The sequence below is a fragment of the Lactuca virosa genome, chromosome 4 (assembly GCF_052849685.1).
Source record: "Lactuca virosa cultivar CGN04683 chromosome 4, Lactuca_virosa_CGN04683_v6, whole genome shotgun sequence".
Taxonomy (NCBI): Eukaryota; Viridiplantae; Streptophyta; class Magnoliopsida; order Asterales; family Asteraceae; genus Lactuca; species Lactuca virosa.
This window is the reverse complement of record NC_136429.1, coordinates 302,563,788-302,635,876: the sequence shown is the minus strand read 5'-3', so window position 1 is coordinate 302,635,876 and position 72,089 is coordinate 302,563,788. Positions and strand designations below refer to the sequence as shown.

Genomic DNA, 72,089 nt, shown 5'->3' with positions numbered 1-72,089 from the left:
TATTCGAAGCATATGGGACACGATTCATGATGTCTCACATAAAGACTAAACCAGTCTTTTGCTATAATATTTCCATTTCAATTTGCCAAGTTCTCAAAATTCAGATTATGAAAAGGGATGTCGTAATCATAATCGAATTTTAGAACGCAAATAATGGACCCATATATAGAATTTCCTTATGTTGAGCCATTCCAACATGAAATTCATATATATATCCTTGATTAAATACGATTAAAATCTCAATCTAAGCTTTTTAGAATTGAAATGAAGTATAATTTCCTCTCCCTTAATTATAGCAAAACAACTTTTTCAACCCCTGCAACCTCACGAATTGAAACTTTTGTTTTCTATAATTAACATTGCTAACTTGCAACCTTTGTCATAATTATCATGCTCCCACTAACATGATGATTATTAGCATAACACTTATGCTCCCACTAGCTTTGACATGTACTCAGAAATCAGCTGGCTTTATTACCAAAGTTCAGATTTCTGATACTAGATTGTTTTGATAAAACTTTATCAAAATCATACACCTCTCTTAGATAGCTCACATGTATGTCTAAACAATTTTAGAACTATGAAAAGGGATGCCGTAATCATAGCTCAATTGTTTAGACCTTTGCCACTTCTCACAAGTCCATGTTAGTGTGCCGGTAAACCACACACGCTCCACTAACGACTTTGAGAATGCAAATATCACAATTGCTATCTAGCTAAAATCTACTTAGTGAAAGTGTTTCCTCACCATCATTTTCATGAATCGGAGAGAAACCTTATGACACTTAGATTTAATAGTGTATGTGTTCTTATCCATGTGAATTTGTCAAAACCATAATCACAAGACAAGGTTAGTGACAAATCCAAACTCATATTGATTAAACTTGTGCAAGTTAAATTCTTGCCATTTGGCAGCTCAGGTGCCTGCCATTGCTTCCAAGTAGTTGTGCAACCAATTGAGAACTCTCAGAACTCCTATGCAAAGCCAACTTGAATAGGCACAAAAATTTCAACACGATAGGTTATAAACCTCAAGTCGTGTGCTAGTGAAGGACTTTAGGTTTTATTCTTGATTAAGTCTTGAAACTTTCAAGAGCTTTAAGACTCCCACTGTCCTCTTGACATATAAGACTCCCTTGTCAAATATTCAAGAGATAGTGCGGATTCTTTATCAAGACTAACACTTTACACAATTTGCCTAAGTTGGTCTCTGTTTTATCCAAAACATCACAACTTACCAATTTCAAATGTACAAGAGTAGATAACCTTTTACTCTTACATTTGACTAGTGTTAACAAACCATCTTTAAGATATGTCACTCAAGTTACAATCTTGGAGTATGACTCTAAGAATTGTTTTGGAACGAAGTATGACTCATCTTTTTGATTTAACCATTTCAACAATTCATGACTCCTCTTCTTAGTCATAAGAATGCACTAAGATGACTTTAGAGGACCAATTGTGATATGGTATCTTAATCATTAAGATGATCATAAACATGATACTAAAGTACTCTCCCATCTTCTCAGATTTGAGAAACTTTTATCTTTCTGTCATACTTTGATTCTTCTTATTCGTTCTGTCTCACATTGAAACTTCTCCAACGCTACAGACTTATACTTAAACTTATAAGTATAACCATATTTACTGAACTTAAGTAAATCATGACGAATAGTCTTCTTGATCTTTTGTGGTGGACTTGACTAGTGCACAAGAATGTGTACTCGATCCCTTAGTCCTTTCCTTATTCACATAAGGAATTAGTCTTAATTTTCCAAGCTGAAATTTCTCATTCATCATACTATACAGCTTGCATGATTCCAAGTTTCGGTCCAATTGAACCTTGGGTGATGAGAATCTTTCCTTATTTGGTAATATTAGACACTACCACAACCGAAAGAATCAAATCCATTTTTCCAATATTGCTATCAATGGAATCTTATAAGCAACAACTTTTCATAAATGCCATTGTAAGGATACTTAAAATAAATAAAATCAAAACCTTTTTCTTTTATTTTAAAACTTTGCATAAAAACTTATCCTTACAATCCACATGGAAAATTGTTGTTATCTATTCCTTAGCAATATAAATATCATAACTCTTAAGTAATAGCCCAAAATTCTAATCACCGAACCATGCGATTGAAATCCATCTTCGCGATCAGAATCAGCATGTACTTAATAGAGTTAGACAATGGACTTTACCTGAAGTAGAGCCAAACTTATTGACTTTAACATCCTTAGGTAAATTTGGCAGCTTCGTAACCAATGCCCCTTCCTTTGGCAATAGTTACCTATGGACCCTTGATAATGGGACTATCTTAGACTTCGCCTCTCTGTTTACCATTGGGTCAACCGAGTTGACTATGGCCGATCCCTTTCCATTGGGAAGAGAGAGCTTTATTGGATATCCAATGTCATCATTGTCAATGTCCATAGCGTTTTAGGAAGTTGATCTTAGCAAATAGATAAGATCATTAAGGGTCTTGTCTTAGTCTGTTTCATAGGATTCGCAAAAGAACTCACTATGTGACTTAGAAAGTAGTTGAGCAACCAACTTTCTCAAGACTTTGACACCCAACTCTCCCGGCTTGTCAATATGTGACTACATCTCCAAGATGTGATCACACCTAGACCTTGCCTTGCCAATAGGGCTTGAGTGACCTTAAACTTTTTAGGAACTTGTGGGTTAGGGAAAATAATTGGAGGAGGTGAAAGAAGTATGATATCCATGGGACATCATCTTCATTTAGGAAAGCTTGTTTCAAGAGATTTGGGAAGATCATAAATGTCTAGACCAGATATCTTTTTGGGAGATATTCAAGATAGTTGATTTAAAGTCCTTAATATGACACCCAATATGAAATATTAAGGCTAGGACCCAACAAACTATTTTATAACTTAGAAGAGGGATGCCGTAATCCAAGCTATAAAATATTTGAAGGTAGGTGAATGACGATTCACCAATTTCCACCATGAAAAACGAAATAATTTATTAGGTTTTAATTGGATTTGAAAGTCCTAGATCTTTGAGATTCATTGAACTGTTCAAAGGCATGTTTCAATCTCGAGTGTGCACTTCAGGTTTTGTGACTGGGATGCCGAGGATCACAAAACAAGGTGTGAATAACCATGCAAATATACTTGGTACCCTTAATATTTACCCCTTAATCAGTGTGCCGGTTAACCACACACGCTCCACCGATACTATGATAAATATTAAGTTACCCTTCGCCTACCTTGTTAAGTCCAGGTTAGTGTGTCGGTTAACCACACATGCTCCACTAACGACTTAAGCAAAGTGCAAAGTGTAATTTCATGGGTTAGCACCAAATTCACATTTTCCTAAGTAACTAAGATTGGGTATTAATAAGAGTTTAGTTACTTAGTATTTATCATTAATACTTTTAATGAAAGGAGAATTATAGTCCTTGTCCTACCCGTTCCGCTAACGACCCTCCACCAGTCAAGGAAGCGGTGGGTGAGAGTGGACACCCATTAAACTGCCATTTTATAGGCAGTAACCTTATACCCCCCTTATAGACCGGCTTCGTGAATGAGGCCTACTAACGGTAAGACTGACTTTACTCTTATACATATATATAAATATTATTAACTTATAATATTATAAAGTATAAGGGTTGAATTTTAACTTTTAAAATTCTAAGGGCTAACTTGGAATTAAAGTATTCATAAGTGAAAACTTTTCAAATTCCAAAACTTGAGGGCAAGTTTTGAAACTATTCAAAACTAATTAATTCCATAACTTATGAGTTTAAAGTAGTTTTAATTAAAAAAAACTCTTCAAGTTCCATAACTTGAGGACAAGTTATGGAAGACTTTAAACTAATTAATAAAAAAAATAACTTTTTTTATTGTAACTTATGGAACTAATTAAGGTTACACTTTTTTTTTTAATTTAATGAAGAGACTCTTGAACCTCCATAACTTGAGGACAAGTTATGGAGTCATAAAACTATTTAATTAGAACTAGACTCTTCATTTTGTAACCTTTGCCAAGTTTTATGAGTTTTATGATTCTTAAATGTGACTTTTCATATAACTTGAGGACAAGTTACAAAAACACACTTTGGAATCAACTCTTAGATTAAAATGGATTGAAAACAACTATTTCACACAACTTTTCTATTAATCTAAGAACCTCATAAGAACAAGATAATTCAAATCATCAATCTTCAAGAAATTAGCATGAACATACAAACTAATACAAATCTTGAAATTATGACAATTATCTTAGAAATTGGATTAGCATGAACATTACCACATCAAAAACAAGTTTATAAGTCCAAAAACATCTTAGGGTAATGTTCCTAGTCCAATTCCAGCCAAAACAATCGAATATATGCATCCAACTCGATTTTTCAGCTACTTTTGCAAGTATAACAAGAAAACAAGCCTAGGCTCTGATACCACTGTTGGGTTATGAGCATTCTAACACTCCTAAGTGTACATGCAACCCTAAATACCTTGGATCTATGTTTTCTCTATTATACATACAATTATGAACATCCAATGTATTATCCTAATCTAGCATACAAAATAATAAATATAACAAGATAGAATACATACCTCTTTGATGTAGAATGTCTTCATGAAGCTTGAGTGCCTAGTGCCCCAAGTGTGACACCTCAAATGGTTTACACAACACCAAATACACTTGGAATAACTTGAGAGAAACTTGAACACTCCTTGAAATCGTCTAGCCCTCACACTCACACATTACTGCATGATTTCTTTAGCCATGGGATTCTTTTATATGGTGGCTATGAGGGTTACACCATGTAACTCATAACTTTACCCATTCCTTATGCTCCATGGATTTTAACCTCCATGGAGTATCCATGGGTCACCCCAGGGACTTAGTCCAACATAAGGAATCTTGGATCACAAGCCCACATATATAAGAATGAATGATTTACACAATCAACCCATATATTTAATTAGTCTCCTTTTGATCACTTAATTAATTCCAAATTAATTCTTGATCAATACTAATTAAATAACCTTATTAATATATTAGAACTTATAATATATTAACCAACCTTAAGTGTTATTTCTCTCATTATAGTCTATCCAAATGCATGATGCCATGCAACCTAAATGGACCATGCCGGGTCGGGTCAAGTCTTACCAATTATAGTTATGGACTTAGACATTAATCCAACAAAAGTATCATTCACTATATCAACTAATGCATTCGTATCCAGACATTCATTAATTTTGACAATTCCATAAGCATATCTATCATCTGGGATTTTGTCAAACTCAGCAATGGTTTTCTCACAATCATACGAAATATTATCAACCTCCTCTCTCTCAAATTCTAAAAAAGGAAATAATTTTCTATGTTGCTCTTTGCTAATTTCACACGAATGATGCAAATCAGTCAATTTTCCATAAAGTCTTTTAGCAGTGTTACAGTAGATATTACGTTGTGCCAACAGAAGTTTTACATCACTAGATAATGAATCTCTATCGCCCATGATGTTTGTGATTTGTAATTCTAAACACTCAACATTACTTATTTTCGAATCTAAACGCTTATGGGTCTCTAACAACTGCATTGACAATTTCTTAGCCTCATTGCTAGCAGACACAACAATGGAGTCAAAATAAGTAACAGTTTCATCAAAAGATACTAATTCAGAGTCATAGGCACTTATTGGAATATTAAAAGATTCAAGAATAGAACGTACCTTGGTTGTCATCGGAGACTTGTCCGCAGATTTTGTTACGAAGCATCGTCCAGACACCTCATTCATCTCTTCATCCGAATCGTCCTCATACTTTGCATACATGGCACCATGCGTCGGATTACGCATCTCTTCATCATCTGATCCCGAAGACCAGATTTGATAGGTGCCACATTCTTCCTGGTCTCCTCTTGCCACTAAAGACAAATTCTTAGCTTTATCCCTGACCTCCTCCAGCCTCTCAACATAATACGCTTCATCCTTGACTTTGTTCTTTCTTTCATTTTTCTTGCGAAGCATACAATCATTAGCTAAATGATTTGCTCCATTGAAGTAGTGACAATCTACACCTGAATCTCCTTTTAACTTTTTCTCATTCTTCACCTCAGTAACCTTTGCATCAATCTTCTCAAACTTCTTCTTCTCCTCTCCAGCAGCTTTACTCACAAAACTTCCTTTTCCCTCATTTTGCTTAACCTTCGGATTGAACGGCTTCTTGAAAAACTTTTTGACACGGTTGTTTGAGTAAAAAGCTACTTCCTCATCATCCGAGTTCATCAAAAACCCTTCTTCCTACTCAGAATCACCTTTTTTGAATGTTTCTTTTTCATACACATTAGAGACAAGTGCTAACGGACCTCCCAGACTGAGCTTCGACTCCTCTGCTATTTCATTCACCTCACTTTAGTGAGTTTTTCAGTTGATTGTACAAATCATTAAGAGTTGAAGTATCGAAACTCTGCTGATTCTTCACCATCATACTAACACTTCTCCATTCTTTACGAAGACCCATTATGAAAATGAGATTGAATTCCATTGATGTCCTAGTGATTCCATAACGATTGCAACGATAAATCAACTCATTTAGACGATCGTAATAAAATTCAATTGTTTCAATTTCCTTTTGTCTGAAATCCTTCAGCTCCACCAAACATTGCTTAATAGAATTGATTTTAGTCTTCTCGCTTCCTTTAAACTTCTCTTTCAGATTATTCCAGATCTCTTTGGCAGTTGTACAACTCCTAACATAGTTGTATACAACTGGAGGTAATGCACCACGCAATTCCCTTATGCAACGTTTTTCAAGCTTCTTCATTCGATCGGATTGAGCATCCACACTCGTAGTTCCAGACGAAGATCCAATAGGTTGAAGATTAGTCGGAAGAGTAACATTTCCAGAGATGCAAGACCACAACTCTTCATCGAGTCCATTTAAGTAATTCTGCATATGATCAGCCCACTGATCATAATATTCAGGATTAAGCATAGGAATCTTAGATGAAGATCCTAGCACATGAGAGAAAGACGGTATCGAGTTAAGATTGAAGTTCTCCATTGATGTACGGATGAAGATTTTTGAGATTTTTGAGAATTCAATGAGAATTTGAAAGCAAATAGCTGAATTGAACCACAAAATCAACTAAAACACTTGATTCAACAAATCAGTTGCAGAATCGAATCACAACTGAAGATCTAGAACGAGTTTTCACTTCAAAAAGCGCGGAATCTTTTTGAACCATAATTAATTAAAAAAACTTTTTGAAACAAAGTGAAAATCAGATCGCAGATTATGATTCCTGCTCTGATACCAACTGATGAAGTGTAGAATCAAGTATGAATCAAATCAGAGTAAAATAAATGAAGATTGAACACACGATGTAAATATAATCTGGTTTCAGCTCTATTATGCGTTCAACGTTTACAAAGAATAATAGACAAGTTCTGTAAAGGACTCTTATCTAACTCTAGTAAAGTTCCATATTTATAGGAACAATGAAAGCATACAAAAAATACTAAGGCTTAGACACTTAAGCATCGCACAAAATTACACCTTAGTAAATATATTACAAAACATTCGAAGGGTACAAAAGACTTCGACATATTACAACTAATTTTGACCCTTACAAAAGAACCTGAAAACCCTAGGAATCCCTGTTTAAGTCTATATTAGGCTAGGATTTCCTTATTGGGCCTAATGGACCAATAAGTATTCAATTCAACTATTTTGGGCTTAGGACCCTTAAATGGGCTCTAACTGGACCCACTTCCATAAATCTATAACATTTTGGACCATTTGGGCCTATAATGATTCATTCTAACTCTAATGGGCCTTATTGGGCCATAACCACTCCAATAAACCCTAATGGAACTAAAACCCATCCCTTTATCTTATGTTGGGCCGTAAGTGCTTCCAAGGGCCCAATGGGCCGAAAATTTTATGATTAGGTTCCAAAAATCCTAACTAAAGTTTAGCGGGCTCAAACTATTCCATTCCTATCTTCTTGGCCCAAACTCTCGGCCCAACAACAATTAAAAAAAAAGAAATGAAACGGGGGGGTTGACTTTGGAGGTGCCACCTCCATATTATTCACCATGTATCAAGGCATGGTTTCTCATATTTCCATGCAACTCATCTCTTCTCTCTCTTTTTCTTCCCATCGGCCGAAGATACACACATACACTCCATTTGCAAAATTTCTCTCCAACATTCACAAGAACACTCCTTCCATTCCTCTCTAATTTTCGAGATATTGAGCATCTTCAAGAAGGTTTTCACCACCAAAAATCATCATTCTTGGTAAGTCTTTACATATCCAAGTTATATAATTTTTTTCTCATGTTAGATCACTCCTTCTAAATAAGCTTTTGGTGATCATACTCCTAGAAAGCTTCTTAAGCTTGAAATCGACTTCAAGGTGTTTCTAGGACCAAAAATCTCTTCATCTCTTCTTTAAAACCGAAACATCAAAGCAAAGGTGAGTTCATACCCCCTTGTTTTCGGTTTTTACATGATTTTTGGGGGAGAATACAAGTAAAATGTGTAGATCTTAGCAAATCTCGACATCTTAATTAACATTGAGTTAAGATCCATGAACTAATACACCTTATGCAACATATCATCAAGTTAAAAGTGTTATATGTTTAAGATATAAATATCTAAGGCAAAAACTTTGTTAAGGGTCAAAATTGTCAAGAAAACAAAAGATAATGGCAAAAAGTGATATTTACAGTTTATAAAGGACCGAACAGGTCCTACTAGTATAAAAATGGATTTTTATGATAAACATGCTTTCCAAAGGACCAAAAATGTAAATTTTAGCATAATGGGCCAAATGTTTGGGCCTTACGGTTTTGGGCCCAAAATTGCGAAAAATGGAAGTTTTGGGATTAAAAATGTTATATTACCAAAGTTTGAGTTATAAATGTAAATAAACCAAAGTTAGGGGTGAAAATAACATTTATTTCTAAATTGGACCAAAAATATAACTTTTATCAAAATTGGGCCGAAAATGTGAAATTTTACGAATAAAGGGCTGAAAAGGTAATTTCCTGCAAAAATGGGCCATAAATGTCAAAATATAAGTTTTTGGATTAAATCCGTGAATTTCTAAAAGTTTGGGGATGAAATTACAAATTTTTATAAATTATGGACTAAAGTGTTATTTTTACAAAACTTTGGGCCTTAATTGAAAATTTTGAGGCTTATTGGCCAAGAACGTCGTTTTTACAAAAAGATGACTTTTTATATTCAGTTCGGTAAACCTCGAACTAAAACAATCAACGAAATAATAACAAATGGGTGAAATACATCGATAACAATTTTATTGGGCCTAATAAGGGCCCATTCAAGTGTATATCGAGCCCAATAATTTCCATGACATGTTTGTTGGGAAAAAAGAATTGTAGATCGATAGATTCAAACAGAAAAACAGTATTTAACTATGCAAAGAACACAAGAATGGATCAAGGATGTCGAATGATTAATCAATCACACCTCAGAAGAGCTCGATGAAGAACTTCGATTGTAGAGGTATGTTAGGGTTACAATGCACGATAATAATAATAATTACGACTCTATGTTCACCGCTATACATGCATGCAATATTTATACTAACCCTAGTACTTATCCACGGTTGGACAGGCCCAAACCGGGTAAACTATACATGGACTTACAACCGAGCCCAAGATGCAACATCAAGACCCAACAATTTCCCCTTTTGCGTCAATTGAGGCGAGAGACTACTTCGGTTGAGTGACCTTAACCTTCTTCAAAACCTTGAACAGCCGAGGGATGATCGCAAGAAGTGTCTGTCGAAACTGAATGTACCATCGAAGCATATCGGTGAACAACTTCATGTCTGCTTCACTGTTCTGATTACACCTGTGTATGATCTCCAAAATGTGCTCCAAGCAAGCAGTTGAGAACAGGTGCATGTCAATCAGAGCGAACAGGCACTTTTGACCTTCGCCCCTAATGAACATCACAGTATGAAACTTGGGATCAATTTTGCCCTTGACCATCCCATTCACATCGCCAGTCCTTCCAATCGGCTTTATCGTTGTTCGCTTGTGAATGGCAGATACAATTTCTTGATCCATCTTTGCTACTTCGTGAATGTAACGAACAAGCATTTGCTTGACGTGATCAAAGATCAACTGATACTCTTGAGGATCAGTCATCAAAATATTGTTGAGAAGTATACAGTCGTGCGGGTTCACTTTTGGTAGATCAGCCAGGGAAAAAGTATGGACCGAGCTATCCGAGCCTCTGGTCACTTTGAATTTAACATTAACGAATTTCCCAGCCGAATAGGGCTTCAATACCTTGACCGTAGTGATCTTTTGTGTGCTTCAGGTCAAGTATTGTGGCTGAGCGAACTCAAGATAAAACTTCAATAAATCCCGATCTACCTTCGGGTCTGGAAAGGGAACGACAACCGTTGAGTCAAAGCAATGGAAGATAAATTCCTTTCAGGTGATTGGCATATCGAATTGTGGATCCTTCGAATTCTCAAGACCGAACGACATAACAGGTTCAAGCCAGTGAGTGCTCGGTTCATCAATGACTTCCCTCTGGAGTGATTCAATAGTCTATTCCGGAAACATGGACTTCTTTTTCACTAGGAGTTCTTTTTCTTTCAACTCCTTCTCGAGAAGTTCTTTTTCTTTCTGAATCTTCTCCTGATATTCTTTATCAGTAGGCTTAATTTTCTGATTAAGATTAGAAGGATTCCCTTCCATGATGTCTTCAACATCATCATTATCATCTTCATCGTCTTCTCCAATCTTCTTCTTTTTCTTTTCCCTCTTACTGACCGAAGCTACATTATCCTTCGGTTCAGCAGTCGCTTTTGGTTCTGGAGGGGGTTGAGATTGAGCCTTGCCAGCCTTTCCTTGTGTAACCTTTCTCCCCCTTGTTGCGGATGAATACTAGTCTCCGGAACACCTTCAATCCTACTTAAGATATCCAAAGCAGGTCGTAGCTTCTCAGCTAAGTGGCATCGTACGGAGATAGTCAACATGGAGCCATGGGCTTCTAGAAGATGCAACAAAATTGAATGGACATCACCCACTGAGCTTCGAATCACCTCTCGCTCAGACTTCAAATCGTCAAGCTCTTTGGTTGCGGTTCGGAGCTTTAGATTCTGAATTTTGAGTTGGGAAGTTCGCTTGTCCAGCTCATCCATCACTTGGTTTTCTACTGCAAGCTCGGCCTCAAGCTGAGTTAAACGAGTATCAACTTTAGTATGAAGCTCTTTGTTAGCAGCTTCAATAACTTTTCGAGCCACTTCTAAATTTTTCTTCTCTGCCTCCAGTGAACGCGTGAGATTGGAAACAGATGCGTTCACTGTTTGGGCGTTTTGCTGAGCTACCGCCTGTAAGGAATCTAAAAATAGTTGAGCTTCAGAAATTAGTTTTTCGACTTTTGCGGTCGCTTCCTTGTAGTCTTTGGTTGAGGCTTCAACAGCAAGCGAAGCCTACTGGCATTGTGAGGTGGAAGCGTCAATAGCCTTTGCAGCATTGGAGATTGAGGTAGCATGTTCTTGTACAACTGAAGAGAACAAGGATTTAAGGGCTGCCTCGGAATATGCACCAGCAGAGGATGAGGACAGTAACTGATCAATCTTGTCAGTCACAACCTTGAGGTGCCTTTTGGTAGGTGGGGCGTCTTCATCATCATCGCTTTGGACACAGTAAGGACTAAAGTAAGTAGAATCAAACTCCAAGTCCTCACCGCCTAGAACAGGTTCAGGTGATGGAGGTGGGGTTAAAGGAGTTGAGGTAACGGGTGGAGTAGGACCGACAGTAGATGCCCCCGTATCAGATACGTTGACATGAACAGTGGGTTCAGGTGTAGTAGTGGTTGTGGTAGTAGTTGCTGTAGAGAACTTTGGTGGGGGAATAGGGATGGTTGAAGCGATTGTAGATGTTATAGGTGGAGGACAAGGTGCAATGGTGATAGGAACCGAAAGTGGAACAGAGAGAGGAGGCAAACTTCGCTTGCTATGATCAGTTGGTGAGGGTGGAGGCAAATTATCTCTTGATGGACTATCAGTTTCAGTTGCTTCATCATCAGTTGATTCCAGCTCAGCATCTCTCGGATCTGGTTCCCCATCAGATGGAACATACTCATCATCGCTCGTAGAAGGCGAAGGAGACTTCGGTCGCCTAGCTTGCTTTTTAACCCTTCGCTTCTTTGGAGCAGAAGGTTCGACGTTCGCTGCGTTTCGCTTTTTAGGGGTGGAAACCTTTGAGGATTGACCCACTTTTTCTCCTTTGTTGTCAACCTTCTTCCCTCTTTTGGTTGGCTTGTCCGCTGCATCCAATGAAATCTGCATCTCAGGAGTCAGTGGGCGTGGACCGGAAGGAGTCAATTTCCTATAATCAGCCATGATCTTGCTGTCATTGGAGACACATCGGTACATCGATTCTGGAATGGAACCGATGAAGATGAACTTTGTGGGATCAGACACAATAATTTTTACTGTGTGAAAAGTTGCAATGGAGGACCGCAGAGCACCTTCCATAACAGGAATCTAAAAGGTCTGAATTGCTCTGTTAGTAATCAGCGTCCAAAAGCGACCACAAGAGATCTCAGAATGCTTCATTGAAGAGTTGAGACTCTGCACCAGTTGTGCCCATAAAAGTGAACCATAATCAAGATTGATCCCATTGTAGATACCATAGAGAATGGTTAGGAACCCCTTGCTTGCCCCATCTGACCCTGCAACACGTTCTGCTAAACCCTTGTAGAGAAGGGTAAGCAAACCATTCCACTGTGGTGGCAGACATGACTTCTTAAACTTCGTTACCGTCGTCAGAATGTCGGTGTAGCCCATATCATAAAGCATCTGAAACAACTGAGTTGTTGTTATAAAATCCGGAGAGATGACAGAGGCGTCTATACAAAGCCCTAGCAATTAAGCAAATCGAGCTTTTGAAACGGATGTCTTTTGGTTGAAGATGTCGAAGAATACGCGTTCCTTGCGCTTGTCATAGGAAGCTGTGAAGTACACCTGAGAAAGAAGCGACATCGGAATGGATTCAACCTGAGTAAGGGCAATCACCAGCAGAGAATATTTCAGGAACTCGACAACATGGAGCATGTACGAGTCGTAGAGGAAAGGATCCAGTTGAATAATAAGGTTCTGATTAGGCTTGATCGTGAGCAATGATGATGACACAGTTTGATCTTGAACTGAAGATGATTCTAACATTGTTAGAGTGAAGGAGAAGATGAACAGCGTATAATCGCCGCTATGTTCGTTTGAGAGAGATGAGAGTCTGTAAAGGAGCCCAAGGGTTTTGTGAAAATCTTTTATACTATCTCCAGGAGAGAGAAAAAGCCCTTCGTGATGATGACTGAATTCTGAAACGTCGCCTGAAAAAGCGTGATGTGACAGCCAGGTATCCCGAGAAAGACGTCAACAGGCGTGGGTATGGAAACCGTTTCAAATTCACGCGCCTTTTCGACGTTATCCCCTTTTCAAAATTTCGAACTGTTTCAACTTCATGCTGACTCACCGTGACTCGCTTTGAGCAGATCAATCATCGCCTCTTAATGAAATCAGCATATCTTTTAGAACCGAAAGCACATGTCCTAAAATTGTCATTAGACTGTTAACAAGAATTTGGAAAATCATAAAGACCTTTGTGCAAGAGTGTGACAATAAAAAGAAATAAAGTAAGATATATATGGGATTTAAGTGATGTCTACTTAGACATGAAGCTGATGATCTCGGGCACGAATCTCTACCTTCAAAGTCAAGAGAGACTGAGAAGTGTCTGTGTGGTTTCCCGTGAAATACGATCAAATGTTTGTAAAGAAGCATTGAAAGGCATCTTTTCAGTAATAGGCTTTAAACGGTGGCTTACTTGCAACCGAACCTCGATACTTGATATAAGACCAAAGGTGGGGTGAAGTACTTGTGAAACCGATGTGGTTTGTTAAACAAGTAGGTTGGAAAATGTATGTTGTGACTGGTAAATATTAAGAAATCTCAAAAAATAATAAATTGGATCTTGTGGGTAGAAACGTCCTGGTGTTAGACAGATTAATAAAGATCACGCAAATAAAAAGAGATTTCGTGAGGTAACAAGTAAGATCTTGAACATAAGAGTGTTCACTGTCAATTCAGTTAAGGTGTTGGATTTTGGGTTTCACTTAGCTCGTGGTAGATGAAACTAAGATCATCAACACAGAAGTTGTGTAACCATAAACCTCAGTGTTATTATCTGAGAGTCTCAAGGGTTACGAATGTGGAGCGAAATTAGATGGAGAGAGATGAGGTGGTTTAAGAACCGAAAGTACCTCTGCCATATAAGAGTGACAATGCAGAAAACTCTTAACTCATTATGAGAAGAGTAAGGTAGCTCAAGACTTGAGTGATTTTAACAGCCTGATTGGGAAGAAACGATTTGTGTTTATCGAATCATTAAGGCTTAACTCAGAGTCATGGTGGCTTTAGTCAACATGCAGCAGCATGCTTCTAGGGACTCTTAACTAGTACATAGAGAAGAATGTCATACATGCCCCAATGTGACGATGTTTCGCTTTCTTGAACTTAGAAAAGATAAAAATAAAATAAACTTTAAAAAATTTCTAGGTTTTGAATTTTTCTGAAAAATAATAAAAACAGAAATGAAAATATTTTTGGATTTTTGAATTTTTCTGAAAAAAGGAATAAAAACAGAAAAAATATTTTTGGATTTTTCTTGAAAATAACTGAAATTAGAACTAAAGCATATAGAAGAATAGGGAAGATTTACAAAAATGTACCACCGAAACCATACCTTAGAAAAGATGAAGCGAAATAGACCTAGCGATCGGTTCATTTCGGTTCCTAAAAAAAATAAGAGCCGAAATAGACCGAGTGTTCGGTTCATTTCGGTTCCTAAAAATATAAGAGCCGAAATAGACCGAGCGTTCGGTTCCTAAAAATATAAGAGCCGAAATAGACCGAGCGTTCGGTTCATTTCGGTTCCTAAAAATTTAAGAGTCGAAATAGACCGAGCCTTCGATTCATTTCGGTTCCTAAAAATTTAAGAGCCGAAATAGACCGAGCGTTCGGTTCATTTCGGTTCCTAAAAATTTAAGAGCCAAAATAGACCGAGCCTTCGGTTCATTTCGGTTCCTAAAAATTTAAGAGCCGAAATAGACCGAGCCTTCGGTTTATTTCGGTTCCTAAAAATTTAAGAGCCGAAATAGACCGAGCCTTCGGTTTATTTCGGTTCCCGAAAAATCAGGAGCCAAAATAGACCGAGCGTTCGCTCTATTTCGCCTGTTCAATTTTATTGAAACAAGAATGGTTTTGGTACTGACTCAGCTTCCATCATTCCTAAGCCTTGGAGTATTTTGTTAAAGCTTGCTTCAGGTAAGGCTTTAGTGAATATGTCAGCCAGTTGGTCTGATGACCGAACGAAGTGAACCTCGACATTTCCATCTTCAACATGGTCCTTGATAAAGTGATATCGCAGAGCAATATGCTTTGTCTTTGAGTGTTGCACTGGATTGTGACATATCCTAATCGCATTTTCAGAGTCACAATATAGAGGGATTTTCTTCATGCTTAGGCCATAATCTCTAAGTTGGCTTTGTATCCATATGACTTGTGATGTACAAGATGCTGCAGCTATGTACTCTGCTTCGGCTGTGGATAGAGACACACACGTTTGTTTCTTTGACTGCCAGCTGACAAGTTTGCCATCTAGGAACTGGCATCCACTGGTTGTGCTCTTTCGGTCCAATCCACATCCACCAAGATCAGCATCAGAGAGGGCTTGAACAAAGAAGCCGGATTTTGCAAGATACCAAAGACCGAGCGAAGTGGTTCGCTTCAAATAACAAAAGATGTTATTCACTGCAATCATATGAGGTTCTCTTGCATTTGCTTGAAACCTGGCACAATAGTAGACAGAAAACATAATATCTGGTCTACTTGCTGTCAGATACATAAGAGACCCTATCATTTGACGATAGAGAGTCGTATCAACCGCCGGTTTTTCAAGTGATGGAGTCAATTTCGTGTCGAATGCCATAGGAACCTTTACTTTAGAATCTCCCGTTATGCCGAACTTCGTTAATAGAGTCTTCGTGTATGCTTCCTGATTAATGAAGATGCCCTCTGGTCTCTGTTTTATATTCAATCCAAGAAAAAAAGTTAATCGGACCCATTGCGCTCATTTCAAACTTAGTCTCTATCAACTTCCTGAATTCGGCTGTTAAGCTAGGATTCGTGGAGCCGAAAATGATGTCATTGACATAAATCTGAACTATCATTAAGTGTTCGCCTTCTTTCTTACGAAAGAAGGTTGGGTCAACCGAACCTTGCTTAAATTTTGACATTTTAAGAAAACGAGTAAGAGTTTCATACCAGGCTCTTGGGGCTTGCTTCAAACCATAGACTGCCCTATCCAGTATGTAGCAGTGATCAGGATACCTCTCGTTCACAAATCCTGGTGGTTGCTCAACATACACCGTTTCTTCTAGTTCTCCATTTAAGAAAGCACATTTTACGTCCATTTGGAAAACTTCGAAATTTTTGTGTGCAGCATATGCCAAAAAGATTCTTACTGATTCCAACCTTGCTATTGGAAAGAAGGTCTCTTCATATTCTATCCCTTCTTCTTGACAATATCCTTTCACCACCAGCCTCACTTTGTTGCGAATGACATTTCCCTCTTTATCCAGTTTGTTTCTAAAGACCCATTTCAGACCGACCACAGATGCATCCTTTGGTGTGGGAATCAGTCTCCAAACACGATTTCTTTCAAACTCATTGAGTTCATCTTACATATCTTGCACCCAATCGGAATGATCAAGAGCAGCTATTACCGTTTTCGGTTCAACTTTGGAGACAAACGAATTAAACATGCAGAATTATAGTTGAGAGAATAAAGCAATTTGCTTTGCTTTCATTTGGGAACGTGTGAGAACTCCCTCAGATGATTCACCAATTATTTGAGTTTTAGGATGATCCTTTGTCCATTTTATGAGAGGGGGGTAATTCGGATCATAGGCAGGATCTAGCTCAGCATTAACTTCTTCTTCTAGTTCTGACATATCGTAGCCGTCATTTGCATTTTCATTCTCCCCCTCAAATGGCGAACCGAAACCTATGTCAGGTTCAGAGCTCTCCCCCTCGATTGGATAATCTTGGGTTGGGGTTGTTGATGGATTCTCCCCCCTCGAAAGGCATGTCGGTTGTTTTTGGTGAAGACGTACCCTCCCCCTGGAATACAGTCCTTTCGCTTGGTGGGTCATCTGTAGCTTGATGTTCACCCGATGTTGTAGATGTGCTGTGATTCTACTTCTCGGTTGATTGATGAGGCTCACTTTCCGTCACTTTCGCAGCGTCATCAATGATTTTTATTAGATTATCGATTTGGTTATCATCTGACTTCGCTTCTGAATTGATCGCTTTTTTCGTTTCATCAAAAAGTAGCATGAACTCATCAAACAAATTAGCAATCGGAACCGTGACTTGACCAGTTGCGGGAAAGATCTCCTCTGTTGGACTTTCGGTTGTTCGCATTTTCTTCACATAGTTATCGTCAAAAGTGACATAGTAGGTTTCTTTAACCTTCTTCGATCGTTTGTTGAGAACCCTATATGCTTTTGAAGTCAGCGAATAACCAAGAAAGATTCCTTCGTCTGCCTTAACATCAAACTTGTTTCGGTTCTCTTTTGAGTTGAAAATCAAGCATCTTGAACCGAACACGTGGAAAAACATCACATTTGGCTTACGATGATTCAGAATTTCATATGGAGTGATGGCGAACCTCTTGTTCAGAAAGGATCGATTATGAGTGTAGCATGCAGCAGCGACAGCATCAGCCCAGAAGTATAGTGGAAGCGAAGTGAAGCTCAACATGGTTCTGGCAGCTTCACATAAAGAACGGTTTTGTCTTTCAACGATTTCATTCTGCTGTGGAGTATAGGGAGCGGAAAAGTTGTGAGTTACTCCCTTTTCAGCCAGAATTTCTTCAAAATCTTTATTCTTGAACTCAAGACCATTGTCGCTTCTTATATTTCGTACCACCTTTCGCAGCTGGACTTCCACTTGTTTGATAAAAACCTTCAGTTTTGGAGTCGCCTCTGATTTCTGTTTAAGAAAGAAAACCCAGGTGAAGCGAGAAAAATCATCTACAATAACAAGTATAAACTTACTACCACCGAAGCTCTCAATAGCCGAAGGACCACATAAGTCGATGTGTAGTAGTTCAAGTGGTTCGATGATCTTTGTATTGATAAGTGTAGGGTGACTTTTTCTACTTTGCTTGCCCATTTCACAAGCTGCGCACAGATGTTCTTTGTCAAATTTGACCAAAGGTAGTCCACACACGTGGTCACCAAGCACCAGCTTGTTAATGTCTTTGAAATTCAAATGGCACAGTCTTCGGTGCCACAACCAACTTTCATCTGTGTTCGCCTTTGATTGCAAACATATTGCTGGTTTTCCTTTTATCGGGTTGATTTTTAGAGGAAAAATCTCCCCTCTTCGCTCATATTTCAGCAAAACCTTCTTCGTTTGTTTTTCAATTATCTCTGAGCCCTCATTGTCAAACAAGACTTTTAGACCGGTTCCTGCAACCAATTGAGAAACGCTGATGAGGTTATGTTGCAATCCTTCTACTTAGGCGACCTTTCTTATAGAGAACTCTCCATTTGTGATCATCCCGTACCCCTTGATTGTACCGTAAGAGTTGTTACCGAACTTGACATATCCACCGTCCTTAAGAGACCAAAACTCCCTTAATTCTTCCATCCTACCTGTCATATGACGCGAGCAGCCACTATCAATGTACCATTCTTTGTCAAACTACTCATCACTTATCACCTGCAAAAATTAAGCAGATTTAGGAACCCAAAGTTTCTTGGGCCCTGGTGAGACTTTTACAGAGTAGGGAAAAGTAACCGAAAGATCAACCATATATGTGCTTTTTATTAATGTGGTTTCATCTTTTCATTTGATGGTGTATACTTTGATTTTATCTTTGTCTTGTTTTGACTTGTGTGCTTTGTTGTTATATGTTTTTACGTTTGAGGCTTTATTGGGTGTTCTAGAGTTACATGTCCTATTGATCTTTTGGACTTTAGGTTCTAGATACAGCTTTCCCTTTCCTTTGACATCCTTCATAGAGTTGGGTTTTGGTTGAGGGTGATGAGGATGGGATTTGGAGCTGACACTCGCCTTTTGGTTCTGGGCTCTTGTGTTGGAACTGAAATCGGACTTTCGGTTCCTGGAGTAATAAGAACTAGGACCGAAACTTGACTTTCGGTTCTTGTGACTTCCAAACTTAGAAACGAAATAGGTCGTTCGGTTTTCCTGACTGCTCGACTGGCAGTTTTTGCTGGAGTTATTCTTGACCGGTGCTTCCTTTTTATGAATAGAAGCCTTTTCAGAGCGAACATAAGAGGGGTTTTGGGATTGCCAAAACTGATTTCTCTCATTGATATTCTTCATATATCGTTTGTTCTTCTGTCGTTTCTATTCAACAATCTGCTCTTGATTCAAGTGTATGTTTGCTTTAGGTTTTGCCTTCTTCTCATGAGCTTCGGTTGTTGTTGATGAATCGATGGTTGTTTTTAGTGGTTCGCTTGGTAAGTCTTTAGTACCGCTTGTGCTGGGTTTATCAAAGCTTGAGGGTTTATTGAGTGGTTCAGGAATATATCGTCCCTAAACTCTCCATGAGGTTTGCTCCGACAATCCAACAGTTTCATCTGCATTATCGATTGGTGCTGACCAGAAGAAGTTATCACACCCTTCAGCATTATCTTTGTCAACTAGCGATGTTAACTCAGCCGTTTGCTTCTTGGTTACCCCTGTGACTGCATACACTTGGTTGGGTGTTGTTTGTACCTTTTGATAAACAACAACATTTTCTTTGAGCTTCTTTGACTTATCCTTTGTCACCCGAGCATATTCAACCGTATTCTTATATATGAGGAGTTTTGATGGTTCGGGTTCGCTCTTAAGAAATTATGAGCAATCGACCACGTCTTCTACAGAGATTTCACTCATCTCACTCTCCTCATCAAATTCAGAAGTGGTTTCCAAATTGATCTTGTTTTCTGAACTCAATTTGGCGTTTCATGAGTCAAACTTCTGTAGAGTTTCGGTCTTAATTTTTAACTTATCATTTTCGTCCAGCAAATTCTGAAGCATACTTTTATGTTCTTTGGATTCAATGAAAGATTCGATTTTGTCCAGTCCATATTTGTAGGTGACAGAGATTTCATCTGAGGACATTATAGACTCACATTCAGCAATTACTTCATCCTCCTTGAATTCCAGGAAAGGCAAAATCATTTTATGAATCTGTTTTCCTATTTCACAATCTAAATGCAACTGAGTAATATTGGTATACAAACGTTTAGCAATCAAACAGAAAACATTCCTTTGTTTCAAAAAATTTAAATCGTCCCTAGCTCTATTTAACTCTAACTCCTTTTGCTGAATCCATATCCTTCTCTCTTCACTCTTGGAAGACTCCCTGCTGAGTTGGTCAGGTAGGTTAGAGTTTGTTAAGCGTGTTTGCATAAGACTTCCACTCAAGCTAGAAAACTTAAATTTTAATTCATTTAAGTCTTTTTCATAGTTTGTTGTTGGTACTTTATGAGATTCAAGGATAGTTTGTACCTTTTTGATCAACTGATCGTAGTCGCGGATCTTTTTGCTCATGGGCTTGGCAGCGAAGCATTTGTCTTCCATGACCTTCGCTTTCTGATGCTTACTTTCGGTTGTTACCATCAAGCATCTACCAGCCGACTCAGCAACTCCTCCTGTCGCCACATATGCTCTACCATGCATGGATCGGCGAACCTCTTCATCCTCAGAGTCAGTTGACCAAACTTCCACTCCACCGAACTCATTATCAGTAATGTTTTCCTGTACAATCAAAGCATTCATAGAAACGTTAGCTGATTTCTTCTTCTTGATCTCCTCTAGCTTTCTCATGTAGTAGGCCTCGTCATCTTCACCCTCCTTCTTCTCAGCCATCTTCCTCGGCATGCAATCCTTGGCAAAGAGGTTCTTGCCATGACAGTAGGGTTTCAAAGCACTCCATGGATGATGGCAATGGGCCCCCTTGATGAAGTGTAGGTTAAAAGCCCAAGACTTGTCTTTTCCCTATAAATAGTCATGTATTATTCATTATTAGCGTTAAGAGTGAGGCAAAATGTAGCCGCCACGTTATGAGGTTTCTTGTAGAGTTACATTCTTATTCTTAAAGTGTAATCTGTTCCTCATAATTGAATAAATCGAGTGATAATTCGACATATCTTCATATTTGTGTTTGTTCTTATTTTCCGCATCTTGATCATCAAATCATAATTAGGGTTTTATTCCCAACAAGTGGTATCAGAGCGGGTCTTTGAAGATCTATTGATTTTTGAAGAATCGGTTCTTGATTTGGTGATTTTCTGCACAAATTATTGATGATTATTGGTGTTTTGGTGGTATGGAATCAAAATTCTGTTAAGGCTACTGTTCATGAAGATTTACAAAGTTCTTACTGTTCGTCGTGGTAATATGATCCAATGCTCTTTTCAATTCATTATTTTCCGTTGGATCTAATATGATTTTTGATCAAAATCTTTTGATTTAATAGATCTTTGTTTTACCCTAAGTCACATGTTCCTACTGTTCACCGCTTGTATTTGGATATGAAACTCAATTTTTCCAATCGATATTAAGCCCAGTTTGTTACTGTTCATCGTTTTTTTTTCCTTGGGGCCAAATCGATTTTGTCCATTTGTTCACTCTGTTACTGGGTGTATCAATTTTCGTTGACCTAAAGCTTTGAGGATTGTTTCCTATTTTCTGTTCTTTAGTCCTCGTCGCATCCTTTATTCACAGAATCGAATCCATGAATAAAAAAAACGTTATTATCAAGAATCGAAATAAAGCATTTTTTTCATCGATTATCAAATTCAAGTATTTCTCTCCTGACTGGTCGACTATTTGATTTTGAGGTTTTGTGTGTATCGTCTTCTAATCGGAATGAATATCTTGTTGTGATGAAACCGATCTTGTGATCGGATTTGGAATGATGCATTTGATGCTCGGAATGAGTCGATGTGGAAGGAACTAGAACTGAATTTGATATTGTGACTTATATTTGCAATCAGATTCAAGCCTTTGATTTGGAAATGTTTATCTGCATAAATGGCTTATTTGGAATACAATCGGAACAATAAGGATTATGATGAAGAACAAAAGAATTATGAGTTCCTGCGAACGAATTGAATCTCACTAGGATGAACAATGGTCAATAATGAAAAGTCACAATAATGTTACCTGCGAACGTTCGGCTCACACTCGTCTCCCCTGTTTGCTCGACAACGAACCTGTGACTAGATTCGGTTTGGATAAGGATTCGCATTTGGTCTGTGATATGTTGATTTGGAGCGAATGGTTCAGAAATCGGGAATGGAAATCTGGGATTGCACTTGTTCTTCTCCCACGATCGTTCGATTCGGAAGTGAACCTGTGAATGGGTTCTTCTTTGAAATTGGTTCGCTTTGGGTATGATTCTTGGCATTCAGAACTCAAGGATCGGTATAAAGGCTCGTGCTCGAAAATAACATGGAACGAATTTGTGTATGTAAGCTCTTGGAATGAAAGACCTTGGAGCGAAAGAGGGAAGAATAATAAGCGAACCTGTGAATGGTTTCGCCTTGGGATAAAGCTGATGCACTTGGACCGAACCTGGAACAACGACCTTGGGTTCGCTTGTTAATGGTTGGAGCGAACGAAGGAAGGACCGAAAGCGAAAGGGTGATTCGCCTGAAGGAGCTTGAAACGGAAATGGAAACGAAAGGAAATGAACCTTCGGTTAGGTTCGCTTCAGGTGTATAATTGCATGAGCTCGGTATAAACCTTCGCTTTGATATCAATGTTGGTGTTCGCCTGTAACAATTCGTTTATAACCATCGTTCCAGTTGTGTTCTTTTATTCAGACGTCTTGGGGAAGAAGATACCATGTTACATTTATGGTCCCTGAAACTTCAGCGAATTGACTCCTTTGGTCCCTATGTGTTTCATGCCTTGGCAGTTTTGGACCAATTCCAGATTTTGTTACAAATAAAGGGGTTTATTGGTGCATGATTACATTTCCAGCCCCTGAGTTTCTGGAAAGTGACCATTTCAGCCCATTTTTCGAAAAAGTTTACAATTTTAAGGGCTAGTGAATAGTTTTGAATTCTTTAACGCATATATTTTTTTCTTGAACAAAAAAAAAATTAAAGATTCCATCAAGTCTTGGCGGTTTAGAAAGTCGTTTTTCGTGATAAAGTCAAATTTTCACGACTTTTTCGAATTTTATACTTCATTGTGTATATCATTTTGTCGCGGGGGAGCTTAGTAAATTTTTATCCATTCAAGATCATTCTCATGACCATTTGAAGGCTTTATAATCATGTTTTTGATTATAAATCGGGGGAGAATTTGGTATGGCCATTCGAAATTGGATTTGTGACTTTTCAAAGTTGAAGATTTTTGATAAAGCTTGTGGTTGAATTATGAAGGTAGCTTTTACAGTAGAAGTTCTTCATCGAGCTCTGCTAAAGCTTTTACAGAGAAGTATCCTTTACAGTAGAAGTTCTTCATCGAGCTCATCTAAGGACTTGTTATATCTCCGACTTCTTGTATTTTCTCGATCAAGTGGCGTTATGAATCTTAAATTTTGGGTTGCTACATGATATTTTTTGATAGCTTATTTGAAGATCATTGTGACTTGGAGGGGGAGCTCTTCAAAGACAATAAGTGATTTGGTTTCTTTGTTCTGAAATGGGTTTTTCATGGCGGGTTTGGTTTTCATGAAGATTTTTTTGGGATTACATTCGAAAATGAAGTTTAAAGACATTACTTCAGTGCTTGGTTTATATATCCTAGAGCCCGTGTTTGAAGACTATTGAAGAATCAAGATTCGTGGATTGCTTCATATATTCCTCGTTGCAGATCTTTTTATTTGCTAGATGCTTGTTTTCGAAGTTAAAGCATTGTCCTCCATTCCATACTTTGAGGGGGAGATTGTAGGGTTTCAAAGCACTCCATGGATGATGGCAATGGGCCCCCTTGATGAAGTGTAGGTTAAAAGCCCAAGACTTGTCTTTTCCCTATAAATAGTCATGTATTATTCATTATTAGGGTTAAGAGTGAGGCAAAATGTAGCCGCCACGTTATGAGGTTTCTTGTAGAGTTAGATTCTTATTCTTAAAGTGTAATCTGTTCCTCATAATTGAATAAATCGAGTGATCATTCGACATATCTTCATATTTGTGTTTGTTCTTATTTTCCGCATCATTATCATCAAATCATAATTAGGGCTTTATTCCCAACAATGTTTATTGGGACATGCGACCCATTTGCATGTTAATTTGGGCCTGAATTATGTGTCACATGTTTGTCGGGCCTTTGTGGTCCATTTACATGCCTATTGGGCCCAAATTTCCCACTTACATGTTATTGGGCGTTTGTGATCCATTTACATGCTAATTGGGCTTGGACTGAAATTTACATGATTAATAGGTCGTAACTATATCTTCGCATAATTATTAAACTTCGTATACTTATACATGTAACTTTGGATTTGATAACGCACAACATACACGTAAACATTAAACATAGTAAAAAAGATTGAGAATCTAGTGAGACGTGTCGGTTGGCACCTTTGAGTGTACAATCGTAGCTTGTAGTTATAATCAGAGTCTCCTGGTGGGAGAGCGAGAGTTTGGGTATAGATCTATACGGGTTGACCCCCCACGCCTTAGTTGTTCGCTACAGCTAGACTAGGCCAGTCTAGGGCGACAAAACCTTGAGCAAATACCGGCATTTGGAAAAATGCCAAGACAGGCAACCTAGTCATTATCATGTATGGTTATAACGGCTCATAAAGAGATTCCAATACCAATTTAACATTTCAGAGATTAACCCTTCGATTGTGTCAATACAAAACAACTTATTAAACGATACAAGAACCTCGACATTATAACAAATTAGAAAATATCGGATTTTCTGGGGAAATACTAATATTCAATTATCACTTACTTACAATACAAAGAAATCTAAACTACATTCATATATGTTACTACTATGAAATTCACACATGCATCTATACTTGATTTTCACATCATTTTCAGACATTTTATAGAAAATATCGGATTTTCTGGGTTTTTACGAAAGATACAAAGACTTTTATCCAAACATACTTATGAACTCACCAACATTATATATGTTGACCATTTTCAAAATAACTTGTATTCTCAAGTAATCGTTAAACAGGAAGATTTTCAAGTATGAAGGGATTTATTTTATGTAACATCACTCAGCGTACTATTAATACTTTGAACTTATGTAATTTATAACAATGTACTTGATGTGAACAATGTTGGTTGTTATATGTAATGTTGGGATGAATGTGTTATGTTTCATGTATATTCATTGTGATGATAATTCAATTGTTAGTCACACGAGCCCCCGGACGTTTCCGCCGTCTGGTTCGGGGGTGTGACAATTATAGTGTTGGAAAACACTTGTTTTTGGTTAAGGAATGTTACCGATACTCGATCGAAGTGGAAAAAGTGGGTTTGCAGCCAAGATTCTCGATGTAGGCTGATTGCGGCCGTGAAGGAGATTAAGGTCGTGGACTGTTCTCGGCCATGAACTGTTTACTGCCTCTGAAGGGTTTACGGCCTAATCTTGGTGTTCTAGGTGTTCTTGGTGAAATATGAATATTTGAAGGGTTCACAGCCGTTAACTGATTTCGACCCTTGAAGATTTAAAGATTTGAAGGGATTACGGCCCTGATCTCAAGAACAACAATGCTTGATTCGCTGACAGGATGAATGCTTGATGCTCCACAACGAGTTTTAGGATGGATTTGGTGATAGATGAAGAGAGAGTGTGTGTTTTCGGGTGGGGGTTTTTAGAGAGAGAGTGTGTGTTTTCGGCCAGCAAAGTGTAAATGAGGGCAAGAACACGTATATATAGGCTGGTTTTATGGTCGGTGGTGGGGTCCACCAACCGTGATCGGTTTACGGCCGTGATCTGGTTCATGGTCGTTAACACCAATTAGACCCGGTTTTGTTGATTCTCGAAGATAAACTCGGGTTTTCACATGATTTTGGTTCCAACTCTTATTTAAATAAATAAACGATTTTCGAAACCATAAGAATTTAACGGGACAAATAAAATTCAAAATTTTATTTGACGGAATTTGATTAACGTTGACGGAATAAGGTTCGGGTTGTCACATCATCCCCCTGATAGAGGGAATTTCGTCCTTGTTGGAAAATGCTTTTGTATGTGACCATCACTGAAATAAGACGAACTGTTTTGATGTTATCTAACAAATATTATCAGTTATTTCAGGTTGTATGAATGCGTGATCAAACGGCATATACAAAAACACATGAATGACAAAAACGCATAGACGTAAATTCACAACTCGACAAACTCTCAACCCGCATGCTAACCCTTATGGATCAAATCCAAATTTAGAACCAAATCATTCAGGTCCCGCGACCGTCCCGCGGCCCGCGCCCATACCCGCGGATATCATGGATCAAATCCAAAATTCAGAACCGAACCATTCAGGTCCCGCGACCAGCCCGCGGCCCGCATGACAAACCGCACAAAACTGATCAGGTCCAGCGACCGACCCGCGGCCCGAGCCCAAACTGCACATGATACATTTCGATCTCGTTTCATTCAGGTCCAAAACTTAATGCCTCACGCGACCCGACCCGCGACCCGCGCCCATACCCGCGTAGATCGAGTTTTTCACTTCAGCTATTCAGATCGCAAGAAGCAGCCATGCACGCGACCTACCCGCGACCCGCGCCCACACCCGCGTAGATTGTTTTTACTTCAGGTCCAAACCACTCTGCTATACGCAACCATGCATGCGACCCGCGCATAAACCGCGTAAGACTCATCCATGCAAGATACCCACGAATATATATTATATATTGTGTGTGTGTGTGTATATATATATATATATATATATATATATATATATATATATATATATATATATATATATATATATGAAGGAAGAAACAAGAAAACACAAAAGCAAAAGTCTCCATCACATGTGCTTCTTCTTTCTTTCTAAACCCACATCTTCATCATCACTTCCAACATACATACCACCTAGAAATTACTTTTGAATATATATACATGCACATGCATCGTGTATATGTGTGTGTGCTGTGAGGAAAGAAAGCAAAGACAACACAAAAGAAGAAAACCCACATCTCTCATCCTTTCCAGCTTTCAACCAACTTTTTCATTACTTTTCCTTAAACTATGAATGGTTGCTAGCTTCATTTCTGCATAAATACATGCATGTACGTGAGTAAGAATAGAGAGAGTGAATTGTAAGAGTTTAAGTGTTGTGTATTAGCTTGTAATATCTCCAGCAAACATTCTCATTTCCAGAAGAAGAAAGCCAAAGCCAAGACCAACAAGCTTCAAGAACAACCTCTTCTTCAAGAAAAACTTCAAGAACACAAACACTATTCATCATCTTCCTCACATTCAACCCATCAAACAAAGCCTACACCACCTTTGTTTATTACACCAATCACCACCAAACACCTCTCTCACATCAAACTACCAAAACCCAACCACAAAACAACCCTAAACAAGATGAAGAAATTCTAATCTGTGCATGAAAACTTCAAGAACACGACCCTTGTTAAGCAACCCATAAACTTACACGACCCGTGTAAACATCAAACCCATAAATCCTCTAAACCTTGAAAACGCCCCGTGTTGAGTCCAAGTCAAATATCTACACGACCCGTGTTCAACCTCTGCCCAAAAAGACCCTTTCAAAACAACCAATACCAACTTTCAAAACAACCAATACCAACTTCCAAAACAACCAATACCGACACCCAAAACAACCAATACCAACACACAAAACAACCAATACCAACCTCCAAACAACCAGAAATATCTTAAATACAATTACATAAACCCGTGTATTTTGTAATACTGTATAAATAACTGTGTAACAAAACTTTGAATAAACTTATTGTTACATATCAAGTACCGGATTGAACATTGAACAAATAGAGACACAGTCTATTAGGATCCAGTCCAACCCTAAGCCTGTTAGTCATTTATTTGACTAACAACTTGACAAAACAGTCGTTCCACAAGTCCCGTTCTAACACCACCTACTATATATATATTTATATATTTTATTAACGCTTTATGTCATTTAAATACTGTCATTTATTTCATTTATAGCTTTCAGTCATTTATAGCTTTCCAGTATTTATTTATTCCGCACTTCTTATCTTTCCGCATCTAATCTCATTAAATATATATATCTGTCACCCAGTAACTGGTAACCGAGCCTTTTATTCGTGGTAATCAGATTGTAATATATAACTCTAACAATTGGTATCAGAGCTTGTGTGATTTACCTTGAAATTTTTGTCGAAAACTTTTGGTTAGCGTTTATAAACATTCCATAAGCTTTTCTTTAAAAATTTCATTTTAATATCACTTGTTCAAAATCCTTAAAAAAAATTAAAAAATTAAAAAAAAAATCTTAAACAAAAAAATTCAGAGCTTGTGTGATTTACTTTGAAATTTTTGTTGAAAACTTTTGGTTAGCGTTTATAAACCTTCCATAAGTTTTTCTTTAAAAATTTCATTTTAATATCACTTGTTCAAAAATCCTTTCAAAACAAAAAAATGTCTTTTGCTAATTACTCCAACTTGAACTCTGTTTCTATTGCTAACAGCTTGGGATCTGGTTCACGGGCACCCATACTTATTCCTGAAGAGAATAATTCGTGGGTTGGCCGTATGAATCTTCATCTTAACACCATAAGTGAAGATGTCTGGAATTGTGTAGAAGGAACATATGTTACTCCAGAAAATATGGCTACTCTTGCTACAAATCAAGCCACTCTTGCTGAAACCGAAAAAAGGCTGCAACTCCAAGCCAAAAAGGAACTTGTGTCTGGAATTCCCCACAGTATTCTAAGTCAAATGGATGACATAATACTGTTGACTGCAAATCAAATCTGGGAAAATTTAAAAAATCGTTTTTGTGGAAATCAAAGAAATTATTGGAAACAAAAGAACATATGTTTTAAATGAATTCGATAATTTCAAGATGCTTTCATCAGAAACCATCCATGATGCTCATGATAGGTTCAATTTTATCATGGTAAAAATGAACAATTTGGGCATCAAAAAGACACAACACGAGATAAATCTTAAGTTTCTAAACAATCTTTACGAAAGCTGGAAGATGGTTAAACTCATCATTCAGGGAAATCCAGCCATTCATACTGAAACTTTATACAATTTGTATGGAGAACTTCAATCGTATGAATCCTCGATTGACTCACCAACCACTACAGCTTTTGGAGGACCACTTGCTCTCATTTCCACATCTTCTCAAAACCAAACATCTTTTAATGAACAAAACTTCAATCATTTTAATCAGACATCTTTTCAAAACCAACCCTTTTTGAACAATTATTTTGATCAATCTGATTTAAATGATGAAGCAGACTACCAACAACTGTGTGCTTTGGTAGCAAACACAAACCTCCAGAGATTTATTCCAAATCACGGTCAATCGAATTTTAAACCAAATTTTCAAAACCGACCATCATTTGGACAAAATAATTCTGGATTTCAACCAAGACCTCAACCTGTTCAAAACAACTCAAGTTTTCAACCAAGACCTTATTTTGGACAAAATTTTCAAAGACCTTCCTTCCAAAACAATTCAAACCAAGGTTTTCAAAACCAGGGATTTCAAAACAATCCCAACTCAAGTCATCATAACAATAACCAAAACAACAGTTTTCAAAACCAAAACAGAGGATTCCAAAATCAAGGTTACACTAATCAAAACAATGGCTTTCAAAACAACCAAAATTTTGGATTCCAACAGAACCCTTCCCAATCTTCCCAACAAATCCAAACTCAAGCTCCTGAAAGACTTCCGATTAAAAGTCAAAAGGATGACAGTGATGAAGAAGTGATCATTTGTCACAACTGCAAAGGAACTAATCACTATGCTAGAGAATGTCGAGCCAAAAACAAAACCAAAGTCAAAGACTCAGCATACTACGCTCAAAAAGCCGATGAATTAAAGAAATAGGAAAATCAAGATAAGCAAAGAGCATTGATGGCAATCCATGAACCAAACGTGGAATACTGGCCAACTTCTGAAGACGAAGCTGACAATGAACCAACACAATCAAACTTCTGTTTCGTAGTTGGTGTTGATAGACCTTCAAGAGCTCCAAACGTCATAGAACAGGTATGGTCTATGATCTCTGAACTTGGTCTTTCGAAATCAATTTTTGAGTCCCATATAACCAAGATTGAGAAAAGTCTAGAAGCTGATCTCAAAAAATATCATGACATAATGATCAATTCCGATATCTGCAAATCTGAGTTACAAACCTTGCAACTCAAATTTGGAGAATCAACAAGGATAAAGAACAAATTGGAAAGAGACGTTGAAAGAAAATCAGAAGATTATAATCACGTCTTGGAACAATTAAATCAAACCCTAATTCAGAAAAAGGATTTGGAACAAAAAAATCAGTCAGTCATTTCCTCTGAAACAAAAGATGTTTTAGAAAAGGAAATCCTTCAGTTGAAACAAAACTTTCAAGAATCAACTGAAAAATACAAAACTTTAAATGAAAAACTGACTGATTCTTTAAACCAAACCAATTTTCTTGAATCTGAAAACAAAAGATTGATATGGAATATGAATTCTATCAAAATTGCTAGAAAACTAAGTGATGATGTTTTCACCAAAACAAACACCTTAGGAACTGGCAAAATTGATACGAATTACAGACCAGTAATTGGAAGAGAATCCTTTGAAAATGAACTAGCTAAACAAGAAAACATGACAATTTGTGAAAACTCTGAATCCACTCTTCCAGATCTTTTCACATCTGCTAATGAGGAAGATTCAGATGACGAAACAGTTATCAACTGTAGCCCAGATGACACTGCTTTCACTGTTTCCAAAAAGTCTATCAAAAGAGTTGTAAAATCTGAAACAAACTCTGCTAGTTCTTCAACAAACCAAATCAAACATACCAATGAAGCAACCATAACCCCACTTAACAAACCAAAGGCTTTTGAAAACAAACCAAAGAAACCTGTTAAACCATACGTCATACCTCAAAAACAGGTTTCCAAACAAAAACCAAAACCTTTTCAAAAACCTTTTGAAAACCGCTTTCAAGAGATCACCTTTAAAAATTCAAGGAACTTTCAAAAACGACCAAATCAGAAAGTTTCAAAACATCATCTTCAAAAAGTCTTTCATAACCGCCAATCACATCCCAGATATGAAGAGAAATTTTCAAACAAATCTTCACATCTAGGATATCGTTCACCAAATCACAGATTTTATAAACCCACAGGTTTTCAAAAACAAATCACATTTTGGGAAAACTTGATAAATAAAATCAAACGTCAACCATTCCATCCTAATAAACCAAACTCTTATAGAAACGTGAAGTCAAATGCTATAAGAAATTCATTAAGCAAAACACCCAAAATAACAACAACTAACAAACCAGGACCCATTCAGATTTGGGTACCTAAACCTTCTGTCTAATTGTAGGTATTTAATGTTGAAGAACCCAATGATGATACATGGTATATTGATAGTGGTTGCTCCAAGCATATGACAGGAAACCGAAACTACCTGCGTGACTTCAAACCCACCCAAACAAATCAAGATGTTACCTTCGGCAACAACATGACGGCAAAAATCAAAGGTTATAGAAACATAACAAATGGTAACTTCACCATAAAGAAAGTTGCCTATGTCGATGACCTGAAACACAACCTCATCAGTGTTTCTCAACTGTGTGATAACAATCTTGAAGTCCTATTCACCAAACAAAGAAGCTTGATCATGGACGCCAAAACCAAAGAAATCATTGTTGATTCTTACCGTGCCGGAAATATGTATCCACTTGACATGGATCTTATCTATGGTAAACCCGATATATGTCTGCTATCAAAAGCCCCAGCAGATATCAGTTGGTTATGGCACCGCCGCCTTTCCCATCTAAACTTTGGGTACATCAACAAACTGATCGGCGATGATCTTGTTAGAGGACTGCCACTTCTGAAGCTTGATAATGAAACTCTTTGTGCCGCATGTGAAAAAGGAAAACTTTCCAAATCAACTCACAAAAGCATCTCAGAATATAGTGTATCCGAACCACTAGAATTGCTGCACATAGACCTTTGTGGCCCTGCCAAAACCCAAACCATACAAGGGAAGAAGTACATTCTTGTTGTCGTTGATGGCTTCTCGCGCTTTACTTGGGTCTTTTTCTTAAGACTAAAATCAGAAGCACCTGAAGAGATGATCAACTTCATCAAACAAATCGAACTGAAGCTCAAACGACCTGTTCGAAGAATCCGAAGTGATAATGGTTTAGAGTTCAAAAACAAGACTCTAGATTCATTTCTCAAAGACAAAGGAATTGAACATAACTTCTCAGCCCCATACACTCCACAACAGAACGGCGTTGTCGAAAGAAGGAACAGAACTCTATGTGAAGCTGCAAGATCAATGCTTATCTTCGCTGATCTGCCACAATACTTCTGGGCAGAAGCAATAGCCATAGCTTGCTACACTCAAAATCGTTGCTTAATCCATAAACATCTTCATAAAACACCATATGAAGTCATTAACAACCGAAAATCAAACATCAAATTTTTCCATATTTTTGGTTGTCGATGCTTCATAAAGAACAATAAAGATCACCTTTCAAAATTTGAATCAAGGTCGGACGAAGGAATTTTCCTTGGTTACTCGTTTTCCTCAGCTGATTATCGAGTACTGAACAAACGTACCAGAGTAATTGAAGAAAGTACCAATGTTCATTTCGATGAATTTTACGTCAGGAAATTGGATCGTGAACATTTTGGTTCAAAAATGATCAATAATATTTTTCAAAATCCAATTCAACAAACACCTTCTCCTGACAGAGATATTGAAATCGATCTTGATTTACTTTTTGAACAACCCAAAACCGCTTACAATTCTGAACTTCTAATTACTTCTATTGATTCTACAGGAACAAACACTGAAGGAACTCCACAAACAAACCGAAATGATGCAGATCAATTCGAAGGGGAACCACCTACACATACTTCTTCATTGGAACAAACACCAAATCCTCCTTTAAATACCCCATCCCCAAATATCCAAAACAATCCCGATGCATCATTTATGGGGGAACCTTCAAACCTATTCCAAGATGAAACTCCCGGAAAAGAACAATGGGATACTGAAATTCCAATTATTATAGCGGAAGAGAATCGCTTAATAAAATGGACCAGAAACCACCCAACTGACCAAATCATCGGAGATCCAAACTCAGGCATCCAAACTAGAGCCGCAACTTCTAATGATTGTTTATTTGGAGCCTTCTTATCCATGACTGAACCCAAAACCATACATTCTGCTCTCAAAGATCCAGACCGGGTAAAAGCTATGCAAGAAGAGATAGAAGAATTTGAAAGAAATGACGTATGGAATCTTGTCCCTACCCCACCCGATGTTTCTGTTATAGGTTCAAGATGGGTATTCAGAAACAAAACTGACGATCAAGGAATCGTTTGTCGAAACAAGGCACGTCTCGTAGTCAAAGGATATTCACAACAAGAAGGAATCGACTACGATGAAACATATGCTCCAGTTGCCAGAATTGAAGCAATTCGCATCTTTCTTGCATATGCTGCACATAAGAACTTCAAAGTATTCCAAATGGATGTTAAATGTGCATTCCTACATGGAGAGTTAGATCGCGATGTATACATCCAACAACCACAAGGTTTCGAAGATCCCAATTTTCCTGATCACAGCTTCAAATTGCAGAAAGCGGTCTATGGCTTGAAACAAGCACCCCGAGCCTGGTATGCCACATTGACAACCTTTCTCGAAGAATCAGGTTTTAAAAGAGGTTCAATCGATCAAACCCTCTTTCGTAAAATCTATAATAAACATCTTTTAATCGTACAAATATATGTTGATGACATTATTTTCGGTTCTACTGATGAATCTTTGAGTATTAAGTTTGCAGATCTAATGAAGAGCAAATTTGAAATGAGCATGATTGCGGAGATGACTACTTTTCTCGGACTTCAAATCAAACCGTCAACTGATGGCATTTTCATCAACCAAGAGAATTATGTCAAAAACCTACTCACTCGCTTTTCAATGGACAAATCCAATCCCGCAAAAACCCCCAATGGCTTTTGGATATAAAATCGATGCAGACTTAAATGGCAAACCTGTTGATCAGAAAAGATATCGTGGAATGATCGGATCACTCTTATACCTCACTGCCAGCAGACCTGACATCATGTTTTCTACATGTGTCTGTGCCAGATACCAAGCAAATCCTATGGAATCCCATGTAGTTGCTGTGAAACGCATCTTCAAATACCTAAAAGGCACTCCCAAACTTGGCCTTTGGTATCCAGCTAAATCCGATTTTCAGCTGAACGCTTTCACCGACTCAGACTATGGAGGATGCAAGTTAGATAGAAAGAGTACATCTGGTAGCTGTCAATTCCTAGGAGGTAGACTAGTGAGTTGGACTTCAAAGAAACAGACTTGTGTATCCACATCAACAGCAGAAGCTGAATACGTCGCTGCCGCCAGCTGTTGTTCGCAAGTCATATGGATGCAAACTCAACTGCGAGACTATGGCTTCAAAATTTCACAAATTCCCATATTTTGTGACTCAACCAGTGCAATTGCCATTTCTCACAATCTCGTTCACCATTCCATGACAAAGCACATCGATATTCGATATCATTTCATCAAAGACAACATTCAAAAGGGTCATATCGAATTGCACTTCATCAACACCGAAGATCAAATTGCCGATGTCTTCACTAAGGCTCTCGATGAAACAAAGTTTCAATACTTCCTAGGCCGTCTAGGAATGTTAAATCCAGATAACATCTATCCTTAAACTTTTACTTTTTGTTTGTACAAAAGTGTGTTTACTTTCATTCAAAAGGAAAATTCAAAAACAATTGAAAATTGCTTTCCTTTTAAAAATTACTAAAAACATTCAAATAACCAATATTTCCAAAAACATTCAGAAAAACAAATCTTCAAAAAAAATTAATAAAAGACTTGCCATAATAAGCTTTTATAGAACCTTGTGATTAATCTTCTCTTGACTTAATTTTCAGATGCTTATGCTCGATGAAGATTTTAAGTCATATTGATTCTCAATTGGAGTGAAGGTTCAAATATCCTACTTTTCATAATGTATATAACTTTATTTCCTTCGATTTTATTTCATTATTGACGATTTTAAACAATCAAGGGACATAAGGTTAGGAGGTTCAGATGAAAACAAAAACCCATGTGAGAATTTGTGCCTCGTCGATCTAAATCATTGTGGAAATCATTTCTTGTGAGCTTAGGTGTGTCACTATTGCTTATAAGGTATACCCAATTATACCTTGTCACGGTCTCATTTTTGCTTAGATATCAAAATGACCAGGGACGATACATTCATTTCTTACATACTAGACAAACTGTCTTTTATGCCACCTATCCCTACCTAGATAAAAGCCAACCAAAAATGAAGACTTGCGATCCCATGATCCATCAAGCAAACAACGACATATCCTTACAAGAAAACCAAAGGAGAAACAAATATCTATCAACATCTAATCCTCAAAGACAAATCAACAAGAAAACAAATGGATTCAATAAAGATATACCAAACAAAACAAAAAAATTATTCTATATTTGGTATTTTCAAACAAACTTTCAACCAAATGGTTATTTCAAAACAAAAATCATAAAATCCCGCGATTTGTTTTAACCATTTATCACAAAAGAAGATATCTCAATCACTCAAGTCAAATACTCTTAAAAAGGTCTCAAATGTAGCAAATTCTCAATGCTAAAACAAAATATCTTTTTACAATAAATCGATATTGATCAACAAACAGGATACTATCAAAGAAGAAGCTGCAACAACAATGGATTTCCCGGGATACTGTAGCCTTCATCACTGAAGAATCTTAGTTGCAAACTGCACTATGAAAATTGCTAAACCCCTCTACATGTATTTCCAGACGGAGAGAGAGTGAACTTTAATGGCATGAATGAAGAAACCCGCTGAGTAATGCCGAAACCAGTCTTATATGATTGATTATCTAATAATGAGACTAAGTGACTTTACAGGAAAAGCATAGCTGAACACCTCCAATTTGAGTGTGAGTCGTCAGAGAGAGATATCACTCATTTTTAGTGATCATTAACTTGTTCTGCTGCCAGAACAACCAAACACCCAAGTGAAGTGTGAGCTATACCAATAAGCGTTCATCTGAATCGACCTGTTAGACCACTTGTCGTCAGAAATAATGCTATAAAATCTTAAGAAATCTCTTTAGATACATATATGGCTACTCTTTGATAACCGAACCCGAGACTTTAATTCGGAAACAAATTTATGAAAATCTTTTACATAAGATATGTTAAACAAAGTCACAAGCTTTCAAAACGATCACTATGTTTTATATATATCTTATCATTGACAAAAACTTTTATCCAAAATCTTCAAGATTAAAACTGTTAATGTGATAATATTTGTCCTTATTTCATCAATGATCACATAGGGGGAAATTGTTGGAAAATGTTTTTGTATGTGACGATCACTGAAATAAGACGAACTGTTTTGATGTTATCTAACAAATATTATCAGTTATTTCAGGTTGTATGAATGCGTGATCAAACGGCATATACAAAAACACATGAATGATAAAAACGCATAGATGTAAATTCACAACTCGACAAAGTCTCAACCCGCATGCTAACCCTTATGGATCAAAAACAAATCGAGCCCAAACCGCATGGATCAAATCCAAATTTAGAACCAAATCATTCAAGTCCCGTGACCGACCCGCGGCCCGCGCCCATACCCGTGGATATCATGGATCAAATCCAAAATTCAGAACCGAACCATTCAGGTCCCGCGACCAGCCCGCGGCCCGCATGACAAACCGCACAAAACTGATCAGGTCCAGCGACCGACCCGCGGCCCGAGCCCAAACCGCACATGATACATTTCGATCTCGTTTCATTCAGGTCCAAAACTTAATGCCTCACGCGACCCGACTCGCGACCCGCGCCCATACCCGCGTAGATCGAGTTTTTCACTTCAGCTATTCAGATCGCAAGAAGTAGCCATGCACGCGACCTACCCGCGACCCGCGCCCACACCCGTGTAGATTGTTTTTACTTCAGGTCCAAACCACTCTGCTATACGCAACCATGCATGCGACCCGCGCATAAACCGCGTAAGACTCATCCATGCAAGATACCCACGAATATATATTATATATTGTGTGTGTATATATATATATATATATATATATATATATATATATATATATATATATATATATATATATATATATATATATATATATATATATATATATATGAAGGAAGAAACAAGAAAACACAAAAGCAAAAGTCTCCATCACATGTGTTTCTTCTTTCTTTCTAAACCCACAGCTTCATCATCACTTCCAGCATACATACCACCTAGAAATTACTTTTGAATATATATACATGCACATGCATCGTGTATATGTGTGTGTGTTGTGAGGAAAGAAAGCAAAGACAACACAAAAGAAGAAAACCCACATCTCTCATCCTTTCCAGCTTTCAACCAACTTTTCCATTACTTTTCCTTAAACTATGAATGGTTGCTAGCTTCATTTCTGCATAAATACATGCATGTACGTGAGTAAGAATAGAGAGAGTGAATTGTAAGAGTTTAAGTGTTGTGTATTAGGTTGTAATATCTCCAGCAAACATTCTTATTTCCAGAAGAAGAAAGCCAAAGCCAAGACCAACAAGCTTCAAGAACAACCTCTTCTTCAAGAAAAACTTCAAGAACACAAACACTATTCATCATCTTCCTCACATTCAACCCATCAAACAAAGCCTACACCACCTTTGTTTACTACACCAATCACCACCAAACACCTCTCTCACATCAAACTACCAAAACCCAACCACAAAACAACCCTAAACAAGATGAAGAAATTATAATCTGTGCATGAAAACTTCAAGAACACGACCCTTGTTAAGCAACCCATAAACTTACACGACCCGTGTAAACACCAAACCCAGAAATCCTCTAAACCTTGAAAACGCCCCGTGTTGAGTCCAAGTCAAATATCTACACGACCCGTGTTCAACCTCTGCCCAAAAAGACCCTTTCAAAACAACCAATACCAACTTTCAAAACAACCAATACCAACTTCCAAAACAACCAATACCGACACCCAAAACAACCAATACCGACACCCAAAACAACCAATACCAACACCCAAAACAACCAATACCAACCTCCAAACAACCAGAAATATCTTAAATACAATTACATAAACCCGTGTATTTTGTAATACTGTATAAATAACTGTGTAACAAAACTTTGAATAAACTTATTGTTACATATCAAGTACCGGATTGAACATTGAACAAATAGAGACACAGTCTATTAGGATCCAGTCCAACCCTAAGCCTGTTAGTCATTTATTTGACTAACAACTTGACAAAACAGTCGTTCCACAAGTCCCGTTCTAACACCACCTACTATATATATATATATTTATATATTTTATTAACGCTTTATGTCATTTATTTCATTTATAGCTTTCAGTCATTTATAGCTTTCCAGTATTTATTTATTCCGCACTTCTTATCTTTCCGCATCTAATCTCATTAAATATATATATCTGTCACCCAGTAACTGGTAACCGAGCCTTTTATTCGTGGTAATCAGATTGTAATATATTTTCAACCTAAAATTCAAAAACGAATACAATTATGGACTAGGGAAAGAGGCACGGATTCTTCTGTTTCATCTGATCTTCGCGCTCCCAAGTGAATTCAGGTCCCCGATTGGCATTCCAGCGGACCTTCATTATCGGTATGCGACTTTGTTTCGTTCGTTTGACTTCTCGATCCATGATTTCGACTGGTTCTTCCACAAAATTAAGATTCTCGTTGATCTCGATCTCATCAAGAGGGATCACAAGGGTTCGTCAGATAAACACTTTTTAAGGTTCGACACGTGGAAGACGGGATGAATGTTGCTAAGTTCTTGGGGTAAACGAAGTTTATAAGCTACGGGGTCGATCCTGGCGAGGATCTCGAAAGGCCCAATGTATCTCGGATTCAGCTTTCCACGCTTTCCGAAGCGTATCATGCCTTTCTAGGGTGAGACCTTTAACAGGACATGATCACGAACCTGGAACTCCAAAGGTTTTCGTCTTTTGTCGGCGTAGCTCTTTTGTCTATCTCTTGAAGCCTTTAGTTGCTCCCGGATTTGTACGATCTTTTCTGTGGTTTCTCAGATGATTTCTGGGCCAGTGAGAGTGCTATCAGGGACTTGACCTTTGGCTAGCTGCGTGTCACCCACTTCAGCCCAGCACAGAGGGGATCTGCACTTACGACCATAAAGGGCTTCAAATGGCGCAACTTTAACACTGGTATGATAGCTATTGTTGTAAGAGAACTCGACCAATGGCAAATGTGTATCCCACGACTTACCAAAGTCGATAACGCACACTCTCAGCATGTCTTCTAGGGTTTGAATGGTTCTCTCACTCTGCCCGTCAGTCTGTGGATGGTAAGTTGTGCTCATATCCAGCTTAGTTCCAAGATCCTTTTGCAAAGACTGCCAAAATCTCGAGGTGAATCTGCTATATCGATCAGAGATAATGGACACAGGTACACCATGCAGTCGAACTATCTCTTGGATGTAGATTCGGGTCAGTCTCTCCATCTTCTATGTTTCTTTGATTGGCAGGAAGTGGGCAGACTTAGTCAATCTGTTGACGATTACCCAGATACTCTCATGGCCACTCTGGGTCTTGGGCAGTTTGGTAATGAAGTCCATTGTGATTCGATCCCACTTCCACTCATGTATCTCTAGCTGTTGAAGTAGACCTGAGGGCTTTTGATATTCCACCTTCACCTTGGCGCAAATCAGGCACTTGCCCACAAAGGTAACAATTTTTACTTTCATGTTTGGCTACCAATATAGCTTTTTGAGATCCAGATACATCTTATCCGAACCTGGGTGAACGAAGTATCTAGTCAAGTGAGCTTCATTCATGACAACCTCCCTGTAACCATCGCACTTTGGGGTCCAGATACGGTTCATGAAATAATAAACTATGTTTCCCTTGATTTCGAAGTTCTTTTCCATTCCTCTCAAGGCTTCATCCAACATGTTCTCTGGTTTCAAGGCTTCTAGCTGAGCCTCTCTGATTTGCGCAAACAGATGGGAATGGATAGTCATTGTAAGTGCCTTCACTCTGCAAGCTGAATACTCTTTCTAGCTGAGAGCATCTGCCACCACATTGGCCTTGCCAGGATGATAGCGTATATTGCACTCGTAATCATTGAGTAACTCTACCCATATCCATTGCCACATATTAAGTTCCTTCTGATCAAAGATATGTTGTAGGCTTTTGTGGTCGGTGAAGATAGTGCACTTGGTTCCGTAGAGATAATGCCTCCAAATCTTTAAAGTGAAGACCACTGCTCCCAAATCCAGATCATGAGTTGTATAATTGACTTCGTGTGCTTTCACATGTCTCGAGGCATAAGCAATGACTTTTCCTCGCTGCATGAGCACACAGCCTAGCCCTTGATTGGATGCATCGCAGTAGACCACGAAGTCCTCCGTCCCTTCTGGAAGAGACACGATAGGTGCGCTGCATAGGTCCTGCTTCAATGTTTGGAACGCAGTGTCTTGACTTTCTCCCCAACGAAAAGTTACACCTATCTGAGTCAGGGTGGTTAGAGGCTTAGCAATCCTGGAGAAATTCTGGATAAATCTGCGATAGTAGCCAGCAAGACCCAAGAATTGACGGATTTCTATGGGTGTCTTCGGTGCTGACCAATTCTCGATCGCTTTAATTTTGGAAGGGTCCACGTGTATGCCTTCTTCGCTAACCACGTGACCGAGGAAAGTTACTTTTCTGATCCAGAATTCGCACTTTGAGAATTTTGCATATAGTTTCTCCGCCCTTAGAGTTTCTAGCACTAGCCTCAACTACTGTCTGTGATCTTCCTCACTCCGAGAATAGATAAGTATATCATCAATGAACACTATTACGAACTTGTCTAGGAAAGGGCAGCACATCCGATTCATTAGATCCATGAATACTGCGGGTGCGTTGGTTAGACCAAAGGGAATTACTACAAATTCGTAATGACCATACCGAGTTCAGAAAGTTGTTTTCGGAACATCACTCTCCAGGACTCGTAGCTGATGGTACCCTGATCTTAGGTCTATCTTTGAAAAGTAGCTGGCTCCTTGGAGTTGATCGAAGAGGTCGTCGATTCTGGGTAGGGGGTAACGGTTCTTAATAGTGAGCTTGTTCAGTTCGCGATAATCTATACACATCGGAAAGGATCCATCCTTCTTTTTCACGAATAAGATTGGGGCTCCCCAAGCTGAGGAACTTGGTCTGAGGAATCCCTTGTTGAGTAGTTCGTTGAGCTGGCTGGATAACTTTTGCATTTCTGCCGGCGCTAGACGGTAACGGGATTTGGCTACGGGAGTAGCTCCGGGGATTAAGACGATTCGAAACTCGACTTGGCGCTCGGGAGGAATTCTGGGAAGATCTTCGGGGATGCTCTTGAGATCTTTAACTTCTTGTTTCTCGTTAACAAGGGCTAGGAATGCATGGCACTCCTTCGCAGATATTTTTGGGCTTTGATGCATGAAATGATACGAAGGTTTTAACTGAGTTTATCACCATAGATAATAAGGGCTTCGCCAGATGGCAAATTGAGGCGAATGGATTTTTCATAACAAATGATATCAGCACGATTGGGTCTCAACCAAACCATGCCAATGATGAAATCAAAACTTTTTATGGAAAACTGGCATGAGGTCGATTAGAAAAGAATGGTCGTTTAGGGTAAAAGTACAGCCTATAAATACGTCGTTAGTGCTCTCTTTCTTTCCGTTAGCCATCTCAACGGTAATGTTTCGGTTAAAGGTTGGGATTTATGTGTGAGTAGATGTTTAAATGCATGACTAACAAAACTCCTCTCCGCACCACTATCGAAAAGAATGCATGCATAAGAGCTGTCGAGGAGGAACGTACCCGTAACTACGGTGGGATCAACAACTGCCTCCTCCTAGCCCATCGCTAGCACTCTCCCTGTGTTGCTCGGAGTTGTTGCCATGGGGCAGTTTCTATTGAAGTGCCCGGTCTCTCCACAACCATAGCAGGCTTGCCATACTCCCACTCCGGGACCCTGATTGATTGGTTGGACTGGTGTCTTGCAGAAACGAGTTGTGTGTCCCTTCTTGCCACAGCTGTTGCATTGCAAATCACGGCAGGGCCCGTGATGATGAAAGTTGCACTTGTCGCACCTTGGAAGAGTACGAGCATATCTACTGGCAGGCGCTTGAGTTGGTAGAACAGCAGTAGGAGTAGTAGCAGCGTGGACTGCTACTGTCTGTTGTCTCTTGGAGGGATCCTGCAAAGACTTGTCCTTACGATTATTCCAGAACTTTTTCTTTTCACCACTCGCCTTTGGTGGTTCGGGAACGGCTGCCACAGTTTCATGATCAACCCCATGATCAATTAGAGTCTGTGCTAGACACTTGGCGCTATCAAAAGTGGAAGGTTTAGCCGCCAAAACGTTCCCTTGAGTTGGGGGTGTTAATCCCCAAATGTACCTCTCAATTTTCTTGCTTTCCGGGGTGACCATCCCGGGACATAGAAGAGCCAGGTCACTGAACCTAGCAGTGTATGCAGCAATGTAGGAACCTTTCATCTTGAGGTTCCAGATCTCGTGCTCCAGTTTTTGCATCTCGCCCCTTTGGCAGTACTCAGCGAGCATCAGTTTCTTCAGAATTTCCCAACTCATAGCATTTGCTACTGGCAGAGTTAGGTATTTGACTCGGCTATTCCACCAAGTCAGTGCTCTATCGGTGAAGGTGCAGGCGGAGAACTTCACCTTGTTTTCCTTAAGGCACGTACAGATCTCGAAAATTGATTCGATCTTCTCGAACCAACGAGTTATGGCAATGACACCACCATTGTCGTCGAAGGATTTGGGTTTCGCATTCATAAAGTCTTTGTAGGAACACTCCTTCGGGTGTCCTGGCCACCATTCAGATTACAGGGGTTGGATCCGCTTCCCGAACCGCCAGAGCCCCCAGGATTCATCTTTGACATTGTGGCAGCCACATCGGCTGTAACTGCTACCTGGAACATGACAGGATCGAACTGAGGAGGTGGCGGCGGTGGAGGATCGTTGTTCTTTCTATTGGGTCTCTTCCTGGGAGGCATCTTTCTCTAAAAGATACAAGGGGAAAATGACGATAAGCCTTCTGTATTGATCATGAGTCAGATACTTTCGAACAAGGTATATCTTAAGCATTAACAGAGATCTACAATAAAGGTTTACTAACATAAACACGAAATGGTAGGTCTTTCATTTATGAGGGTTAGTACTACTTGTAACAATTCTGTGCAGTGTTATAAAACTATAAAAATACTCCTATAGTATTTTAAGTATGTGCTTCATTAGTATAGAATTTGGTGAGTTTTAGACTTGTCGCAACACCACAGTCACTCCCAAACACATGTTGGTCATATCTCGGACAAATATAGTTGATCAGGTTGTATTGGCCCCACATATGATTACATAACTATTCAGGTTTAACCATAGTGTCCGACTCGCCCTAAATACTTTTATGTAGTTCTTGCTTTGACACGGTTTCTAGTATGTATGTATACTTGTATACTTCTTGTAAAAATATTTAAATTTTAAAAGTATACTTTTAGTTTCAGAGCGCTTCGGCCCCTTTTAGTGTTTATAGTTGTATACCATGTAAGGTTCAGTATACTTAGTTCACTATAAACAGTAGCTCTGATACCAATCTGTCACACCCCCAAACCGAAACGGCAGAAACGTTTAGGGGTGGAGGACGTCATGTGTAGTATCACAACAATTGCATCATAGTAATCAAAGTAAACACAACCATTACATTGAATAAGTAAAATCTTTACATGTGTTTGATACATAGTTTGTATACACGAAAAGTATAGCAAAATATAAAAGACATGACTCTATACGCTCCGTCTTCTCAAAAGCCTGCGGGAGTACCTGTCTACTAATTTCCTAAGAATACAAGCGGTTTTGAAAAGAGTATCAGCATTAAAGCTGGTGAGCTCATAAGCAATGTTTTTGTAATGAAAACCTGTTGATGAATCTGTGAATATGTTTGTATATTTCCAAGAAAATCCAATATTTTCTTTAATGAAAGCGTGATAATACCAGTTCCTTCTATGACCACTTAGTTCATACTAGCCATGTATAAACCAATAACTAACAAACAGTTGATTATATGGATATGCCCTAAGCCCACAACCAAACAAGGAACAGGACATGAAGTGGAAACCACATATTCCACCGTCTATCGGATATTCTTCATACATAACCCAGATGCACAAACTAAGGAATTATAGAATTAACTATGAATGTTTGTTGCTGTATCCTGTTGTAGTATATGAAAAATGCTAGTTTATATGTTTGGATGGTGAGTTATGTATGAAAATCCTATATAGAATGTTTTATATGAAAAAACCTGACTACCACCAGTATGTATAGTAGTTTCATTAATTAAAATAAAACCATGTATGTTATCCCCTGGAATCCTCCAGTATAATGTATAGTAGTTCTATTAATTAAAATAAAAGTAATGAAGAATGAAATACCGTAAACAAAGGTTAGTTTATACTATTGTGAGTCGTATAACCATGCTTGATATGACCTAGTGACCTTTACGACGTTCTTCAAGTGTCGGATATTATGACATTTGTCACCTCAGGCATGCCTGCCTAACTGTAGCTAGCAATTCAGGTGTGGAATTGTCATTCCTGAATAGATCTAATCACAAATCTCACGCTCTCCCTCCAGAAGACTCTTGTTATACTATGCTACGATTTAGTTTAGAACTCCGAAGGGGTACAAGTTCAAGTAGTGTCTCACAATCCACTATTAACTAGTTTACGTGTTGCTTATTATTGTTCTCTCGTACTTGCATCTTAATGTATGTATTGTAGAGTAAAAATAATTATACTTAAATAATTATCTAGTAATGTACTCTTATTATGAGAAAGATAGTAATGTATATCATAAAGTAAGTCTGTCATAGTTTATGTGTGTGTAAATGTATAAGCTCTGAAATTGTAAAACTTTACATTGAAATCCCAAACTATACCTATTATAGTTTGCATGTATGTTAGGTACCCGGTTCATGTATTGTTCTGAAATCTATGCAATTGTAGTTGTGAGTTGAAAACTTCCCTTATGCTCAGCATGTTACAAAAAGGATAAGATATCTAAACATTTTGTAAAATGTGGTAACCTTTTGATTGAGTTAGTTTCATAAGTTTTACCTGTTTGAAATTCCATGTATAAAGTTCATAAAACTATTTGTATTTAGCTTGTATTCCCCCCCTGAAAACATTAAAATAATAAAAGCGTAGGGGTATGAACTAACAGTTGATTGCGTGAATGTGTCGGACAACGAGACTGGAAACGAAGACCCTCAAGTTGATATACGCGGCACTTATTAGCGAAACCATTAATTATAGTGTTGGAAAACACTTGTTTTTGGTTAAGGAATGTTACCGAGACTCGATCGAAGTGGAAAAAGTGGGTTTGCAGCCAAGATTCTCGATGTAGGCTGATTGCGGCCGTGAAGGGGATTACGGCCGTAAACTGTTCTATACCGTGAACTATTTACTGCCTCTGAAGGGTTTACGGTCTGTTCTTGGTCTTCCTGGTGTCCTTGGTGAAATATGAAGATTTGAAGGGTTCACGGTCATGAACTGATTTCCGGCCTTGAAGATTTGAAGATTTGAAGGGATTACGAACGTGATCTCAAGAACAACAATGCATGATTCGCTGAAAGGATGAATGCTTGATGCTCCACAACGAGTTTTAGGATGGATTTAGTGATAGATGAAGAGAAAACTTGGGTTTTCGGGTGGGGGTTTTTAGAGAGAGTGTGTGTGTTTTCGGCCAGCAAAGTGTAAATGAGGGTAGGAACACGTATATATAGGCTGGTTTTATGGTCAGTGGTGGGGTCCACCAACCGTGATCGGTTTACGGCCGTGATCGGGTTCACGGCCGTGAACACCAATTAGACCGGGTTTTGTTGATTCTCGAAGAGAAACTCGGATTTTCGCGTGATTTTGGTTCCAAATCTTATTTAAATAAATAAACAATTTTCTAAACCATAAGAATATAACGGGACAAATAAAATTTGAAATTTTATTTAAAAGAATTTGATTAACGTTGACGGAATAAGGTTCGGGTTGTCACAGTCTCCACCCTCGAATCCGAAACATAAGCAAGAACCCAGAATAACCCTGCTGAAGAAGCCTCATATCCATCGCTGCTGAACAGAGAGTTGGCCCATTCAAAGATCTCTCAGCAGAAATGACTAGTTCTCCCCCACTTGGGGTTCGAAATCTCACCAAATACCACTCACAATCAATTACGTCCCTATTGGGCCACAACCAGTCCATCCCGATGATCACCTTCAATCCCCTCAAGGAATCGGTACCAAGTCGATAGGAAACCTCTTGCCGAACATGTTCAGAATACCCCTACAGAATAATCTCGCAGTGCTTACAGTACGATCATCAGCGATCTCCACCTCCAGAGGGGAATCCAAAGTCCCTAAAGTGTCTCAAAACTTCTTGTTGAGCGCAAGAGGTACAAAAGATCGGGTAGCCCCCGAATCAAAAATAACATGAGCCGACAATCCATTGACCAAAAAGTTCCCTATACAAGATCATAACAATATAAGCATAACAATAAAACAATAAAGATAGAGATAAGTCACATACCAGTCACGACATCTGGTGCTGCTCGAGCCTCATCTGTGGTCATCTGAAACGCTCTGCTCTTTACCGCAGGAGCCTCCGCCTTGCCCTGGCGGCCATTTGTAATCCTCAATGTGGCGGGTGCAGGCGCTGCCACTGCTCCTCCAGACAACCTTGGACAATCCGCCTTTTTATGTCCGGTCTGGTTGTAGTGAAAACAAATCAAGGCCCTCTTAGGGAAGTCCTTGCTTATATGGCCCGCCTGACCACAACCAAAGCATCCTAATGCCACTGATCGACAAGGTCCACCATGCAGCTTGCTGCACTTGGCGCATCGGCCCCGGCCCTGCTGGCCTCTACTATGAACATCGAAGGTCTTCGGTTTCTTAGCCTAACCCACTACCGTCTGAACCTGCTCTGGATTCCGTTTCGTCTGAAGCTCTAACTCAATTTCCCGCTCACAGGCCTTCTTAATCATGTCATTCAGGGTTTTACACCCTGAGAAACTCACAAACTCTCAGATATCATCCCTCAGCATAGCATGATATCTCGTCTTCCTCATCTCCGGACTCCTTAGAGCTTCAAGGTTTGTCCTTCTATCGAGTACACGTCCTGTGCTTTCAGTAGTATGGGCCCAATATTACCTTCCACACCTACCTGTACCTTCCTCAAGGCCATACCTGATACCTCTAATTCACCCAACCATAGATAAAACATGACCCCTTTCATTTGAATGTTTGTAAGCATTATGAACTTAGCATTTTGATTGAGGACTTACTGAATTAAGTTAAATGTTTTGACATGATAAAATGTCCTCTAGTAGTGCTTGGAAACCTTTAAAAGTGTTATAATTGGTTACCTAAAAGACCAAAACCATACAAACAAGTTTAAGACTCAAAAAGTGAGTTTTTGAGGGTGTTTGGGCTGCTACGGTATGCGACCCATGTCGCTAGCCACGCGGCCCACGCACAGGCATCAGTTTTACTAGCTCGACCAAAAATCTGAATTTTAGTATTTTCTTCATAACTTTTGCATAAGGACTCGGATTTTCGCGCAGTTTTCGCCTACATTCATTTTTTGCATAAGAAATGAGATGAAACAATATTATTTGATAATGGAACCTTTGAGATGTATTTTGGTCATTTTAATGACTTTTGTCCATGTTATATAAGTGTTGATTGAGAGTTTTTCCATAAGGAGAGGAACTAGAAGAAGATTAGCTAGCCTACGTGTGATTGAGGTGAGTACGTGTTGGAATTTTCCCACTTTGGGGTACATGCAAAATTACTTTATGATAAAGAAACACTAATATTTGATATACGAAATGTTTTGAAATGAAAGTGTCAAATGCTTTTGGAAAGGATGTTTTGAGAGAATGCCTTGAAGGCAATAATGTTTTTGAAAGCGAAGAATGTTTTGGAAGATCGAATGTTTTGTAAATGTGTTTGAAATGTTTTGAAATATAGATTCTTTAGTTTTGAAATGAGTTTTGATATTGAGGTATGAAATATGTAAATCATGGAAAGTAATGACAAGAAATGGACAGTAATGAAAAGAAATGGAAAGTAATGAAAAGAACTGGAAAGAATCGGAAAGTAATGAAATGAATATATAAATCGAGCCATGATGTCCCCGTAATGGGATATAGATGAATCTATTGGGGTGGCACCTCCCCTTTGCGAGATAGATGTCCTAATGGAAAAAATGCCTTGGTCGATTAATTTGTTCTTTCCACCTTGGTATAGACTCGGGGATATTGCTAGGCTCTAAGTATAAAAATGGCAACGGTTGACACTGGAATTAGCACTTAATGAAAAAAAATGGAATGTGAAAAGAAATGAATTTTGGATTATGTTATGACTAATGAAATGTTTTTATATGGTATGGAGTGTGGAAAAATGTCTATTTGAAATATGTTTTACAAAGATGAATGTTTTGATATAGAACGGAATGTGGAAATGCCTATATGTAATATGTTTTGGAAATATGAAATGTTTTTGATGAAAATGTGATAAATGCTTTGGGTCACAAACCCACATAGCTCACGAGACATTATTGTCTTATGTATCTCTATTTAATGCCATGTATCCCAGGTTGTACTTAAGAAAAAAAAAGAGGATACACGGAAGTTAGAAGTTAAGAGATTGAGAGCAGAGTGGAACTTGTTAAGTTTCTTAATTATTGTATGGATGCAATTCTTATTTGCTTGCTATGGTTTGTAACATGCTTAATGGTAGCAACCAACTTTTAATTGTAATTGTTTTTGTGGGACCAGTTTTTTGTTGAATGTGGGTTACTAACGAAAAGATTTTAAAACCATAGCATTTCAAAGTTTGAAATAGTTTGAAATTTTTGGGGTGTTACAACTTCCTAGCCAGGGAAAGTCATAAAGTTGGGACTTAATGGAATAAGCCATGAAATGGAAGAAACTCATTCAGACAGCATACGTTGGGCGTACATGGGGGTATGCCGCACATACACAATGGGAGCCATGATTTTGGACCTTGAGTACGCTAAGCGTACAAGCTGAGTACGCTTGGCGTACTTAGCTAAGTAAACTCGACTGACTTTTTGACTTTCAACTTTTACCAGATTTTGACAAAGTATGACCTAGGGGTATTTTGGGTGTTTTGAATTGTAGTTGAGTTTGGTCATTTTTCATTTATAGGTGACCAGTAGAGCTAATATTTGGAGTTGTGTCCTATTCAGCTATTTTTTCAGACTGAGAGGTGATTTTTCCTCACTTTACTTGTAGGTCAAAGGCACCAATGTCGGCCCACTAGGTTATGTACCTTGCTATACAGGATGTTAGTATGCTTTAGTGATCTGTTAGATTTGTATCCTGGTATATAGGATGTTGTTATGTTGTAGTGATCTGTTAGATCTGTATCTTGGTACATAGGATGTTGTTATAGTGTGGTGATCTGTTACATATGTATCCTGGTATATAGGATGTGCTATGCAGTAGTGATGTGTAGATTTGTCTGTTTCCTATTGATTGTTTATATATTTATCTATTTCATATGTCAACATAGTATGGCTTGGGGTTGAGGCTTTACTGTTATGTGTGTGAGCCAATAGACCGGGGGTAGTCCAACCCAACGGCTGGGACCCGAGGGTATACCAGTCTGATGACTGATTGGACCCATTGTATAGTGGTATTCCAGTCCGATGATGGATTGGGTCGGGGGTAATCCAACCCGATGGCTTTAGATCTGAATGTATTCCAGACTGAGTGGACCTAGCATGCATGATTGTACATGTTATATATGATGTGTGTTTAGATCTGTATCTTGGTACATTGGATGTCGTTATGGTGTTGTGATTTGTTACATATGTATCCTAGTATATAGGATGTGCTATGCAGTAGTGATGTGTAGATTTGTCTGTTTCCTATTGATTGTTTATATATTTATCTATTTCATATGTCAACATAGTATGGCTTGGGGTTGAGGCTTTACTGTTATGTGTTTGAGCCAACAGACCGGGGGTAGTCCAACCCGACGGCTGGGACCCGAGGGTATACCAGTCTGATGACTGATTGGACCCATTATATAGTGGCATTCCAGTCCGATGATGGATTGGGCCGGGGGTAATCCAACCCGATGGCTTTAGATCTGAATGTATTCCAGTCTGGTGACTGATTGGACCTAGCATGCATGATTGTACATGTTATATATGATGTGTATGGTTCTTTGGGGGGGGGGGGGGGGAACTCAATAGGCTTTGGCTTACAATTTCAGTTTATTTTTTTCAGGTACTTCAGATGAACGTAGCAAGGTGAAGGTGTGATTGTACACATCCTTCGATGACATGTTTTGGGATTTATGTTATATTGATATTGGGGATATTTGTATTTTATACTTGGTTTTTTCATGGGTTTTGTTTGAAAACAATGGGTTCTTTTGATTTGAAAATGAAAAATTTTATTGTGATTTTGGGATGTTACATCAACTGTTTTCTCTGTCGTTACTATGTATCTCGAAACAAAGAAACCACCATCACAATCATTGACGTTGATTTTCCATCTTTGAGTCCAAACGACATTCTCACCATTGTTGCTCACCTTAAGAATAGACATTCAAATAAATCAAGAATTGGAGCATTCAAAACAACTCTAAGATTTCTAAAGGGCTACATAGCTGAATATTACAGAACCGATTAGGAGTTTGCTCATTTGTTCAGAACAGTAAATCTTTTGTTGAAGATTAGCATTGATCTTCCAGAAGCACATATTCTAGTTGAAGGCCCTATTCAAGAACCTGAGATCGGATTTGTCTATTTGAAGAAAAGGACAAATAGAAAAGAATTTTTTCGAGCTCTTGACAAACATATTGTTCCAAGAAAGAGTCTTAAAAAATTCATTACTAGTGCTGCCAAGAGTGAATCTCCGAAACATATCATGAATAAATTTATTGAGCATCTACAATGGTACATCGAGTTCAGAAGCTGGATCCAAAGTGCTTATCTATTTGCCTTCGAGGAAGCCAAGTGAAGAGTCAGGGATTGCTAAGGTCACTTAGGGGGAAATTGTTAGAACATGAAAAGTAATCCTTATGCAATCGGAGATCAAGCCTATCCGAGATAGAAGAGAATTCTGAAGTAAAGACAATCTGAGATGAAGACCATTTCCAAGATTCTTTGATGATCAGAAGTGTTTTTGAATCTGTAATCGTTTTTAAATGACAAGTATTGTTTTCTATTTTACTATGTTTCTTGTAGTATAGTACAGGAGACAAGATCAATAGCAACGATTGTTCATGCTATTGATCCTAAGCCGTCTTCAGTCCATGCACACTTTTTTCTTTGTCATTTATTAACTCATTTTTATATATAAGGAGTTATCAACCTTTGTAATTAGGATCACCATTATCAGTGTGCATCTTTTCACTTCCATCAAATAAAAGAATCATTTATCTAACGTTCTTCTTGTTTTTATTTGTTGCACATTGTTCAGACTTAATATTATTCTATTTTGAGCACTTTGTTGAGTTAATCAATTTCGAGGTTTGACTGTTTTACCAGACTTGACTGAAATCTTATTATTAGCAATCATGGTCGTTAGATTAATTCAAGGTTTGATTTTTTAAACCTTGTCCGAGCAAATCCGTGAACTCACAACTTTCAATATACCTTTACTAAAATGAGTGTTTAAACGAGTTTCAAAATGAAAGACGTTACAAAAGTAACCATTTTCCAATAAAGAATCATTGTGGTTGTTGTAGTATTCAAACCCTTGTGGATTCGGTTTACATGTTCCATCTGGTAACATTGACATATATGTTAGTTTATCTGCCACTTTCAAAGAAATCGATAGTATACCATGTTATAATAGAATCATTAAGTTGATTAGTAAATTTACTTATGAATATTCTTGACCATGATTATGACAATCTATAAGCATCCATTCCCAGATTCTTCGTCTAGTCAATATGCTACTGATTTAGAAAAAAATTGTTTACACCAAGTCAAAGTTATTGAATTCTTTCAATACTTTTTTAATTAATCAAAATAAAGAAAGCAATCGAATCTTGACTGGAGTACAAATTAAGTTTTGACATCGATGGTTGCTTAATTCGAAAATTTTGAACCTTGAAGCGACAATATTTATCTACAGCCTAATCCGTATTGTTGAAGTCCAATATCCGTCTTGTAAGTATCACCATCAAGATTAAATTGAGCATATCCGGTTACAAATACATGTTCATGTAATCAGGTTCGTGAAAAATATTAAAAATCATGATAGAATCGAACTCTGCTTGTAAGGTAGCCTTGAGAACGCATTCCAAATGCTATCTCATTTATTTTGTCAATTGCCCCTTCAAATTGCCATAAATGAACCTTTAGTCTATCCATATGTTGTATGCACACAACGTGCTCAACTACAAAGCTTTTCTTGTAGATTCCTATCTGAAGAACATAGTTGTTGTAAGCAACAACGAAAGAACTAAAATCGGTTTCATGACGTTTGATTTTTGCTTAATTGCAACATCCCATTTTCATATTATTATAGTATAAACAACCAGTCATATAAATAAACATTTTGGATAGATGACTATTTACAATTAATAGTCTTGACCAAACTCGTAGTAATCGCAAAACCGAGAGTGCGTATAGAGAACATCCAAATCTGACTTCATAAGATGAAGGTGTTTTTTTTTTCTGCAGGTCTTCTTGACCTCTTTTTTTTTTGCACCACACAGACCACACACAGACTTTAGTCTTTGCAGACTGTTTGTTTTTTTTGAAGACTGCAGACATAAAAATGCATGCGCGCGCCCTCTTCTTGGTGGAGATGTGGACCATAGTCTTTTAACATCTTCAGACATCTTTTAGCCTAAAAAACACATATATCTTTACTTTTTTTTATTTTTTTTAATTTATATTTATTCCAATTTTATTAATGATAAACAATTTGAAAAGAAAAGTTACAGTACTTAAAAAAAATGTTCAACAACACAAACATAATATTTTTTGGAAATTTATAAATAAAGATTTATTACAATACTGGTCGTTGAAGTTGTTTATATAAATATGAAAAAAAATCATAATATATTCTTATATTTTTTGTGCCAAATTTTATAAAACATTATTTAATACAGTATCGTCAATTTCTTGGGAAAATATTTATGATTCGTTTTTAATTGATTTAATTGAAAAAATCGAAGTTGATATAGATTTGTTAAAATATTCTTGATTCCTAATGACAATGTTTATGTATAACTTTGCAACCAAAATTGTTGGTTTTTATCAAATATATACATTAATTCGTACCATTTTTATTTTCACATTTTATACAATCATACATAAAAGTTAATCTAGGTTTGTTAATTATTTATAACAAATTCATAAAAATATTAAAAAATCACTTTGAAGTTTAAAAAAAACCCAGTTTATTTAGATTTTAGTTTATTTTAGTAGCACGCAGATGTTAAAAAAACAAACAATCTTCTTTTTCATACCGCAGACGTTTGGTCCACCTTTTCTACTGCAGAGGTCTATAGGTTTAGTCCGCAGACTGCAGACATTTTATCTCAGAGAAAACAAACAGCACCAAAGTTATGATTTTTAGAAGTTTCAGTGCAACAGTGTACGACACAGAAACCGAAATAGAGATCAGTTGATTGTTTGGAAAAACAATCTAAACCGAAATAGAGACATGATTTTTATATGGGCTTTAATAGTGTAAGCATGATAAAAATATATATTTAGAGATAAAACGACAATTAGCTGATCGAGTCTAAATGAAAGTTTTAGATCTCGTCAATAACTAAGTGTGAATACAAAGAACGTCGAAAACGAAGCTCGTATGAAGAATATATGAAATTTTGAAGAACTGTTACTTTCACGAGCAGCTGGTGCGCAGAGACCTAGCACGCGGCTCGCACTAACACTCCACTGGTATGCCGACACATGTCACCACCCAGACGACGCCATGTCAGCACTCCCGATTAAGTGTGTGGCATGTACCCGACCATGTGCACGATTCACACCCCGAATCAGCCTATAAAGACTGGATCAAGCTTTTTCATTTCTCATACCCGTTACTCATACAACTCTCTCTAATTTCGACCTCTAGATCTACTTTCGAGTGTCTGAGGAATTCTTCTATAGTAAGACCCTGAGGCTTTTGAGAGCCGGTGGAGCAGAAGTGCTCGGTATCGAAGTTGTGCCACCATAAAACCCGGTTTTTGCTAAGATCTGTAAAAGCTACACTTTTAAGTTAAGATTTATCAGTAATTCTAGTTATAATGCTGATTCGACAACTTTTGGGAGAGGTGTCTAGAATGGTCGTGTTGGCTTGGTTGCTGGATTTTAGAAAGGCTATACAATGAAATGATCCTGTCTCCCAACTGTCCGGCCTGGCTGATCTTTATTTGATAGAACTCTCAATATTCATTGGGATTAACGAAAGATCAAAATTTCATTATCAAATCATCATAGAAACTGATAAGCTTTAGTATTCTCTGTTAGTATTTGTTAGACGCGTTACCTGTTATACAAGAGGAATATATGTCAATCGTCAGAGTAATTGTCCAGTTGAGTTATCTCACAATATCATATGTTACAATATATATCCATGTATTTTAGGACATATGAGTTAGTAAAATAGAGACGATAGTATACCTTCTATGTGCCTGTATATGTAGAACTTAATATGTATCTCAATGTATGGTTATGTATATCGGGCGAGGCCCGCCATGTAGTTTGGGTGGGGCCCGTTATGCATGTTGGGTGGGGCCGATTAAGTAGTTAGGGTGGGGCCCATTAGGTAATTGGGCGAGGCCCATTTGTACGTATGTATATGTATTGTGGTATATGGTATCTTGGGGAACTCACTAAGCCTAACGCTTACCCATTTGTTACAAATATTGTTCAGGCACTCCATTAGTTCGTGAAAGAACAAGGTTCGACTGTACACACGCGCATTCGTATTCATGTTTTCGTATAAGAGAATTATACTTGGATGTAATTTGATATATTTTAATTAATAAAAATGAAAATTTTGGGTTGAAAATCTGGGACGTTACATTAATGTTTATGGAGTGGAAGTAGACGAACACCGACCAGCATATATCAAAGGCGATTCTTGAATGGATATGACGAATGGTGGTGAAAGGACTCCCTCTTTTTAGGAAATGAAGAAATTAGGAGCATATAGATACTTTTAATTGTATATATAATGATATAACATGATGAAATATATATCTTGTTGAAAACAAACTTGAATAAAATTTGTAATAAACATTTATTATATTTTTTATTTAATTTATATAATTTTATAACATTATTATTGATATTTTTTATTTTTCGTTTCATTTTATACATTTTTTTTATATCTTTATCACTTATATTTATTATAAATTATTAATAATAATTAAATGCTAGTATCTTTTTTATGTATCTTATTTTACATATCTTATTTTCATATTAGTCTTGTAACATAACAATATTTGTATCCACCGGCAACTAATTAATTTGGTAAAGATTGATTTACATTATGCACCTAAGTATAAAATATTTATGGTCTGGTGCTAGAATTTAATAATTTAAAAATTAAATAATAGATATCGACAGTAATGATAAAAAAATACATAAACTTATATTATTTTGAATAAAAGTTGTTTAACAATAAAAATAGAATATAAAAAGTTTAAAGTTAACCGGTCACTAAAATCTAATTAAAAAAATTGTCAAAGAACCAATACAAAAAAAAATTCTAACTAGTAATGGACAATATGCATAGCTTTTATCCACATAATTTTATTGTTAATTATTGTTAATTGACAAAATTGCCCCATATGACTTCATCTAAAAACTCTGTAAATGTGATGTCCCTGCTCACATGCTTCTTCTTCCCTCGCCGGCAACCCATTTTGCTGTGCCAAACCTTTTATATGTCGATGTAAATCCATCCTCACAAACGGAAGCAAAAATACTCCCTTTCCAATACAACCTAAAGAGCCAGAACCCTACTTTCATGACCTTGCGGCTTGAAGAGGATGAAGAACATCAAAAACTTTCATGACTGAGGATTAAGATGAAGGTTTGTAGGGAAGGTCTTTGAGCAGCATCGTGCTCTTTTTCCCCTTTTCGACCCAAAAGACTTCCCCTGTCTCATCGTTATTCATCCTAATTCCATTCAAAAAGATGATTATGGTGAAGACGACAATGAAGATCGCCGACAATGCACACAAAAAAATCCACGAGAGCCCCTTCACCGAAGATTTCGCCTTCAACCCTTGTCTTTAATCTATTTTAGGCTTTTGTTGTGGTGGTGTTCTTCAGAGATTATTTCGTCAGAGGTGATTAGCAGAGATGTTCTAGAGATTTGTAATGGTGGTGTTGGCCTGATATTTTCACCAAAAAACATTTTACTCTATAAATACCATTGAAGGGATCACTTGCAGGTGAAGGGAGGAGTTAAATCGAAGAACTAATTACAAAACAATAAAAAAAAAGTTTTCACTGTCAACAATTTTCAAAGGTTTATTTTTCAAAGTTTTCAAATTGATTAATGATATGTTAGCCTATAAGTTAAAAACTAGCTTTTTAGCTAACACATCAAACATGGCCAATAGTAAATTTTATCATAAAAAAAATCTATTCATTTTTTACATTAAAAGGCTTTAGATAGCATCTAAGATTGTTTATATCCAACAACTTATCTATTAAAAAAAGTTACTTATTAGTTTATGTGGTGTTAAAATAAAGTTAAAAAAAAGATGGATTTTGTTTATTCGGTACCAAAATGTAATAAAATGATAAAGGACTTTTAAGTGTTTGAGAAAGTGTGTTATATGTAATAAAATGATAAAGGACTTTTAAGTGTTTGAGAAAGTGTGTTTATTTTGTAACGATGAAGTAACTTATCTCAAACTTTTATGTAAAAGGTTAATATCATAAAAACCATTATATTTACAATTCAATTATAATTTGGCCCCAATTTTTTTTCTTTTTTTGTTATGTAAAAGCCATTGTTTTTGAGTGGACGTTTTACTTTTCCACTTTTATCAGGTTAGTATGTCATGAGATACCTATGTGGTATTTATTGACAAGGTACTCTACGTGGATTGATTTGCTAACATGGCATGCTGCCAAAACTTGCCACATCAGCACATTAAAAATCAAAGCAACAAGAAAGTGATTAGGAACGAAATTGAACCCGGATACTCTATACCAAAGACATAGTGCATTTCCGTTTAGTCTAGAACGAAAATGTTGCACTAGAAGAGAAACGCAATTTTACTAGGGAATGAATCCGTTGCAAAAAGCTGAAATTTCATTGTAAAAGACGAATAGCTACGGAATTTGCAACGGAAAAGTTTTGTCCCAAAAAACCCCGTAGCGAAGGTGTTGCAACGGAAATACTAATTTCGTCGCAAATGTGACAATGGAATGAAATTCGTTGTAGATTGTATTCCGTTGTGTATTCCGTAGTAGGATTCCGTTGCGAATTTCGTGGTAGTTCTTCCATCACAAATTCCGTTGTAGTGGATCCTTAGCACAATCTGTGGTGATGAATCTCTAACAAAATCCGTGGTGATGAATCATTAGCAAAATCCATGGTGATGAATCCCTAACAACATCGGTTGTGATGACTCCCTAGCTAACTCTGTGGTGATGACTCCCTATCTAAATTCGTTGTGGCGACTCCCTAGCTAAATCCGTTGTGACGACTCCCTAACTAAATCTATGGTGATGACTCCCTAGCTAAATCCGTTGTCACGTTTCAATAGCATAACCCATAGACGTATTTCCCTAGAAAAATCCATGGAAGTATTTTCATAGAAATAGTTGTAGGAAATTCTCCAACGGATTGTTGTGGAAAATTTTAAAGAAATATTTTCGTTGTAAAGCTAAATAGCTACAAATGGATAATTAATTTTCAAATTAATTCCCAATTATTTTTGTACGATAATATAAAAACAAAAATAAGAAAAAATCAAATAAGATTTATACCATAAAATAAAACAAGAAGTATTTATTACTTAGGAATGAAAAATAACCTAATTTAAAATAAAAACTTTTGCAGAAACAAATGAACACTCTATCATTTAGTGCCACTAGTACAAAAATGGGCTATGGTCACACCAAAAAAGTGTGACCATATACATATAGTGACACTTGTGTTCTCTCACCTCTCTTTCGTGCAACCATCACCTTGAGGTTATGAGAGGTGTTGATGAGTCTATGTAAACCTTGAATGGCAAATAGATAAAGGGCTAATAGTATTGAGCAACATAGTTTCTTTCATTCAACACAAGTGGAACTCCAACTCCATATGAACTCCATTCCCGGTATAATTCCCAAAGATCATCAAGAATGAGTATAGTTTGTAGTGTATAAACATTTAGTTTAATAAAAAAAACATGGAATAAAAACTCACATTTTGGTATACTTTTGCTTCTCCTGTATCATTCATAACTTTTTGAACATCGTCTATTTTAATTTCACATTTGATTGCTTTCACTGAACTATTCCATGCTTTCAAGCTCTCAAAAACAATTTGTCATACTATCAAAAACATATAACGGACTCCAATACAACAAACAATAGACAACTCACCCATATTTGGCATTCACAAGCATGGATCAAAACCAATAGGCTACCAGGAATCTTGATGTAAGAAGATAAACCATTTCATGTTTTAATTTAATTCAAAACACAACAAAATGAACCAACATTTTAACACAAAATTTGTATAAATGACACTTCACTTCTGCAATTTAGTTAGAGATAAGAAACAGATCAACCCACATGTGATAATATTTGTTGAAGAAATGGCTAAAACAACAATTTACCATCATACCCTTCATTAGTCCATACCAAGAAACTCCATAATTTTCCTCGTTGCAATTGTATACATAAAATCAATAGCCTCCCCACCAAGTTTTGAGTTTGTACACACAACATATTTTATTAAAACTATACTTTTTTTCTTTAACTATACACAAATTAAAATGTTATAGTTGAAGCACTTAGCCTTTTTATATCAGTTACAGAAACACAAGTCAAGAGGGGGAAGTTCCTCCTTCCCTAATTCCTAAAAATCTCACAGCAACATATCAGAAACAATTTTTTTAAAGACTTTTGAATCAAGATTGATGGAAAAAACCTGTTATATGGAATGTTTGTCTCAAACAGTCATGAAACCATAAAATCATTAAGTAAATACTCCAAATCATCCATAGCCTCCAGACTCCAAATTTACCAGTGTTGGTTTTGCGACAAAGGGGGAAAAACTTATGTGAAGAAAACTATAGACTTTGAGGTTGATTTGGCAGATTCCATAACCAGAACATTTAGGGTTTTCAATTTACCGGTGATGGTTGTCTGAGATAGGAGAGAAACATACCTAAAAGAGCTTATACATGTGATGTTGAAGTAGAAAACGGGAGATCGTGAATGAGAAGTTGGCTCCTCGGAAGCGTGTGAAGCTATATAGATTTACCGGTGTTGGTTGTGTGAGGGAGGGAGAGATACGTACCTGAAGAACCAAAACGAAATCAATTAGCCATATTGAATTTCCACCAAATGAGAAGCAAAAAGTGGAAGCAGAGTCGATGTACTAAAATTTAGAATGGTGGTGCTCGTACTGCTTCATAGATCTGGGGTCTTACTACTTTGTCTAATTGCAGAGCATAGATAGACTTGGGATTGACATATCGATTCGCTTACATGCGCCACCTTCCCTCCAAACACACAATTGTATAATGAATTCAACCTTCTTCACCAAACATAAGTATAATTAGATTGAAAGAAGAAGACAGCGAACGGATAATGAAAGAGATAGGGTTAGCGTTACGGTTTAAGAGGCTCTGTTGAGAGCGAAAGCCCAGCAGTCGAGACGTCGTGGGCTGATTTTTTATTAAATGAAAAAAATCAATGGGTGGGAGACAGTAGCGGGTTTTTTCAAACTTTTTGGAAAAAATGATTATAAAAATTTTAAAACATTTTGAATTATATTTTTTTTAAGTTTTGAATTCTAAAATTTGAAGATATGTGTTTTAACTAATATATATAGTTAATTCATATTTGTATGAGAAAATTACAGTTTTGTACCCTTTAGTTTGGTCCATAATGAAATTTTAATCTAACCTTTGAATAATTCTTATGGCGGGCCTCGTGGTTTCCAAATCTTATATGTGTTTAAACCGGTAAATTCATTTCCAACTCGTGTAAGACACAAAAGGCGATTTTGAGAAACCGGTCTTGTGGTTTCCAAATCTTATACGTGTGGATGTGAGTGTAGGGGTGGGTGGATGGGTTGCGTGGTGTAAGGGTATGGAGGATATATAGGTTTGGATGTGTGTATGTGTATGGGGAGAATGGCAGGTGGTGTGGGGGTAGGTTTTGTTGTGTGGAAGTGTGAGGTTAGTTAGAGGTGGGTTGGAGTAGGCGTCAGTGTGGGTCTGTGGTAATGTACATATAGTTATGGATGTAGTTATCGAGGTGAGGTTTAGTGGGTGGGTAAATGTGGGGTGGGTTGGGTGAGCATGTAGGTATATGTGTAAGGTTAGGGGTGGGGTGGGTGTGGGGTAGTTATATGTATAAGTGGGTGGGTGGTGTAGGTTAAATGGGATGAGGGTGGGTAGCCGTAAGAGTGTGGGTGTGGATGTAGGGAAATAAAGGGGTATGGGTATAGGTGGGGGGTAGTTGAACGGATATGTAGGTAGATGTAGGGTGGATGTGTAGAGGTGGGGTGGGGTAGCCGTCGGTGTGGGCTTGTGGAAATGGGCTTTAAGCCCTAAGTTATAATACTTAAGCATTCATACATAAGATATAAACCATATACCCTAATCCCTGAGCATTACTCCCTAACTTATAATACTTATACATTAATCCACAAGCCATAGGCCACAAGCCATAAGCCTTATTCCTAAGCCCAATGCCTTACATCATAAGTCCTGAACACTAAGCATTAAACCTTGAGCTATAAGCCATAATCTATGAGCCTTAAGCCATATTCCTTGAGTTATAAACCATGGGGAATACACCATAATCCTAAACCCTAAGCCTTAAACTCTAGTCCATAAGTGTTAATCATTAAGTTGTGGGACATAAGCCCTAAGACATGAGCCTTAAGCATTAAGCCATGAGCTATAAATCATACGCCCTAAGCCACAAGCCTTTAACCACTAAGTCATAAGAAATAAGGCCTAATCCATAAGCCATCAGCCCTAATCCCTAAGCATAAACCCTAATACCTAAGCCATAAGCCATAAACCTTAAGCCCTAATCTTTAATCCCTAAGCCCTGATTCATAAGTCATAAGCCATGAGCCATAAGACCTAAGCGATAACCTAACCATAAGCCTTAAATGTTGGGTTTTAGGTACTATAACACTCCTATGGTGCAAATACAACCCCAATAGCTTTGGATCTAAGTTTTCCCTAGTTATACATGCAACAACAATTTCCAAAGCATGAAGCCTACAACTAGCATACAATTTGACATATGAATCATAAAAGTAAGTTAGAAGATTACCTCTTTGTTGTAGCTTGTAGGAATTGGTCTTTCAAGAGCCTAACACCTAAAGTGTGATGCCTCAAATGTCTTATAACAAACCAAGAACAAGAGGAGGAATTTGAGAGAAAAGTAAGGAGACATAAAATCGGTTATATTTCTCTTAGACTCATAGGGGGGCGATTTTAGCAAGCTAGGGATCATATTTATAGTTTGGAATCCTTAAGGTTTAACCTTGTAAACCTTAATTCACTTAGGGATTTTCCTTAAGCTAGGGATTTTCCTTACAAAAACATGCTTATGAACTCACCAGCTTAATGCTGATACTCTTTTAAAACTGCTTGTATTCTCAGGAAATCAATACGCAGGTACCTCGGCAGACTTTTGAGAAGACGGAGCATATAGAGTCACCTCTTTTATATTTTGTTATACTTTTGATGTATATAAATATGAATCAAACAAATGTAAATATTTTACTTATTCAATGTGATGGTTGTGTTTACTTTGATTACTATGATGCAATTGTTGTGATACTATACATGACGTCCTCCACCCCCGAACGTTTCTGCCGTTTCGGTTTAGGGATGTGACAGATTGGTATCAGAGCTATTGTTTATAGTGAACTAAGTATACCGAACCTTACATGGTATACAACTATAAACACAAAAGAGGCCGAAGTGCTCTTAAACTAAAAGTATACTTTAAAAATACAAGTATTTTTACAAGAAGTATACAAGTATACATACGTACAAAAAGCTATAACATAGTAAGAACTACATAAAAGTATTTAGGGCGAGTTGGACATTACGTTTAAACCTGGATAGTTATGTAGTCATATGTGGGGCCAATATAACCTGATCAACTATATTTGTCCGAGATATGACCAACATGTGTTTGGGAGTGACTGTGGTGTGCGATAAGTCTAAAACTCACCAAATCCTATACTAATGAAAACACATAGTTAAAATACTATAGGAGTATTTTATGATTCTGTAACACTAGATAAGTAGTACTAACCCTCACAAATGAAAGAATTGCAATTCCTTGTTTATGTTAGTATCTATCATTGTAAGTCTCTATTATCGTTGTAGGATTAAGATATATCTTGCTCGAAATTATTCGATTCATGATCGTATAGGAGGCTTATCGTCACTTTCCCCTTGTATCTTTTAGAGAAAGATGCCTCTGTAACACCTGATTCCTGGTACGTATTTTAATTCAAGAATTTCATGTATTTTCCTCTGGGACTCAACGAGTTGGTGGCCCAACTCGTCGAGTACAGTCGTGATCCGCGGGGAGTTTAAGTGACCTACTCGACGAGCCGGGAGACCGACTCGGCGAGTAGGTGTTGTTAGAATAAAACCCTAAATTTGAGGGTTTTCACCCTATTTAAACAACTTATCTCACCCTCCATCGTCCCATTTACTCCCAGAAGACATCATATCGAAACCCTAGCCTTGTTTGAGTTTTCTAAGGCCATTTTGGTACATTTTGGTGGATTTTGAAGCTTGAGAAGAGGAAAGGAGCTTGGGAGTTCAAGTTGGAGCTTGGAGATTCAGAGATTTTGTTCCATTTCCAACTCATTTGAGGTAAAAAGCTCCTGTCTTGATCTTCCATGTGTTTATTCACCTTTAGGGCTTGGATTTTGGGTATATTTAGGGCTTTCTAAGCCATTTTCGGATTTTGAGAGGTTATATGGAGTTTTGACTTCAGATCCGGGCCATTGGAGGGGTCTCATGGCATAAAGGTGCCAACTCTATGGCCATGAGAGCCCCATGCATCTTGAAGAGCACCTTTTATGGCTTTTTGAGCCAAAGACCCCATGTATGTGCACCAAGTTTGGAACTTTACGTGTAAAATGGACATTAGGAGGCAAACTCTATGGTTTTGGTGTGTTAAGACCCATTTAAATCGACTGTATAGTAATGGTCAAGGATGGACTCGACGAGCCGTTCTTGGGACTCGGCGAGTCGGGGTGTAATGACCACCAGATCCTTTCTGTTGAAGGACCAGATGATAGGCCGGAAAGTCCCTCAGTTGTTTAGGCTCATAAGGGGCCTGGGAATCATGGGACTCGACGAGTGTTTGAGCAAACTCGGCGAGTCCAAGGCAATCTTCAAATCTTTAAAGATGGACTCGACAAGTTGTTCATACAACTCGGTGAGTCATAGACTTGACACATTCTTATGAGGGAGATGAACTCGACGAGTTCAAGGTCGAACTCGGCGAGTCGGATGAAGATGGTCCCGATGGTATGATTAAAGAAGAACCTGTCGAGTTCTCGCTAGACTCGACGAGTAGGGACGGGGATTGGTTTGGGTTAGAGAAGTATGGACTCAACGAGTTGGTAGACCAACTCGGCGAGTCAAGTCAACTGGATGTTGACTTTGACCAAAGTTGACTTTGACCGGATTTGAGCTGACCCTGGTTAGGGTTGCAAGTACAAGTTGATAACTTGGATGGGGTTATCGTGTAGGGATTGAGGAGTTGAGGAGAGTCAGTTTTCACGCCGAGGACAGTTCGGACACTACACGACTTTGAGGTGTGTCTTCTCCTAATAGGGGTGGTTCTACGGCCACAATGCCGTCCCACAAGTAAGAGTATTGGTTAGATGATTGTCTTTGTGATAATTGTCTGGGATTGATATTTGATATGCTTACTGTGATTGATATGATTATGATTGATATGCTTACTATGCTTATTATGTATTAGCAGTATGAGGGGTGAAATAGTCCCAGTTACCGGTTGAGAGATACCGAAGGGGAGGTTAGTTCCCAGTTCACGGTTGAAAGATACCGAAGGGGAGGGTAGTTCCCGGTTACCGGTTGAAAAATACCAAGGGGGAGTCCAGCTCCCGGTTACGCTTGATAGTTACCGGTTGAAAGATACCGAGGGTCATGTATTATTTTGGTATGAGTATGATGGGGGAACTCACTAAGCTTCATGCTTACAGTTTTAGTTTTGGTTTTAGGTACCTCTTCGTCAAAGGGGAAGGAGCCGGCGGTGTAGCAGCACATCATACACACACATGGTTTCCGCATTGAGTTCTGGGATTGTACTCTGATTTTCATTACTTCTGATGATATGGTTTTGAGACACGAGAGTATGGATTTTATAAGTTGATGTAATGTTGACAATGTTTTGGTGAATTGTTTTATGAATTACTTAACTAAAAATGAAATTTTTGGCCCCTAAATTTGGGATGTTACAAGTTGGTATCAGAGCCTTGGTTTGAGGGATTCGGACACACCCTCGTGGGTGTCTAGACTCAAACCGAGGAATTAAAATATTTTTCACAAAGAAAACAGTTTTCTAAAATTTAAGTTAAAGAATTTTGAGAAAGAACAAGGTGTGTGATGCGTGCGACCGGCCGAGCTCAAGTAAGTTTTCCCCAAGATACCCATACTTGTTATGTTATGTTATATGATGTATGATTCTGAGAACTGCATGCTAGAATAGGGATAAGGATCTAGGAAGGGTGCCTTGAATGCCTGTTGTATGAGCTGTATGATAGGACCGTTTAGTCAACGGTAGGATGGCCTGATTAGGTTATGCTTGATGTGGTTACTCAACGCACGAATGCTGCTTGCTTTGTGCTATAGGGGTCCTGGCTAACTTTAACTAATTAGTGAACGGATATGTAACAGTATTCGCAAGCTAGTTAGGGGAAGGTGGTAGGGACTCCTAGTGCAGCTGATGGCGGAGAGTAGGTCGGAGGGTGCCCTAGGAAAGCCTAGGATGAGGTTGGTGGAAAGGGGTATTGGTAAAGGGACTTGGTGAAGTTGAAGCAATCCTTGAGGAAAGTACGGATAGATGTGGAAGGTAGTATGGGCCCGTACTACTGGAAGCAGAGGATCCGTACTCGAGTCAAGGAGGGCCGAGATGGAACTAGGAAACTTGGATAGTGTGTGAGACCTCTCGGGAGTATGTATGATCCTGACGTTTATGTGCTTATTTTCAGCATGGTGACCACACGACATGGAGCAGGAGGTTCAGGATCCGGATCAGGATCAGGCTCGGGTGCAGGATCCGAGCAGGTTGATGACGGGCTACGCAAGTTCATCGCGTCTGAAATCACAAGAGGCATCCTTGAGTCGACCCCAATCATCTTCAGGTCGATCAAGGAAGGGATTATTGAGTTGATGGAGGATCGCCTCCAGGCATTCAGGAGGGACTCGGCGTCCAACCAGTCGAGTGCGCGCACACTGTCCTTCAAGGACTTTAGAGGGAGTGGTGCGCCGGACTTTCATGGGGTGAAGGACCCCATTGCTGCCAGGAGATGGATCGCAGACATCGAGTCTGCGCAGTTGACGAGCTTCTGCCCTGAAGGGTCGAAGGTCCGTTTGCTGCAGGTTGTTTGAGGGATAGAGCCAGAGATTGGTGGGAGTTAGTCGGGGATTCGTTGGGGGCCCCAGCCATTGAGGCTATGACTTGGTCAGATTTTATGGCCAGGTTCAGGGCCGAGTTTGCGCCAACTGTGGAGCTTCAGCAGTGGTCAGGGAGTTTCTGGATATGAGACAGACTACAGAGACTGTGGCGGAGATCACCGCCAAGTTCCGGGAGAGGGCCTTGTTGGTACCTCGGTATGCAAGGGATGAGGAGATGCGGAAGACCCGCTATCATGATATGTTGAGAGCCGACATTCGGGAGCATGTCAGATATTCAGCCTGCCTACCCTGGAGTCCATGATTGCCAGGGCGCGGGAGAGAGAGATTGATTTGGAGCACCTCAGGAAGAGGAAGTTAGAGTCTGAGCAGATTACAGGGGTTTCGGGGAAGAAACCCAAGGGATTCGACGCTAGGTCGAAGGGCCAGCAGGGTCGGGACCGCTGTGGGAAATGCGGTCGATCACATGAGGGAGTTTGCCGCACTGGGTCGGGATCGGGCTGCTATAAGTGCAGCAAGACTGGGCATTTTGGCAGGGATTGTACTGCCCCTGCCCCCACGGTTCAGACATCAGACCTGATTTGCTTTCATTGCAATCAGAGGGGCCATAAGAAGGCTAACTGTCCTAGGTTGTCAGTAGCATCAGCAGTAGCGCCAGGAGAGGCGCTGACTCCAGTGACATCACGAGTTGCGGATGGCCAGAAGGTCAAGGCGGAGGCTCTAGTGGTGCGGAGCCGAGCGTTTCAGCTGACAGCCGAGGAGGCACGCGCCGCACCCGATGTGGTGACGAGTATGATTTCTTCTCTTTGCTCTTTTATGTTATGTCGTTGTGATTTTGATATGATATATGTATGCTTTGTTTAGGATCGTTCCATGTGAACGGTATCCCATTTCAGGTGTTGTTTGACGCGGGTGCTACCCGATCGTTTGTCTCTCTTGCGCTTAGCAAGAAGTTTCCTGAGTCCTCGGGCATGTTGGATTGCCCTCTAGAAGTCGAGATCGCGACCGACCGGTCAGTGCGAGCATCAGAGGTCTTCAGGGACTGTGTTTTGAGATTGTTCGAGGAGCGTTACTTGGTAGACTTGGTTCCGATACCTTTGTGGGGGAACAAGGTTATTATCGGTATGGATTGGCTAAGCCCCAATGGGGCGGTGATTGACTATGTGCAGCAGTTGGTGTGGGTCAGGACCCCAAGTGGGGGAGAGCTGGTGATTCAAGGCGAGAGGCCACAACGAGGACCAGCTTTATGTTCGGCAGCGAGGGCTAGGCGCTACCTTCAGCAGGGCTGCGCAGGATATGTCGCCTATGTTATGGATACCCGGGAGGCGGGTAAGGTGACGGTGGGCGATGTGCCAATAGTACGAGAGTTCACGGATGTATTCCCAGAGGAGCTGCCTGGGATACCTCCGGAGAGGCAAGTGGAGTTCAGGATCGACCTAGTCCCTGGTGCGGCTCCGGTAGCCAAGGCACCGTATCGGTTGGCTCCTCCTGAGATGTAGGAGTTGTCTACACATCTGCAGGAGCTATTAGACAAGGGATTCATTAGACCGAGCACTTCACCCTGGGGAGCCCCGATTCTGTTTGCGAAGAAGTAGGATGGGTCGCATCGGATGTGTATAGATTACCGGGAGCTGAATAAAGTAACGGTAAAGAACCGTTACCCACTCCCGAGGATTGATGATCTCTTTGACCAACTGTAAGGAGCATCTTGGTTCTCCAAGATTGATTTGCGTTCCGGCTATCATCAGATGAGGGTCAGAGAGGAGGATATGCATAAGAATGCCTTTCGGACGCGTTATGGTCACTACGAGTTCGTGGTGATGTCCTTCGGGCTCACCAATGCTCCTGCCGCATTCATGGACCTCATGAACCACGTGTGCAGACCGATGCTGGATCGGTCTGTGATAGTTTTCATCGATGACATCTTGGTTTACTCCAAGACGCAGGAGCTACATGAGGAGCATCTGCGAGAGGTTTTGGATACCCTGAGGAGTGAGAGCTTGTATGCCAAGTTCTCCAAGTGCGAGTTCTGGTTGCACGAGGTGCAGTTTCTGTTGGATTAGGTGTCTAAGCCCATAACTATAATTGGTATGTACTTGAATTGATAGCAGCACAGTCCTTTTGGGTTGCCCTCAACCTAGCAACTGGACAAGGAAATTATGAAAGGAGAGATATTAATTTATAAGATTAATAAATTAATATATATATAAATGATTTATTAATATGTTAATGGATTAATATATTAATTAGAAATCATTATGTTTAATTAATTGTTAGCCAGAAATTAATCAGAATTGATTTTGGGGTTAAAAGAATTAATTATAAGGTGCAGGGACTAGTTTGCAATTATCTAATAGTCGAGTGGAAGGCTCTAGAACCCCCTTGGAAGAGGGTGGACGAAATCTTTAGGGGAAACCCTAATAATTTCGTCCATAGGGGCTTGGATAAGGCCCTTGGGTTTGCTTAGGCCCTAAGCAAAGGATAACTAGGGTTTCCCTTAAACCCTAGATCCCTCAGCTATATAAGGAGCCTCCTGGTTCATGTTTTTGGTCACTCTTTCTTTTGAAGAAACCCTAAGGCCGAGATTTTGCATACTCCCTCTCCTCTCTCTCTCTTCTACTTTCCTTCTTGCTAGTTTGGGTGTGATTCCATTAGAGGCATTACACTTGTGGTGCTAAAGCTTCCAAGAAGATCAAGATCAAGATCAAGGGATTATCAATTGTTTGCTATAACAATTGAAAGGTATGTAAACCCTAAACCCTAGTTTGTTAATTTCGAAATTAGCCTCTCTCCTCTAGGGTTCTTGTTTTGCAATTCAAAGTTGTATGTTCAATAGTTAAAACATAGATCCAAAGTAGGTTGCATGTGAACTTAGGAATTGTTTTCTAGTTTATTTGTTTTACCTAAAACCCATCAGTGGTATCAGAGCCTGGTTGTTTTAAAATTGAATTGCTACAATTGTTGAATTGCAAATTAGGGTTTATAGCTATTAAACCCTAAAGGCCAAATTTTCGATTTCTAGGGTTTTGGATCAAAGGGTTTTTTCGAAAACCCTAGCCTCCAAAGAACCCTAATCGAAATTAGGGTTAGGGTTTTGAAAACCCTAGCCTCCTCCCTTGTAAATTTCGAAATATGCTAGAGGATAACTAGGGTTTCTTGTTTTTGGATAATTGTTACTTAATTAGATTAATTGGATAATTATCCTTACCCTATTTTTCGAAATTAGAGGGATAAGGATTAGGATTAAATTAATTGATTAATTTAATTAGATAATCCTTACAAGATTTAATAATTTGATTAATAGTTAATTAATAGATAAATATTAAATCTAGTTAATTGGTTTATTTAAATTTGAATTTAACAGCTTAAATTTCGAAATTTATATAAACCCTTGAAGTTTTAAAAAGTTTTAAAACACACCTTATATATATATTATAATTAAAGGTTTAATATTATATGTATAAGAATATGGTCAGTCAAATCGCTAGTATGCCTCATTCACGAAGCTAATCTATAAGGGGGGTATAAGGAAACTGCCTATAAAATGGTAGTTGAATGGGTGTCCACTCTCACCCACCGCTTCCTTGATTAGTGGAGGGTCGTTAGCAGAACGGATTTGATAGGACAACTACTTCTCATTAAAAGTATAATGATATTAAAGAAAGTACTAGAACATTATTTTCAAAATCCCAACTCTAGTTACTTTAGGAAAAATGTGAAAAGTATGCTAATCCATGAAATTGCACATTATGCTTTATTGGTCGTTAGTGGAGCGTGTGTGGTTAACCAGCACACTAAAAGGCACTAATAAAGAGTAGCAATGGGTATCTCATAATTGTCATTTTGATGGAGCGTGTGTGGTTTACCAGCACATCAATAGTTAATGATAAAGACAATGAGGTTACCAAGCACATTTGCATGGTTATTCACATCTTGTTTGTGATCCTCGGCATCCCAGTCACAAATAGAAGAGCATAATCTGAGAATAAAACATGCCATTGAATAGTTTCAATGTATCTCAAAAGAATTAGGAATTTCACTTCGTTTGTTTCGTCTAATGGTGGAATTGGTGAATCGTCATTCACCTACCTTTATGAAATTTGCACTTGGATCTCGGCATCCCATTTCTAAGTTGTGAATCTTCATAGTTGGATCCTAACCTTGATATTATATCTTTGGGTTATTCTATTAAGGTATCTTGAAATCTAACTAAAACTTTCTTTCTTTTCAGATGTCTACTCCTGGAAACACTTCTGCTTCGTCCTCCTCCAACCAAAACTTCTCTTTGCTCAATATATGCTCCAAAGTCGTTATGGATGGCTCAAACTATAACGATTGGATGCGCAACATCAAGATGGCTCTTCGTTTCGAGAACAAAGAATATGTTCTTGAAAAGGAGCTCAAAGAGCTTGATGAGAATGAAGCTACTCCTGAAGATCTTGCTGCCTACAAGAAACATTACGATGATGCTACCAAAGTGGCATGCATCATGGTGGCAACTATGTCCCCAGAACTGCAGAGGTACTATGAGGACTACTGGCCTTTCGAGATGAACAAGGACCTTATGGAAAAGTACCATAAGCGAGCTCGTCAAGAAAAGTTCGAAGTAGTCAAGTCACTCATGGCTTGCAAGATGAAAGATGGGGAGTCAGTTGTGTCACATGTGCAAAGAATGCACCGCTACATAGAGCGTTTGGTCAAGCTCAATATTCACTTTGATGAGGAATTGGCCATTGACATGGTCTTGAACTCACTTCCTGAATGTTATGGTCAGTTTATTCTAACTTACCATTTGAACAATACTGAGCAGACCTTGGCCCAATTGCACAACTTGTTGCAGACAGCTGAGGCAGGGATGAAGGGTAAAAGTATACCCTCCACACCTACGAGTGCCCCTGTTTTGGCTATTGGACAGGGAAAGGGGAAAAAGAGGAAAGGTCCTCCCAAGCAAAACTGGAAGAGCAAGGCTCAAGCTGGGTCATCTAGTAATGGCCCAAAGGCTAAGCCCAATGGTTCCACTTCCCATGTTTCTGATCTAAAAGAGGCAGTTTGCTTTTACTGCAACCAAAAGGGGCATTGGAAGAGATCTTGCCCACAGTATCTGCAAGATATCAAGGATGGCAAAGTGAAGCCATCTTCGGCAGGTATTTACACTATTTCTGCTAATAACTCATTATCTTCTCGTTCATGGGTCCTTGATACAGGATGTGGTTTTCATATCTGTTCTGATTTGCAGGGTCTAAAGGAAAGTGAGGAGATAGAGCGAGGAAGGATAAACCTGATCATGGGAAACAGAAAGTCTTCACCAGTAACCAAGATCGGAGTTTATCAGCTTCTGCTTAGTAATGATGTTAGATTAGATTTAATAAATTGTTGCTATTCGTCTGAGATGACGAGAAACATTATTTCATTTCATGCATTGTTCAGACAAGGTTTTACATATTCTTTTAATGATTTGAATGGTTCAATTTTTGTTTATAAGAATGGTGTTTTTATGTTTGAAGCTTTGCCTTGTAATGGTGTGTATGAAACAGTGACTTGTGTTGATAGCCTAGGAAATAGTGTACTTAATATTGACTTGTCTAATAGTGTAGACAGGGCATGCTTGTGGCATTGTCATCTTGGACACATTAACAAGAAACGCATAGCCCAACTCCAAAAGGATGGAGTGTTGGAATCATTTGACCTAAAGTCAGATGATATGTGTGAGTCTTGTCTTTTGGGAAAGATGACAAAATCACCATTCACAGGGTCTTGTGAAAGAGGTGAAG

General features: G+C 38.3%; 1 long non-coding RNA gene across 4 annotated transcripts; it reads right to left on the bottom strand.

Moving 5' to 3' along the window:
• Positions 1 to 58,399: 58,399 nt before the first annotated feature.
• LOC145108435 (uncharacterized) lies at positions 58,400 to 60,335 on the bottom strand. 4 transcript variants are annotated; one of them, XR_013708267.1, is made up of 3 exons: positions 60,273 to 60,335; positions 60,064 to 60,194; positions 58,400 to 59,954 (listed from the first exon to the last, which is right to left on the bottom strand). It is a non-coding gene; the product is annotated as an uncharacterized LOC145108435 (long non-coding RNA). The 4 variants fall into 4 exon arrangements; XR_013708268.1 differs by having other exon boundaries at positions 60,064 to 60,191; positions 60,273 to 60,334; XR_013708269.1 differs by lacking the exon at positions 60,273 to 60,335 and having other exon boundaries at positions 58,400 to 58,753; positions 58,854 to 59,954; positions 60,064 to 60,264.
• Between the last annotated feature and the right edge of the window lie 11,754 nt (positions 60,336 to 72,089).